Genomic DNA, 71,872 nt, shown 5'->3' on the forward strand with positions numbered 1-71,872 from the left:
CAAAATATCCCGTTACAGTTCAGTAGTAATGATTTCATGAACTTCTTCACTGAGAAAATAGAAAGCATGAGAACCACAATTGTAAACGTTCAATCTTCAATCGCGCCTTATAATTCAGCTTCAATTATCACCCCGCAAGAACAATTACAGTGCTTTACAACTATAGAACAAAAAGAGTTAAATAAACGTATCACTTCATCTAAAACAACAACATGTTTATTAGATCCTATACCAACTAAACTACTGAAAGAAGTGTTACCTGTAGTGGAAGATCCTCTCCTCAATATTATTAACTCGTCTTTATCTTTAGGTCATGTTCCAAGAACATTTAAACTGGCAGTTATAAAACCTCTCATTAAGAAACCACAATTAGATCATAATAATCTAGCAAATTATAGACCCATTTCAAATCTTCCATTTATGTCTAAAATATTAGAAAAAGTGGTGTCCGCTCAACTGGGCTCTTTCTTGCAACAAAATGATATCTATGAAAAGTTTCAGTCTGGATTCAGACCGCATCATAGCACTGAAACTGCGCTCGTTAAAATCACAAATGATTTACTTTTAGCTTCTGACCAAGGCTGTATCTCAATACTAGTTTTACTTGATCTTAGTGCTGCGTTCGATACTATAGATCACACAATACTCTTAGATCGACTACAAAATTATACTGGTGTTCAAGGACAAGCATTAAGCTGGTTCAAATCATACCTATCTGACCGCTACCATTTTGTCTATTTAAATGGAGAAAAATCGATCATAACTCCAGTAAACTATGGAGTGCCGCAGGGATCTGTATTAGGCCCTCTGTTATTTTCCATATATATGATGCCACTTGGAAATATTATAAGGAAACATGGAATTAGTTTCCATTGTTATGCTGATGACACTCAAATATATATTTCATCAAGGCCGGATGAAAACGCTAAATTTTCCAAATTGACAGAGTGTGTTAAAGATATAAAAGATTGGATGACGCGTAATTTTCTTTTATTAAATCCAGACAAGACAGAGGTAATACTTATCGGTTCAAAAAACCGCCCACAAAACCTCGCACAATACAACTTTAACATCATAGGATGTCCTGTTACTTTATCCTCTACAGTAAAAGACCTGGGTGTTATACTCGATTGCAACCTGTCTTTTGAAAATCATATTTCATATGTTACAAAAACAGCCTTTTTCCACCTTAGAAACATTGCTAAGCTACGTAATATGCAATCAGTTTCTGATGCAGAAAAGTTAGTTCATGCATTCATGACCTCGAGACTGGATTACTGTAATGCTTTATTAGCTGGTTGTCCTGCATCCTCAATAAACAAGCTACAGTTAGTCCAAAATGCCGCCGCTAGAGTTCTTACGAGATCAAGAAAATATGATCATATAACACCGATTTTATCATCACTGCATTGGTTACCTATAAAGTTCCGTATTAATTACAAGGTATTGCTACAGACTTATAAAGCCCTAAACGGCTTAGCTCCAGTCTATTTAACGGATCTTCTATCGCCCTATAATCCATCGCGCTCTTTAAGATCACTAAATTCAAGGCTTTTGGTCATACCTAGGATATCCAGAACCACCAAAGGAGGGAGAGCATTTTCACATTTGGCTCCAAAACTCTGGAATAGTCTTCCTGATACTGTTCGTTGCTCAGACTCGCTCTCCCAGTTTAAAACTAGATTAAAGTCGCATCTCTTCAGCCAGGCATTCATATAATCCTACAGTTCAAACTACAATCCGGCCTCTAGCTCATAAATGCCAGAGGAGAACTGGCCCCCGACTGAGCCTGGGTTCTCCCAAGGTTTTTTTTCTCCATTAGGTCACCTGATGGAGTTTTAGGACACCATTAGGTCACCTGATGGAGTTTTAGGACACCATTAGGTCACCTGATGGAGTTTTAGGACACCATTATGTCACTTGATGGAGTTTTTCGGTTCCTTGCCACTGTTGCCTTTGGCTTGCTCAGTTGGGGATATTTTGGGGATATTTAATCTAATTTTATCAATCAATAAATTCTTCTTGAAACAAACTTTGTTGTATTATTTTAATTTAATACTGTGAAGCTGCTTTGATACAATCTGTATTGTGAAAAGCGCTATACAAATAAACTTGACTTGACTTGACTTAATGTTTTGAGAACAGTATTACAGTTTTTTTGGATTGCTAAACGACAGTGGGCACAACTGGAGTCACATGTGCAAAACTCTAACTCCAGTCTGCACAGCAGCAGTTCATGTGGACCAAACTCTAGTTCGTTTTTCATTGCTTGAACACAGTTTTCAAAACTCTACACACTTATCCCATGACTTTAACCACAACCTGCACAACACTGTGGATTTACAGCACTTTGTTCAAATGCTAACACACTGCTGTCAAAACTGTGAACCACACATTCAAAACAGAATAGATTTCAGCCTTGTGCGTTTCAAACACTGCTGACTGCAAAAAAAGTCTTGTTTTAGACACACACACACATATATATATATAGGTAGAGCTCAGAAAGACTAATTTTGGAAATGGAACAAGGAAGACGGGTTGGTGGAGGGAGAAGGGTGGCAGGGAGAGGGCGGATGCGTGCCGGATGTGAGGACACGAGTCCAGAGGACTGCCAGGGATGGATAAGGCACTCCAGAAGGTTCTCATGGCAAGAGAGAACATTAGATGTGATGTTGATGAAAACCTGTGTCCTGATGCTAGAGAGAGGCAGGATTAGCCCCTCAATTATTTGTTCGAATTACAGTATGTACTTTTAGTTTCTACCTTTTTTTTCTCATTACTGTAATTCCGTAAATTGTGTTGGTAGTGCAGACTGTTGTTAGAGTTTGGCACATGTAGCTCCAGTTGTGCTCACTGTCGTTTAGCAATCGAAAAAAACTGTAAAGACCAGATAACATTGAACAAACATTCTATTAACGTTACTGGAAGAAGGTTTGTTCATGACTTTGAGAGACCTGCATGTGTATTCCTGCAGGAATTATTAATGAGTGTTTCCGTCACTGAAGCTTCTCTGTTGGCCGCAGTGATTCAGACCTTGGAGATCATATTCAGACGGATGAGCACAAGAGGTGGGAAATAGCTTCAGTTCTGCTGTTCCAGCAAAAACAGTGTAAACAAATGTTGCTTGCTCACACACTGAGCACCTGAGGGGTCCTAAAAAACAGGAAAAACTGTGTAGTTGAAAAAACTATATATGGCACCTCTTATGGGTCTACATAGCAGCACCATCTGACCATCTGACAAAGCTGTACAGCACTTAGTGGTTCCCCTATGATAACAAGTCTGAACCTATTTTAGTGCTATATTAATTCAGGTATTAGTACATGATTATTCATGTCCCCTTATTGTAAAGTGTTACTGAAAATATATTGATGGGACTAATAGAAAGGTCAGACGATGGCCATGTGGATGAAGAGACCCAAACAAGCAGGAAAAACTCATAGGCTATTTCTGGTAGGAGAAACTGCCGCTAGGAAAACCACCATGAAAACCACCATCATCAACACCATGATCAACTACTTACTGGGAGTGAAGTTTTAGGATGAAGAGTTTGATCAAATCACAAACAGAGTAAACATAGATGAAACCAAATCCCAGACATTTCACATTTATCTCATAACAGTGTTAAGGTGCAGTCTACTACTCACATCTACTGTTGTTCTGTGAATTTTAATGTAATTTCACTTCAATTTCACAAATGTGAACACAACTTTACTAAATTACAGAAATGTCTGTCTGTCTGTCTGTGTCTGTGTGTGTGTGTGTGTGTGTGTGTGTGTGTGTGTGTGTGTGTGTGTGTGTGTGTGTGTGTGTGTGTGTGTGTGTGTGTGTGTGTGTGTGTGTGTGTGTGTGTGTGTGTGTGTGTGTGTGTGTGTGTGTGTGTGTGTGTGTGTGTGTGTGTGTGTCTGTGTGTGTGTGTGTGTTATTTGCATATCTCTCGAACCGTTAGTCTGATGGATTTCAAACTTGACAGGTGTCTCGCTACGGGCACGAGTAAGTGCAGTGCCAAGTTTGACGTTGTTTGGATTAGAAATGCAAAAGATAGCGTTAAATATATCGGTCAAAGAAGCCCCAAGAAGGTTGTGGTTTAAAAATAAACATTCTGACATAAACACTCTGTCAGCTACACTGTTTACTTCTGAATATTATATTTTATTCACGGCCATCATTTGTAGTAACCTATTCACAAACTGTTTGCTCAAGTGTAGCATTTTTTCGGAGTTCACTGTGTAGCCCGCTCGCTGAAATCTGTGCACCTACGCCGTTTACTTCTGTATATTATATCCATCTATAAATTACGGGAACGTCTTTCTGTCTGTGTGTGTGTGTGTTATTCGCATATCTCTCGAACCGTAAGTCCGATGGATTTCAAACTTGAAAGGTGTCTCGCTACGGGCATGAGTAAGTGCAGTGCCAAGTTTGACATTGTTTGGTTTAGAAATGCAAAAAATATATATAAATATATATCAGTAAAAGAAGCACACACTGGCTCCAGCCGCTCTGGCTTTTGACCGTCACAGAGAGGGTCGAAGAAAGCAGTGGAGCTTTAAGTAGCTCAGAGTTCACTGTGTATCTGCTCCCTGAATCGTGTAGTTCAATGTTCCACATTTATTGTATGTCATTATGTCAGTATCAGTATTTGCTTTCTACCATGCACAAATAAAAAAAAGTCACTGAACTTTTGCTGTGTAATTGTAACAATGAGCACTCAAACACACCGAACCAACAATTACTAAAAACACACACAAAAACTGATTTTGCACAGGCACTTTGCACTAGAGAAGTTTATTATTTTTGCATTTTACCAGAGAGAAGTTTATTATTTTCACTCAATCCAGTTACAAAATCTGATTAAACATATGCATGGGTGAATTGTTCGCCATAAGTTCTGTAACAAACATTTAGAAAGTAGTTAGGATGTATTTCATTTTGCGCATGCTTTAAGTTAATTTTACCGACTATGAAGATGTTAAAGTTCATAGACCTTTAGCGCATTCAAATGTATTGAGTTAAAATTAAAATGTGATATCCATATCGCATTAAACACATCATTACCGTGTTTAATAACTTCAATAGTTATCAAGCACCAGCTGATTTAAGTTTTTCTTCAAACAAAAGTAATTTTCTGATAAATCATCGTACACCTACATGTGTTTTGTTGTATGCACAGATTTTGAGGGTCGCTTATAGAAAGATGCGTCCTTGTCTTTGTTTTGTGGTATTTTTTAAATCATAGCTAGATCTACATAGATGTTTTACACGATAAGATATGTCAGAGAACCTTGTGCGGTATTCTATATCCACATAAAGGGTTAAAATATAAAATATACATTTACGATATGTTAAAATATTGCTGATGAGGCCAAAAACTGCTTACCACATGTTTTCATAAAAAGAAGAACAATTATTAAGACATAAAACACAACGTCTGTTTTCTGGATCAGGCCTAAAACTCTGGTGTCAAAGTATTGGTGTGGACAGAATAAAAAATGTAAAAAAATATTAAAAAATGAATCAACCCTACTTTCATGTAAAAATACCACGTATCAACTGTAATTCATTAGCTTAACTGTGGTTTAGTGACACTGTGTATCTATTACTGTGCTGTGAAATGCACATCTTTAAGTGTAATAGCTAGACGATTTTGAAGTGTAATAGTTTTATAGGTAACAGAAAAACAGCAATACTCATCTTTCATGTCTATGTTTCGTAGACATAGCAGAAAGACGTTCTAAAAGAAATATGATTTGTTTAGTCTTAAACACTCTCATGTAGAAGGAGCGTCATTTAATTCTCTTTATGCAATATTTGTTCATGTTTTTCATACATTCCTATATGAACATGTTTGACCACACTCTGAGACTTTTTGTAAACTGTACAAAAACAAGATGTAAACAGCGTAATCGACTAGTATGTAATATGTCAATTACAGACATTCAAAAGCTAAAACTGATCACTATAGTGGCTTTTCTGTATTTGTTTTAAATGGCTCATGATGATGCATTTACTTTTAACCCAGTTGACCTCTAGAATTTACTTTTGTGCAATTTTATCAGCAGGTTTTACCAAAGTGTGGAACTTTGTTTAACAGCCTCAAGCTTTGATGAATATGCCTCTCTCAGTACAATAGTCAGATGTGATTCTGTTGTAATAGTTTAAGTGTAAAACAGCATGCACTTTGTGTAATTCGTAGATAGAGGGAAAGTTGCACTAAATGAAGTATCAATTTAGTCAAACAGAAAGACTATCACTTAAATTCTTAATTGTCATTTATTTCTATAAACACTGAATGTTGACGGCTCTCAAAGAAACGTCTTCACCTAAAACACATACAGTCCAACAAGATGACTAAATCTAGCGGAGTAATAAAACCATCATTTGGAAACTTTTGTGTAAAAATACACCCAAAGATTTAAGCACAACTACTTACATAATAAGTAGGAGAATATCTAACTGTATATTGTAGATTGTGAACATTCCATTACCTATATATTTGGGGTCAGAGGACATCCTCAGCTCATATATCTCTTTAATTTTGTGCTGGATGTTGAAGTGTTAGTTAAAAGATAAAGGTATTAGTTAATAACAAACAAACAAAAACTTTAAATCAACATGAAGCCATAATATTAATAAATAAAATATGGTATAATTACAGTTTGAAAATGACTTCCATAATATTTTATTTTAATAAAGGTATGCCCAACACAAAGTTGTGCGTTGTGAGTGAGACATCGCAAAGATTACACCGATATTAGATTTCTTGAACATTGCGTGGTTGCACTATGCCTGAAACTTAGTAATCAACATGCATTTCTGTAGGACTGTCAAAAAATCATCCGTTATCATGGTTTAGTTGTATTTTAAAACACTGTTTTTTCTTTCAGACGTATTTGGTAGCATGATTATCTTGTTTAATCGTGTATTCAGTCCATATTTATCAGGTTGATATTTGTAGAAATAAGCAAAATACATTTATAAAACAAAAAGAACAAGTTAATGGCCTTGTGTCAGAACACAACAGGTATGAAGATATGTTTGGTTTTTAACTTTTTATTCTAACTTTAAAGCTAGATTATCCTTTGAAAAGTGTAATACAGTATTTGATTTTTACACATGCAGTGTTTTCGCCAACTGACCTAAACCGTTGACCCCTGAAGTTATGATTTCTGAAGGCCTCTCATGTGTAGATTCACTCGGTTGAAAAATGGTATTTTGTCATTTAAACATCTGAAATTAAAGTTACAGTAGTTTTTAAAATGTATTTTATTAGCTAAAATCATTGTCTGTATTCATAAAAGATGTCCTCATTGGTGTAAAATGACCTCTGCCAATGATCTGACTGATCCTCGTAAGCGAAGAATTTCTTCTCTTTGTTTACATGGGGCGGGTAAGTCCATGAGGCTTCCATGTCATTCCTCCATCTTGAAAAACTATAATAGCAGAGAGGGACAAAAAGCACTAGCCTACCTCAACACGTTTCATCATCAACGCGTGTTCGTTCAGAGCCGGCTGCCTGAGACCAGCTAAAGTGGACAAGGAGATCAGTGAGAGGCACTTGTCACTGCCCCGGCACATTTGAAAGGCTGCACTGCACGGTATATAATGCAGGATCATAGTTATGCAGGGCCACAGGAGAATCCTCGTCGCCAAAAAGCTACAATTTTATTTAAAAGGAAACGTGACCGGCGAATTCAAAACGAGGGTAAATATCGGGATAGCTAAATGTCTAAATGACAAGCTTTTTTTTATTACTTGGTTGTGTAAATCATTATATATGTTGTGAAGAGGCAGAGACAGTGGGATCCATTTGCAGCTTTATTATAGAGTAGTCTAAACAGGCAGGGTCAAACACAGCAGACAGGGCAAAGCAGGCTAGGCAGAGACAAACCAGGTGAACAGGCAAGGGTCGAGGCAGGCAGCAAGAATCAGGAATCAATAGACAATCCAGGTCAGGGCAGGCAGCAGAGAATCAGAAACGATAAACAGTCCAAGGTCAGTAACAGGAATCAAACACAGGAATAAACGCTCAGAAATGATGGCCAGGGCAGAATCAAGACTTCGCATTGAATGTGTGTGTGGAAGTGGTTTATATGAGTGTGTGTAAATGAGGTGCAGGTGTGTAACGCAATCAGTCCCAGGTAAGCGGTATTATGGGAAATGAAGTTCAATGGGTAAAGTTAATATTCCGGGGAAGGTTCCCTCCGGTGGTGAAGAGGAGGCGGTGCGGGAGCCTGCTCTGTAACAGAGCCCCCCCCCTGCGAGCAGCTCCTGAGGCGAGAAGGCAAACGACGCCGGGGTCTTCCACGAGGTCGAGGGGCCGGTTTTCCCGGATGCATCCGATGAAACTCTTCTGTGAGTGTGGGGTCTAGGATATCTCCTGCGTTGACCCAGGATTGCTCCTCCGGACCGTACCCCTCCCAGTCAACCAGATACTGGAGGACGTTACCCCGGCGCCTGGAGTTCAGCAACTTGTGCACACGGTACGCCTCCTCGCCGTCAACCAGGATGGATGGGGGGTCTGGAGCCGTGACTCCCTCCTCCGACTCTCCTCTCGGACCACCGGCAGGTTTCAGGAGTGACACATGGAATGTAGGAGAAATACGGTAATTAGCGGGCAAATCAAGTCGAAAAGATACAGGGGAAATTTGTCTGAGAATTTGGAACGGACCAACATACCTGGGACTGAGTTTGCGACATGGAAGTCGAAGTCTGAGATCTCTGGTAGAGAGCCAAACCCACTGGCCGGGTTGATAAACTGGAGCGGGGCGACGGTGACGATTAGCCTGGACTTCTTGACGTCTGACGGCGTGGAGGAGATGAGTGTGTGCCTGATCCCAGACCTCTTCACTCTTTTGTAACCATTCTGTGATAGATGGCAAGTCAGTGGGTTCACCGGACCAGGGGAAAAGTGGAGGTTGGAAGCCCAGGATGCACTTGAAAGGAGTGATGCCTGTAGCAGGTTTGACCAAAGAGTTCTGAGCGTATTCAGCCCAGAACAGATACCTGCTCCACTCGGTTTGGTGTTGTTGACAATAGGAGCGCAGGAAGCGAATTACATCTTGATTAAGGCGTTCTGTTTGTCCGTTGGACTGGGGATGATAACCAGAGGTAAGGCTGATGTTGACATTGAGGTGTTTGAAAAAGGATGTCCATACCCGGGAAGTGAATTGGGGTCCTCGGTCAGAGACAATGTCGTCAGGAAGGCCGTAGAAGCGGAAAACCTGGTTGCAGAGTAATTCAGCAGTCTCTAATGCAGTGGGGAGTTTGGGAAGAGGGATTAACCGGCAGGCTTTGGAGAATCGATCTACTATGGTGAGTATGGTGGTATGGCCTTGTGAAGGTGGTAAGTCTGTGATGAAGTCGATGGCTATGTGAGACCAGGGGCGTTGAGGTGTAGGCAGAGGAGTTAAGAGACCTGCTGGGAGTCGTCTGGAAGACTTGGAGGTATTACAAGTTATGCAGTTCTTGATGTGAGTTATGGTATCTGATTGTAAAGTTGACCACCAGAAGCGGTTCTGAAGTAGATGGATAGTAGCCGTGATTCCGGGATGTCCTGAGCTGGGTGCAGAATGTACTTGGTCGAGTAGTCTTGAGCGTAAAGGTTCTGGAACGTACAGAAGGTTTTCGGGGCATTCGGATGGAAGTTCTGTTTGGTGGTTGAACTGTTCAATTTCTGTGATTATGTCCCACTGTACAGGGGCTACCAGGAGACTCTCGGGAATGATGGTGTCGTTGGGGAGAAGTTGAGTGGGTTCTTCTGCTTGGCGGGAGAGAGCGTCTGCTTTTACGTTCTTTGATCCTGGTCGATAGGAGACAGTGAATTGAAACCTGGTGAAGAATAGAGCCCATCTAGCCTGACGAGGATTCAGACGTTTAGCTGATCGAAGGTATTCAAGGTTCTTATGATCAGTGAGGACAATGAAGGGTTGAGCAGCACCTTCCAGCCAGTGTCGCCACTCCTCGAGGGCGAGTTTCATGGCCAACAATTCGCGGTTTCCCACGTCATAGTTTCTTTCTGCTGAGGATAGTTTTCGGGAGAAGAAGGCACAGGGAAACATTTTTTCTGGGTTACCTTGGCGTTGAGACAGAATGGCTCCGACCCCGGTATTGGAGGCATCCACCTCCACGATGAATTGACGTGTGGGATCTGGGTGTCGAAGAATGGGAGCGGAGGTAAATTGGGTCTTTAGCTTTTCAAAGGCTTGTTGAGCTTCAGGGGACCAGGTCAGACGAGACGTGTGGCGTTTGGTCATGGTAGTTAGAGGAGTGGCTATGATGCTAAAATTTCTGACGAAACGTCTGTAGAAATTGGCAAACCCTAGGAAGCGTTGCAGTTCTTTGACGGTTTGGGGTAATGGCCATTCCAGTACCGCCTTGACCTTCTTATCATCCATGGCCACCCCTTCTTGGCTGATTACATACCCTAGAAATGAAGTGCTGGTTCGATGAAATTCACACTTCTCTGCTTTCGCGTAGAGTTGGTATTGTAACAGACGTTTTAGGACCGTTCTGACATGGTGAATGTGTTCTTCTAAGGAGTTTGAGTACACCAGGATGTCGTCGATGTAGACAATCACCCATCTGTCCAACATGTCCCGGAACACGTCATTCATGAACGATTGGAACACTGATGGACTGTTAGCCAGGCCGAAGGGCATAACCAAGTATTCGTAGTGCCCGCTACTGGTGGAGAATGCTGTCTTCCATTCGTCACCCTCACGAATCCGAATTAAATTGTATGCATTGCGAAGATCCAACTTGGTATAATATTTGGCTTGTCTAAGTTGTTCGAGAGCGGCTGGAACCAAAGGTAAAGGATAACGAAATTTGACAGTGATGTCGTTCAGTCCACGATAGTCAATGCAGGGTCTCAAACCTCCATCCTTTTTCTTCACAAAGAAAAACCCGGCAGATGCTGGAGAAGTTGATGGTCTAATGAAACCCTTGGCTAGTTCCTCTTGGATGTAAAGTTTCATGGCATTAGATTCGGGTTGCGACAGGGGAAAAATTCTACCTTTGGGTGGTGTGGAACCTGGAGTGAGTTCGATGGCACAGTCAACAGAGCGATGTTCAGGAAGTTGAGAGGCTTTCTTTTTGCTGAATACTTCAGTGAGGTCTGCATATTCGGAGGGTAGTTTTACTTCTTGGTTATCAGGAGGGGACACGATGGAAACAGGTTGAGAAACTCGAGTGATTTTCGAGAGACAGTGTTCATGACAGTGCTCACCCCATTGTGTGATCTGGCCATCTCTCCAAGAAATGTGTGGATTATGGGTGCGTAACCAGGGTAGACCGAGGATAATAGAGTGATGAGGGGCTTGGATGACATAAAACTGAATGGTTTCTGAGTGCAGGGTACCGACATGCATCTTGATCTCTTCAGTCAAACGATGAACTTTTCCTCCTCCGATGGGTTGGCCATCTAGCGCCTCCACTGTCAGAGAAGACTCACAGGGATTTAATTTTAGTTGATGTAATGACGTGAATTCATGAGAAATGAAGTTCCCTGAGGCTCCTGAGTCGAGCATGGCAGTAGTGACAATAGTTCGGTTTTTGATGTGCAGGCGAATGGGTAACATGATACTGGATGTGAATAAATTCTCGTTGGTGTGAGAACTCACCGATTGAGGTTTGCTGACAGGACGAACAGGGCAGGAAGCTTTCATGTGACCTGGTTGACCACAGTACAGGCAAAGACGATTCTGCTGGCGACGTTCTCGTTCTTCAGGTGAAAGATGAGAAAATCCCAGCTGCATTGGTTCACGCATTGTAGTGGATTCGTGAGCGGTGTATAGGGGTGTTCTGACTTGGCGTCGAGAACGCATGAGTTTGTCTACCTGGATAGTGAGATTAATGTATTCGTTCAGGCTCCTACCTTCATCTCGGCAGGCCAATTCAGACTGTAGTTCGACTGTGAGACCTTTTCTGAACAGAGTTTTGAGGGTATCCTCTATCCAGTTGGTTTGTGCAGCGAGAGTGCGAAAAGTGAGAGCGTAATCAGCGGCGGTGCTTCTTCCTTGAGAGAGTTTTAACAATTGTTCTCCCGGACCTCCTTCTGCCGTGGAGTGTTCAAAAACATTACGGAATTGTTGAAGGAATGCTCTGAATGAGGAAAATGACGAACCCTCTGGTCTCCAAACTGCCGTGACCCATTCTAGTGCCTTTCCCGTCAATAGTGAACAGACGAACGCGATGCGTCCGGCATCGTTAGAGTATAATGAGGGTTGCTGATCGATATAGAGATTGCACTGTAGCAGAAACCCCTTGCATTTAGTGGGATCACCGTCATACTTCTCCGGGAAGGCAAGACGAGTGTTGATTGAAGTACTGATGGGATGTGCTGATGCACTCTGTGCTTGTTCCGAAGGAGCGTGACTGGTTGAAGTTCGGAGAGCTTGTAGTGTTTGAACGAGTTCCTCAGTGAGGGAGGTAAGACGACTCAGCTGATGATGATGAAGAGATAACTGTGATGCTTGAGCAGATAGTTCAGTGGTGATCTGCATGACTGCTGCTGGATCCATAAGTGGCGAAGTCTTCTGTTGTGAAGAGGCAGAGACAGTGGGATCCATTTGCAGCTTTATTATAGAGTAGTCTAAACAGGCAGGGTCAAACACAGCAGACAGGGCAAAGCAGGCTAGGCAGAGACAAACCAGGTGAACAGGCAAGGGTCGAGGCAGGCAGCAAGAATCAGGAATCAATAGACAATCCAGGTCAGGGCAGGCAGCAGAGAATCAGAAACGATAAACAGTCCAAGGTCAGTAACAGGAATCAAACACAGGAATAAACGCTCAGAAATGATGGCCAGGGCAGAATCAAGACTTCGCATTGAATGTGTGTGTGGAAGTGGTTTATATGAGTGTGTGTAAATGAGGTGCAGGTGTGTAACGCAATCAGTCCCAGGTAAGCGGTATTATGGGAAATGAAGTTCAATGGGTAAAGTTAATATTCCGGGGAAGGTTCCCTCCGGTGGTGAAGAGGAGGCGGTGCGGGAGCCTGCTCTGTAACAATATAGGCAGCATAACAGTAGAACATGTATAGTTAAACTCCATGAAGTGCTATTGGAAGACATGTTGTCATAGCTTCTTGGCACATAACGGCTACCGCAGTTGCAACACGCGTTTGAAAAAGCGAGGCGCTGGAGAGCACTATCCGTTTAAATGCAAAATACAATTTCACCGCTAGATGGGAGAAATTATTTTGGGAGAACTAACTTGTAGGGTCTTTAACAAAAAAAGCCTCCAAAATCGAGGAGGTCAAAGGTCATGCTTCCTGCTATTGTATCATCAGCTCTCCCCAAAGTCTATTCCTGCGGCCACCAGACAGACAGACAGACAGACAGCCTGTCGCATCAACAAATGCTAACATTTTAAACCTCTACATATATTTTGAGTAGATAACCGATAGTATATTCTCAGAAATGTTTCCGCACTGATTAAGGATAGTTCGGGGGATACAAGCAAAAATGATCTTATACGTGTAATAGATCATAGCTACCAGTAAGATCATGCTTTGATTTAAGACGAGTAAAATTAAATATTCGCTCAAGACCAACTTTACTTATGCCGCGTCATGGACCACAGAGGCACATCACGTCTCTCAAATTGGGTGGTGATTTTCCAAATGATACAAACTTAGTGTAAATAAGAGCAATGTGGAGTCCTCGGATTTCTTAAAAACAACAAAACATTGTGACAAACTTTGACAACATGTTGTATGGACAAAAATACTGTTTGAAATATTTTTGTATAAATAAGATCTAAGACGCCTAAGCATACTTTTTGCTTTTATTTTTTAAATCTAAAGTTTTTTGAACAGACGCTGTTTAGTAAAAATAATACATAAGTCTTCTAAGAAGATAAATAGAAGATATGATTTTAATAAAACTTTAAAGATTTGATTTAAACAGTCTTTTAATTTTAAAATATCTAATTTAGTATAAACTCTGGATGTACTCTGGAACGCAGACTAGCTTTACTGTGACATTATCCCTCGAGACTCGTCTGGTCTGTCACCCTATATCCTGAAGCTAACATTGTCGAGTATCTTCTTCCTCAGATCAGAAGGACCTTATAAGCAGCTTATCAATGGGTCAGCCTGAGGCTTCACAGTTTCTAAATGTTTTCATTGTTGCTCTCTCTGAAGATGTGGTCATTTTCTCACAGATACAACTTAAGGAATTATTGAACATTTCACAGGTGTGAGATGACTTAAACATGTAAGATGATTTTATTTTTATTTTTGTTTATCTAAAACTAAAATAATTGGTTCAGTAGATTTTTAGTAAGATATTTATTTTAAAGGATAGAATGTTTTTGTGTGACTCTCTCTCTCACACACACACACACACACACACACACGCAGCTCCTTTACTGCTTTGACACACATACATAGACGCGCGCTCCCTATGTTTTGAGACAGTGTGAGGTCATTCAGGAATGACTATATGAATTCAGTAAACTAGTTGAGTAAAACAATATTGTGAACCCATTCATAAACATTTAACTGATTGTCATTTTTTTGTGACTCCATTTTATTTCAACTTTTTGTGTGAGGTTTTAGTAAGATCTTTATTTTATAATCATTTATATTCTTTTAAAAGAACTGAATGTTTTTTCAACGTTTGTGTGAGATAAACTTCCACAGTTTTTTTTCTTATCAGTTTCACAGTACAGCCCGGATACACTCGGGAATATGCAGGAGGATCCTGTGACACCAACTTCAAAAAACAAAACTTTCTGTCGAACCACATGATCGATGGCTAGCCGGGTCAAAGGTTAACCCCTTTGATCTCCTTTGATCCTATACCAAAAGGGGGGGGTAACCTGTCAAAAGGTCAAAGTCATTAATCATTTTGACACAAGGTATATCATAATAACTACTTATATATTTTTTCTTGTCCTGCTTTATCAGTTTGCTGGGAGTGATGAAAGGCTGTAATGGAAAGCCTATATATGGAGGTTGTTTGGGCGTTTTATTCTAATTACTAACCTCAGAAATACTCATTTACTGTTGTAAAATAGTTGGCATTTCTTTCATATTTTATTATGTCTCATATTTCTTATCCTCAAATAGTGTTAAAAAAGCTTGTTTCCCCAGGCTGGACCAGCCGCTGCACATGTACGGTCCTACGGCCTGGACGCAGTGATGGGAAGTTCGGATCATTAAAATCAACAAATCATTTTCCAAGTCATTTTGTTCATTTCAGCAGAATATAATTAAAATGCTACATGTTAATTGCCAAATTCCTCAACACATCTACTACCTTGATCACATTTCGAATAAGAAAAAAACTATAATTCAGCCAAGGCCAAATGATGAGAAACAGAAAACGATTGATTTATTGCTAAGGCCGGGGACACACTAGACGAGTTTAAACCTGTTGGAGAGCTCAGACACAGAAGGAATAGCCTTCCTGATGATGATGTTCTGGGCTCAGACGGACTCTCCCAGTTCAAATCAAGACTCTTTAGCCAAGCATTCATCTAATGCAGCTCTGTACCAACATTCACCAATGCTACAGTTTTCTATCCTAATCATTTGTTAACATTTATTCATTGCCTCAAAAACGAATTGTTTCTGCCTGAATTAATTCATTATTAATATACATTGTTAGCTAACTTTGTGAGTTATATATGTACATTTCTAAAATACATAACTTGGACACAGTCACCTCTGATAACAGACTCATGCATTTCCTGTAAAGGGATTTGGTTTTAAGAAACGTTTGTTTAATGTTTTCATATTTACGTAATGTAGTAAATGGTATATTTTTTATTTTTTTGTGAAATACACGAGTGAGGAGTCGGCGACTTGAGTGGGTAGAAAATAATAAGCCAAGTAAAGTGTTAATAGGGTCAGATTCATGTAGTGTGCTAACCAGTTTTAAAAACATGCAGTCAGAAGCAAGACAGTCCAAACTGTTTACAGAATCAATAAAGTAGGAGTAATAGTGACATTTATCTGGATTCCAGCCCATATAGGAGTAGTCGGAGATGAACTGGCAGCAAAATATGCAAAAAGTGCAACAAAAACATCTGAGGTAAATATGGCAGTTAATTATAGTAAGGCGGAAGTTAAAGCAGAATCAAAGCAGAAATGAAAAAGAAGTGGCAGGAGGCAAGAATGATCTACAGTATCCAGAAGAATACAGGAGGAATCAGAGAAAATGAAAAAGAAGAGGACATTATTTCGAGAATGAGATTTGCGCATACTGGACTAAAGTAATAGGGAAACATGAAACTGGGTTGTGTGAGCAGTGTAATAGAGTCAATAGAACATGCAGTTTGGAACTGTCCTTGGTAACAGCAGGAAAGCATGATTCTGAAAGATAGGCTAAGTAAAGAATTATTTTTAATTGAAATTAAGGGAAAAACTGGGCTTATTAGAAGGATATAGAGTTTAGTTATTCAAATTGGGTTTATAATGATGGGAATAATATTGTATTATTAATAATAATAATAATAATAATAATTAGTTATTTTATTTATTTATTTGTAGCGGGCTATTCTGATCCACACTCCATTTCAGAAGGGGTCAGTAATGCACACTAAAAGGTTGTTTGCCAACCGCCATTAAAAGTCAGAAGAAGAAGAAGAAGAGGAGTCGGCGACATAGATATACATAATAAAGCCTTTATTATGTATATATTATTAGTTGTTGTTTTTTTATTGCAGAACACGTTACAATTTGCAGACAAAAGAAATTGATCTTGTAATACAAAAATCATTTAGATACAGTTCACGTTTTCATAAGGAATAATACAAAAATAAATAAATAAATACACATCAGCCAATAGAGAATTGAAACAAATATCATACAAGTAACAAATAATCTGTATAAAAATTATAAACAACATAAAAGTACATAGCCAGAGTATCAGACAGTAAATATCAGTTAAATTAATGATAAAGTTAACTTAGATAAGTATTGCATACATGTTGATGCTGATTTACCATCTAATCCTGAAATAGATCTATATACGTTTTTAAGTTAAGTTTAAAAACATTGAAAAGAGGTTTGTTTTTCATAAATTTCGATTTATGAATAAAGAATTTTCCAAGCAAAATTAATAAGTTGACTATATATTTTACAGAGGAGTTTGAGTCAGAAAAGTAAAAGATGTCAAAATTAGATAAATGTATGTTTGAGCCAAAGTGTCCATTAATGAAACATTGTACATCATTCCCCAGAGAAGAGCTTTGTGGACAGCTATAGAGGTCTAACGTTTCTGTGTCCAGAGAGCAGAAGTGGGGCTTTATTATGTATATCTATGGTCGGCGACCTGAAGATCCTAATCAATCACGCGCTGCGTGACTTTTATTTTGAAGTGTTGTGTTGTCTTCTCGCGACTTGTCGCGAGAGTTCATTCCTGTAGCTGTCATGGCGGCCCAGTGTCCGCTGCATGCGTGTGTGTAATGAAGCTCGCTGTGTGTTGTGTGTGTCAGTAGATGAGTGTGATGATGAGGAGTGTGATGATGAGGAGTGTGATGAAGGCTCGGCTCGGCTGGGTTCGGCTCGCTGCTGTCAGAGGCTTTCATGAGCGGACTGTAGCTGTGAGTTTGGGGGACAGGTGAGAGTATTCAGACTATCCTCAACATGTTTAACTTACCAATCATTTTTACCACTCCAATATTTAAAAGACAGCTATACATATTTAATACTTTGAAAAATGTATATTATAAATTTGTAAAATATTTATTTTCTATTACATTACATTGTTTTTCTACTCATTTTAGTACTGTAGATGTATTTTATTTATTTTAATCAAATTATTTTAATCAAATGTATTAATTTATTATTTATTTAAATAAATAAAATATTTTTTATTCGATTTATTTATTTAGTTACTTAGTTTAATCTTTATTTTTATTGATATATTTATAAATTTTTACACTGCCTTACTTATTTTAAATTTATTTTAATCAAGCTTTGTTTATTAGTTTAGTTTTATCAAATTAATTTTTTTATCAAATTTTATTTATTTTAATCATTTTTATTTATTTATTTTAATGAAATGTTTTTATTATGTGGTTATTTGTTTTTATTTAATTATTTAAATTTATTTAAATTCTTTTTATTTATTTACTTATTTTAATGTATTTTTTTCATCAAATGTATTAATTTATTATTTATTTAATTCAAAATTATTTAATTATTTAATTATATTCTTTTTTTAATGTGTATATATGTTAAAAAAAAATTACACTGCGTTTCTCTAAACTTCCTCCGGACCCCAGTGTGAAAACCCCTGTGGCATTACGGATGAGAGTCGCTTTATACCAATTCATGCAACAGCATTACCATGCGATATAACATATTGTGATGATAATACAGTGGCTTTCTCTGAAGAACCTTACAGTACCACTGGTAAAGTGTTAATCCAGCAGTACTATGGTATTACCATCACTGCATCATTGTCAGAGCGTGTACACTGAAAAAGTCTGGTGTAGAAACGGAAATTGCTAGTTAAAACATTTCACATACATTTTGAAGTAGAAAAGCTAAAATAGTTTTTTTTTTTTTTGTAAAACATACTCCAGGAATCTTTGTTTCATGCACAACTTAGAAAACTAATTTTGGTAATAATTGATGTTCTGTGTGCAGGAGGCTGGAGATCTCAACGGGGAAGCTTGCACGCTTTGCTGACGGCTGTGCAGTGGTCAGAGTGAGTGAGTGAGTCTGCAGTGGTCTGAGTGAGTGAGTGAGTGAGTGAGTGAGTGAGTGAGTCTGCAGTGGTCAGAGTGAGTGAGTGAGTGAGTGAGTCAGTCTGTGCAGTGAGTGAGTGAGTGAGTGAGTCTGCAGTGAGTGAGTCTGCAGTGGTCAAGGTGAGTGAGTGAGTGAGTCTGCAGTGGTCTGAGTGAGTGAGTGAGTCTGCAGTGGTCTGAGTGAGTGAGTGAGTGAGTCTGCAGTGGTCAGAGTGAGTGAGTGAGTCTGCAGTGGTCAGGGTGAGTGAGTGAGTCTGCAGTGGTCAGGGTGAGTGAGTGAGTGAGTCTGCAGTGGTCAGAGTGAGTGAGTGAGTCTGCAGTGAGTGAGTGAGTCTGCAGTGGTCAGAGTGAGTGAGTGAGTGAGTCTGCAGTGGTCAGAGTGAGTGAGTGAGTGAGTCAGTCTGTGCAGTGAGTGAGTGAGTGAGTGAGTCTGCAGTGAGTGAGTCTGCAGTGGTCAAGGTGAGTGAGTGAGTGAGTCTGCAGTGGTCAGAGTGAGTGAGTGAGTGAGTGAGTCAGTCTGTGCAGTGAGTGAGTCTGCAGTGAGTGAGTCTGCAGTGGTCAAGGTGAGTGAGTGAGTGAGTCTGCAGTGGTCTGAGTGAGTGAGTGAGTCTGCAGTGGTCTGAGTGAGTGAGTGAGTGAGTCTGCAGTGGTCAGAGTGAGTGAGTGAGTCTGCAGTGGTCAGGGTGAGTGAGTGAGTCTGCAGTGGTCAGGGTGAGTGAGTGAGTGAGTCTGCAGTGGTCAGAGTGAGTGAGTGAGTCTGCAGTGAGTGAGTGAGTCTGCAGTGGTCAGAGTGAGTGAGTGAGTGAGTCTGCAGTGGTCAGAGTGAGTGAGTGAGTGAGTCTGCAGTGGTCAGAGTGAGTGAGTGAGTGAGTCTGCAGTGGTCAAGGTGAGTGAGTGAGTCTGCAGTGGTCAGAGTGAGTGAGTCTGCAGTGGTCAGGGTGAGTGAGTGAGTGCAGTGGTCAGAGTGAGTGAGTGAGTGAGTCTGCAGTGGTCAGGGTGAGTGAGTGAGTGCAGTGGTCAGAGTGAGTGAGTGAGTGAGTCTGCAGTGGTCAGGGTGAGTGAGTGAGTCTGCAGTGGTCAGGGTGAGTGAGTGAGTGAGTCTGCAGTGGTCAGAGTGAGTCTGCAGTGGTCAGGGTGAGTGAGTGAGTCTGCAGTGGTCAGAGTGAGTGAGTGAGTGAGTCTGCAGTGGTCAGAGTGAGTGAGTCTGCAGTGGTCAGAGTGAGTGAGTGAGTCTGCAGTGGTCAGAGTGAGTGAGTGAGTGAGTGAGTGAGTGAGTGAGTGAGTGAGTGAGTGAGTGAGTGAGTGAGTGAGTGAGTCTGCAGTGGTCAGAGTGAGTGAGTGAGTCTGCAGTGGTCAGAGTGAGTGAGTGAGTCTGCAGTGGTCAGGGTGAGTGAGTGAGTGAGTCTGCAGTGGTCAGAGTGAGTGAGTGAGTGAGTGAGTCTGCAGTGGTCAGGGTGAGTGAGTCTGCAGTGGTCAGGGTGAGCGAGCAAGTGAGTGAGTGAGTCTGCAGTGTTCAGGGTGAGTGAGTGAGTGAGTCTGCAGTGTTCAGGGTGAGTGAGTGAGTGAGTCTGCAGTGGTGTGAGTGAGTGAGTGTGTGAGTCTGCAGTGGTCAGAGTGAGTGAGTGAGCGAGTCTGCAGTGGTGAGTGAGCGGGTGAGTGAGTGAGTGAGCGAGTGAGCGAGCGAGTGAGCGAGTGAGCGAGTGAGTGAGTCTGCTGGATCTAGTATCACGTGTGTTCAGCGCTGATCACTGTCTATGTCTCTGATTGCAGTTGGGCGAGACATCAGTGATGGTGACAGCAGTCAGCAAGAGCAAACCGGCCACCGCTTTCTTCATGCCTCTTGTGGTGAGATGCACCTCAGCTCTGGCATGTTTACAACACACACACACACACACACACACACACACACACACACACACACGTGATTCTAGATGTGAGTCTTGTTAAGTACACACAGAACAGAATTCAGTGCTGTATTTAAATGTGGTTGTCACTCCTGAAACTCTGCAGTGTGTTTGTGGCCTCTGTGAATCACATGAGTGTTTTCTGTGAGAACGTCAGGTGGATTACAGACAGAAAGCAGCGGCTGCAGGACGAATCCCCACAAACCACCTGAGAAGAGAACTGGGCAGCACCGACTCCGAGATCCTGACCAGCCGGCTGATCGGTGAGACTCACACACGCACACAGTCACACACACACACACACACACACACACACACACACACACACACACACACGAGTCAGTAATGCATTGCCTGTGTGTGTGCTGTGTGTGCAGATCGCTCCATCAGGCCGCTGTTTCCTGCCGGATACTTCTATGACACACAGGTGTGACTCTCTTCAGATCTCATGCAGAAGCTGTAGTCACTGAGTCAGGATGTTCTGTGAGGTTTAGTGCTGTTCCACATGACATGTTCCTCAGATTCCCGGATGATGCACGTAAACGGGAAATATCATGAAAATCTGACTTTTCCCGTGTGTAAGTGCTGTAATCGTGTCCCCGGTGCTTCTACCAATCCAGAAAACATGAAAAGTGAAACCCAGTAACTGTGTTCTGGTGAGCCTTTCTCTGCAAGCATGTCAGAAAATAAGCCGATCAGATTTCGCTCTCCTTCTGACGTATGAAGAGGATCTTATTATAATATTAGCGGCCCTTAATCTGCACGTTTACACACACGACAAGCGACACCAGAGACCAGTTCTAACGCAATGATGAAGATCCAGCAAAGCCTGAAACTGTTGTGTGGTTGAGCACAGACGAGCACTGAACACTATTGACCAGAACATGTCACCGCTGTCTTATAAACACCTCAGGAACTGTGGACACTTGTGGAGAAGTTAAACATGATGATGAGATGATCAGTGTAACTCCACAACAACTACAGAAATGTCTCCACTAACATTCAGAAACTCTTCCTGAGTCTCTCCGTAAGGCTGCACTCGCTACTGGTTATTCTGGGATTCTGGATGAGTGAGATTGGCCTGTTCTGTTATTGCCGGAGTTTCTGAAGCTTGTGTAAAGACCCCGCCCTCTTCTGAATGGAGGCGGAGCTAAAGCTCATTTGCATTTAAAGGGATAAACACAAACGGCATGTCTTTGCTCACATCCAAAAAGAGGCAAATTTGACAAGCTATAATAAATGATCTGGTATTTTGAGCTGAGATTTCACACACACATTCTGGGGACACCAGAGATTTATATTACATCTTGTGAAAAGGGCCATACTATGTCACCTTTAATCAATCGAATGTTGGACACTTCGTGCTCTCAACAGTCGGTGTTTAATTGCGTAGATTAAGGGGACGGGACTTTCAGATTATTGCAAAATAACCATCTGAAATTCATACACTAGACGCTAGAGTACATAGTGTGTGATTTCTTCAGCAGTGTTTATATCACACATGCTGTGTTCCTGTGTTTCTGACCACCTCTGAATGTGATCGCATCACGAAACCTCTCAGATCCCAGTCACTCCTGTATCTGCACTCACTGTGTGTGTGTGTGTGTGTGTGTGTGTGCTGAAGGTGCTGTGTAACATACTCGCCGCTGATGGAGTCAACGACCCGGATGTTCTGGCCATTAATGGAGGTATGCTTATCTCTGACTGACTCGTGTGTTACTGTATGTGTGTGTCGGTGTCTGATGGTGTTTGTCTCTCAGCGTCAGCGGCTCTGGCTCTGTCTGATATTCCCTGGAACGGCCCCATCGGTGAGTCCAGCACTCGTACAGGTGTGTGTGTGTGTGTGTGTGTCGGTGTGTGAACGCTGTGGCTGGTTACAGGTGCGGTGCGCGTCGGGCTGGTGGACGGAGAGTTCCTCGTGAACCCCTCGCGCTCAGAGATGACCAGAAGCTCGCTGAACCTCGTGATCGCAGGAGCGCCGGCCAGCCAAGTGGGTCTGTGAGATTCTCAGAGCTCAGCATTACCCATGATGCTCTGGTCACGTTCTGATGTGTGTGTGTGTGTGTGTGTGTGTGTGTGTGTAGTGATGATCGAGGCCGCGGCAGAGAACGTCCTACAGCAGGACTTCAGTCACGCGGTGAAGCTGGGGGTCAAACACACACAGCTGATCATTCAGGCCATCCAGCAGATGAGCCGCGAGATGAAAGTGACCAAACGCTCTCCGGCTAAACTCTTCACGGCCTCCGCCGAGATGGTGGACTTCACTCGACTGTGAGACTCAATCATTTGATGATTTATTTTGGGGGTGAAATATGAGCTGGACTTCATGACACCGACCCATAATCCTGTGCTGTGTCTGTTAGTGCTGGGCATCTACACACACTTCACAATTCAATTCAAATTTGTTTCAATTGCTGCCATAAACATTAAACATTTTCATGGTTTATTCTAACATACGTTCAATATTAAACAACAGTTCATTTAAAAATATAATAAATATAAGGGATGCACCGATATGAACTTTTTGGCCGATACTGATAACCGATAATTCTTTATATTTGAAAGCCGATAACTGATATATTGGCTGATAAATCTAAATCCAAATTATGTCATTTATGAGAGCCTGATTACAAAAACAAAAGTCTCTCCATTAAAATCCATGTCCCAAACGCACAATTATAATGTTTTCATGATAATTTTCTGTAGCCGATATGACAGACTTGTGTTGCAGATTTACTGTATTTTTCTTTTTTGAAGTGATTCCAATCATATTTCAAGCAACTCAAACCATCATGTTGAACCGAGCGCATCTGAAGTGTCTCAGCTGAAAGAGATAATACATTATTTATTAGCTTTTAATATATCAACCACATTTTCTTATCATGCCGATATCGATTACTTTAAAAATGAACATATATCGGCCGATACAATATGGTGGCCGATATATCGTACATCCCTAATAAATGTGTAATATAGTGCATATGTTTGTCAGAATGCCCCTCTCTAGAGTGATTTTTCTAGCTGACTATTGAGTTTATGGTCATTGTATGCAATTCCTCATGACACATGTCAGCGTTTGATTGGCTGCTTTCTCCTCAGGTTGACGTCTGCTAAGATCTACGCTGTATTTACAGACTTCACACATGACAAGGTGAGTTTCAGCGCCACACCGTCTGATATCGTGATATTAAAGGAGTAGTTCACTTCAGAATTCATATTTCCTGATAATTTACTCTCCCTCTCGTCCTTCAAGATGTTCATGTCTTTCTTTCTTCAGTGGAAAAGAAATGAAGGTTTTTAAGGAAAACATTCCAGGATGTTTCTCCATATAGTGACTTCAATGGGGTCCAACGGGTTGAAGGTCCAAATGTGAGTTTCAGTGCAGCTTCAAAGTCTCGACACGATCCAGCCGAGGAATAAGAGTCTTATCTAGACAAACCAGCGGACATTTTATAACGAAATAAACATTTATATACTTTTTAACTAGCTGTGATGCGACACACATTATGTAATCATGTTGAAAGGTCACGCGTGATGTAGGCGGAAGAACCGACCTAATGTTTACAAAGAAAACGTGCAAAGACTAAGACAAGTTTTTGGAGTTGGAGGAGAAAATGAGATGGAGAAAACCCTACATTTTCCTCCTACGACAGGTTTCCACTTGACCTTTCCAACGTGATAACGTAATGCGTGAAGTCGTGGATGTGCAAGAATAATGAGAAAAATAATAAAGAGAAAAATCCTTGAATGTTTTCCTCAAAAACCTCAATTTCTTTTCGACTGAAGAAAGACATGAACATCTTGCATGACGTGAGGAAGAGTAAATTATCAGGACATTTTTATTCTGAAGTGAACTACTCCTTTAAGTATGCGTGTTTCTTCAGATATCCAGAGATGAAGCGATTAATAAGATCCGTCTGGAGGCCGAGGAGCAGATCAGAGGTGTGTGACGGACATGCTCGTTCATCAGCGGTTCTGATTGGTGTGTTTGCGCTGTGTAACGCTGATGCTGTCTGATGTGTTTAGAGAAGTTTCCACAGGCGGAGACGTTCGAGGTGGTGGAGGCCTTCAACAGCGTCTCCAGAGAGATCTTCAGGAATCTGGTTCTTCATGAATACAGACGGTAACCGTCATACTCAAGCTCTTAATGTAAGTGCTGGTGTTGGTGAGTCATGTGACAGGTACTCTTGCGTCATGTGACAGGTGTGACGGAAGAGATCTCACGTCTCTACGCAACATCTCCTGCGAGGTGGATGTGTTTAAGCCACTCCACGGCTCGGCTCTCTTCCAGAGGGGTCAGACACAGGTCAGCACACGCTACACCCCAGATCACACGCTAGATAACACGCTACACGCCAGATCACACGCTAGATAACATGCTACAGCACACGCTACACGCCAGATCACACGCTAGATAACATGCTACAGCACACGCTACACGCCAGATCACACGCTAGATAACACGCTACAGCACACGCTACACGCCAGATCACACGCTAGATAAAACGCTACAGCACACGCTACACCCCAGATCACACGCTAGATAAAACGCTACAGCACACACTACACGCCAGATCACACGCTACAGCACACGCTACACGCCAGATCACACGCTAGATAACATGCTACACGCCAGATCACACGCTAGATAATACGCTACAGCACACGCTACACGCCAGATCACACGCTAGATAACACGATACACGCCAGACCACACGCTAGATAACACGCTACACCCCAGATCACACGCTAGATAACACGCTACACCCCAGACCACACGCTAGATAACACGCTAGACCACACGCTAGATAACACGCTACATCCCAGATCACACGCTAGATAACACGATGCACGCCAGACCACACGCTAGATAACACGCCAGATCACACGCTAGATAACACGCTACAGCACACGCTACATGCCAGATCACACACTAGATAACACGCTACAGCACACGCTACACACCAGATCACACGGTAGATAACACGCTACACGCCAGATCACACGCTAGATAACGCTACACGCCAATTCACACGCTAGATAACGCTACACGCCAGATCACACGCTAGTTAACACACTACACGCCAGATCACACACTAGATAACACGATACACGCCAGATCACACGCTAGATAACACGCCAGATCACACGCTACACGCTAGATAACATGATACACGCCAGATCACACGCTAGATAACACACTATGCGCCAGATCACACGCTACACGCCAGATCACACGCTAGATAACGCGCTACACACCAGATCACACGCTAGATAACATGATACACGCCAGATCACACGCTAGATAACACGCTACGTGCCAGATCACACCCTAGATAACATGATACACGCCAGATCACACGCTACATGCCAGATCACACGCTACACGCCAGATCACACGCTAGATAACATGCTAGATAACACGCTAGATCACACGCTAGATAACACGCTACACGCCAGATCACACGCTAGATAACACGCCAGATCACACGCTAGATAACATGCTACACGCCAGATCACACGCTAGATAACACACCAGATCACACGCTAGATAACACGCTACACGCCAGATCACACGCTAGATAACACGCTAGATCACATGGTTACAGTCAGTGAATGTGTGTGCAGGTGCTGTGCTCGGTGACCTTTGACTCTCTGGAGTCCAGTCTGAAGACAGACGTGATCACCACAGCACTCAGGTCAGTAACACACGCAAACACATGATTTAAAGGTGTTACATACATACACACACACACACACACTGTTTATGAACCGCGTATACTAAATGAGGCAAGGGTGTCGAGTTACATTCATGATATTTTAAGGCATGAAGACTTTTTCAAGGAAAAAACTTTAAAATGTCATTTTGGTGATCAAAGATGAGTTTTAAGGGATAAAATGATTGACTACAGGGGGACTTTAATGAAATGGATAAATAAAGAATATTAAAATAAAGAAATATATTTGATTAAATAAATAAGGTATTTCAAAAATACTAGTTATTAATCTATTAGATAAATACAAATAATGAATGAATTATTTTGATTAATATAAATAAAAAATGTATTAAATAAATTATGCTTTTACCAGTACATTACTATGAATGTAAAAAAATATAATTTGTTTGTATAAAAATATATAGTTAATGAACTAAATTGAAACTAATTTTAGGTTTATAATAAAAAAATGTCAGTGTATAAATTGTTTATAAAAGATAAATGGCGTCTCACATGAGAATGATCATACCCGTGTTCCTGGACTCTTCAGCGTACAGTAACGGCTCCATCGGGGCTATAGCTGGTCTAATACTGTGTTTAGGTGTGTGTGTGTGTGTGTGTTAGTGTTCTCGCTAACAGCCTCTGAAGTGTTGAAGCACAGCTGATGTGTGTTCTCTTCCAGTGGAGTCAGAGACAAGAACTTCATGCTGCACTATGAAGTGAGTGAGCGCTGTAGTCGACAGGTTTAGCTCTGCTTGTGAAGACTCCTCATTCACTGAGTGCTCTCTTTCAGTTTCCTCCGTACGCCACCAATGAGATCGGGAGGATGGGCGGAACCAACCGGCGCGAGCTCGGACACGGTGAGTGTGTTTTCAGTGTGTGAACCTCCGCTTGTTATCCTCGGGATCTCATCACTGTCTCTGTGTGTGTGTGTGTGTGTGACATCAGGAGCACTGGCAGAGAAAGCTTTGAGACCCGTCATTCCTGCAGACTTTCCCTTCACCATCCGTGTGACGTCTGAGGTGCTGGAGTCCAACGGTGGGTTAACACACACACACACACACACACACACACACACTCCTCTCAGCCGTCTGTATGAGCCTGTCCTGAGTGTGTGTTGTGTGTGTCTCAGGATCCTCCTCGATGGCGTCGGTGTGTGGCGGGAGTCTAGCGCTCATGGACGCAGGTATGATCACATGACAGCAGAGCAGTGTAATGTTTAAACCTGTTGATTCCTGTCTCTGTGAAGCCCCTCCTTCTGAAAAGCACAGTGCGCTCTGATTGGTTGGCTGGAGTAGTGTGTTGTGTGATTGGCCGAGTGCTTTGAGCGTGTTTGGGAAATGGATTGTTTTGCTGATTTGATGGGCTCATCAGGTAAGGTGTGTGTGTCCAGGGGTGTGTGTGTGTGTGTGTGTGTGTGTCCAGGTGTGTGTGTCCAGGTGTGTGTGTGTGTCCAGGTTTGTGTGTGTGTCCAGGGGTGTGTGTGTGTCCAGGGGTGTGTGTGTGTCCAGGGGTGTGTGTGTGTCCAGGTGTGTGTGTGTCCAGGTGTGTGTGTGTCCAGGTGTGTGTGTGTCCAGGTGTGTGTGTGTCCAGGTGTGTGTGTGTCCAGGTGTGTGTGTGTCCAGGTGTGTGTGTGTCCAGGTGTGTGTGTGTGTGTGTCCAGGTGTGTGTGTGTGTCCAGGTGTGTGTGTGTGTGTGTCCAGGTGTGTGTGTCCAGGTGTGTGTGTCCAGGTGTGTGTGTGTGTGTGTGTGTGTGTGTGTCCAGGTGTGTGTGTGTGTGTCCAGGTGTGTGTGTGTGTGTGTGTGTGTGTGTGTCCAGGTGTGTGTGTGTGTGTGTGTGTCCAGGTGTGTGTGTGTGTGTGTGTGTCCAGGTGTGTGTGTGTGTGTCCAGGGGTGTGTGTGTGTGTGTGTGTGTGTGTGTGTGTGTGTGTGTGTGTGTGTGTGTGTGTGTGTCCAGGTGTGTGTGTGTGTGTGTGTGTGTGTGTGTGTGTGTGTGTGTGTGTGTGTCCAGGTGTGTGTGTGTCCAGGTGTGTGTGTGTCCAGGTGTGTGTGTGTGTGTGTGTGTCCAGGTGTGTGTGTGTGTGTGTGTGTCCAGGTGTGTGTGTGTGTGTCCAGGTGTGTGTGTGTGTGTCCAGGTGTGTGTGTGTGTGTGTGTGTGTGTGTGTGTGTGTGTGTGTCCGGGTGTGTGTGTGTGTGTGTCCGGGTGTGTGTGTGTGTGTGTCCAGGTGTGTGTGTGTGTGTGTCCAGGTGTGTGTGTGTGTGTGTCCAGGTGTGTGTGTGTGTGTGTGTGTGTCCAGGTGTGTGTGTGTGTGTGTGTGTCCAGGTGTGTGTGTGTCCAGGTGTGTGTGTGTCCAGGTGTGTGTGTGTCCAGGTGTGTGTGTGTGTCCAGGTGTGTGTGTCCAGGTGTGTGTGTCCAGGTGTGTGTGTCCAGGTGTGTGTGTCCAGGTGTGTGTGTCCAGGTGTGTGTGTCCAGGTGTGTGTGTCCAGGTGTGTGTGTCCAGGTGTGTGTGTGTGTGTGTGTGTGTGTGTGTGTGTGTGTGTGTGTGTGTGTGTGTGTGTCCAGGTGTGTGTGTGTGTGTGTGTCCAGGTGTGTGTCCAGGTGTGTGTGTGTGTGTGTGTCCAGGTGTGTGTCCAGGTGTGTGTCCAGGTGTGTGTGTCCAGGTGTGTGTGTCCAGGTGTGTGTGTCCAGGTGTGTGTGTCCAGGTGTGTGTGTCCAGGTGTGTGTGTCCAGGTGTGTGTGTCCAGGTGTGTGTGTCCAGGTGTGTGTGTCCAGGTGTGTGTGTGTGTGTGTGTGTGTGTGTGTGTGTGTGTGTGTCCAGGTGTGTGTGTGTGTGTGTGTGTGTGTCCAGGTGTGTGTGTGTGTGTGTGTGTGTCCAGGTGTGTGTGTGTGTGTCCAGGTGTGTGTGTGTGTGTCCAGGTGTGTGTGTGTGTGTCCAGGTGTGTGTGTGTGTGTGTGTGTTTGGTGTGTGTCCGGTGTGTGTGTGTTTGGTGTGTGTCCGGTGTGTGTGTGTTTGGTGTGTGTCCGGTGTGTGTGTGTTCAGGCGTGGCCATCGGCCTGATCTCCAGAGCCAGCGCTGTGTGTGTGTTCAGGTGTGTGTGTGTTCTAGGGCTGTCAAAATTGCTCAAAAATGACGTTCGAATATTCCCTCTAAAAAACACACGAATATTCGAACTACCTCAGTCTCGCTCGCTCTCTCTCTCTCTCTCTCTCTCTCTCTCTCTCTCTCTCTCTCTCTCGTGCCCTCGCGCTCACGCTCTCTCTGCGCATAACGGTAAAATGAACAACAATAAGCACATGTTGAGTGCTGATCAAGAGTTTTGTGCAAGCAATTTAAGGTCGCGACTCTTGCCCCAAATATAGCAGGCTTCATTCAGTGATTGAAACAAATGTATTAACATTAATTGAAGTTTTACAGTATAGAACCGACATTGAACGCTCCGAGCGAGCTGTGCTGTGGTAAACATGGAACTTTTCTGTTTAACGTTAAATAAAATGAGGCACACAATTCCGAGAAATGTGACAACAAAGAACTTTTACCCTGAGGTTCATAAAAAATAAAGTGCTATTAAAAAAGAAAAAGGCTACTTACATTATTGGTGCTTGTATTAAAAAAAGGAAAAACTGACTGCAATTTATTCCATTGTCTTTTAGTGCACTGTCAACTTTCAGCAGTGACGCTGTGCTAGACAGTGCGACTCGTGTGACCTGTCCCTCAGGCAGCGCGCGCGCCCACTCGCAGAGCAGACAGCCACGCCTCTGCTTCCGCGGGAGTGTTTTTCCATATTCGAAATTCACATTCGAATATTAATTTTCACGTTCGAATTGTTCAGGTGTGTGTGTGTTCAGGTGTGTGTGTGTTCAGGTGTGTGTGTGTTCAGGTGTGTGTGTGTTCAGGTGTGTGTGTGTTCAGGTGTGTGTGTGTTCAGGTGTGTGTGTGTTCAGGTGTGTGTGTGTTCAGGTGTGTGTGTGTTCAGGTGTGTGTGTGTGTGTGTGTTCAGGTGTGTGTGTGTGTGTGTGTTCAGGTGTGTGTGTGTGTGTGTGTTCAGGTGTGTGTGTGTGTGTGTGTTCAGGTGTGTGTGTGTGTGTTCGTGTGTGTGTGTTCAGGTGTGTGTGTGTGTGTGTGTTCAGGTGTGTGTGTGTGTGTGTGTTCAGGTGTGTGTGTGTGTGTGTGTTCAGGTGTGTGTGTGTGTGTTCGTGTGTGTGTGTTCGTGTGTGTGTGTTCGTGTGTGTGTGTTCGTGTGTGTGTGTTCGTGTGTGTGTGTTCGTGTGTGTGTTCGTGTGTGTGTTCGTGTGTGTGTTCGTGTGTGTGTTCGTGTGTGTGTTCGTGTGTGTGTTCGTGTGTGTGTTCGTGTGTGTGTGTGTTCAGGTGTGTGTGTGTTCAGGTGTGTGTGTGTGTGTGTGTGTTCAGGTGTGTGTGTGTGTGTGTGTGTGTGTGTGTGTGTGTGTGTGTGTGTGTGTGTGTGTGTGTGTGTGTGTGTTCAGGTGTGTGTGTGTGTTCAGGTGTGTGTGTGTGTGTGTGTTCAGGTGTGTGTGTGTGTGTGTGTTCAGGTGTGTGTGTTCAGGTGTGTGTGTTCAGGTGTGTGTGTTCAGGTGTGTGTGTTCAGGTGTGTGTGTTCAGGTGTGTGTGTGTGTGTTCAGGTGTGTGTGTTCAGGTGTGTGTGTTCAGGTGTGTGTGTGTTTGGTGTGTTCAGGTGTAGGTGTGTGTGTTCAGGTGTGTGTGTGTTCAGGTGTGTGTGTGTGTTCAGGTGTGTGTGTGTTCAGGTGTGTGTGTGTTCAGGTGTGTGTGTGTTTGGTGTGTTCAGGTGTAGGTGTGTGTGTGTGTGTGTGTGTGTGTGTGTGTGTGTTCAGGTGTGTGTGTGTGTGTGTGTTCAGGTGTGTGTGTGTTCAGGTGTGTGTGTGTTCAGGTGTGTGTGTGTTCAGGTGTGTGTGTGTTCAGGTGTGTGTGTGTTCAGGTGTGTGTGTGTTCAGGTGTGTGTGTGTTCAGGTGTGTGTGTGTGTGTGTGTGTGTGTATGTGTAGGAGCCATACTTACCACCTTATTTAATTTGTATAAATTTGTTCATTTAAATATCAGTTTGTTATTTATTGTTAATTGTTTATTTCTCTGAGTGTGTGCCCTCTATAGGTGAGAGGTGAAAAGTTGCATAAAGGATAGGCCACCCCTGACAGGAAGGGGGCGCTGGTGCAAGAGCACACAGTCTTTTGACCGTACACTTGGAGCTAGGGTGGCATGGTGCAACAAACGTGCAAGCGGCCTAAAAGTTGTTTGTTTTGTTTTATGTTACAATGCATCTTTATTTTTGATTTAATAAACTTCAGTTATTTGTTTGAAACATCAACACGCCTCTCTGGATCTATGTATGGTACGCGTCAGAAACATAGCATCAGCATCTCCCACAGTGGACAAGAAACAAGGAGTAAAAATAGGAGACTTGTTTTACCACTACAACATGTCAAAAGACTTGCTTTGAAAATGGACTTGTGAAAATGGAATATGTTTGGGAAAAGAGTATCCTTAAACTTGAATGGAGTGGATGGACTGTTTGAAGACCGCATGGCATTGGTTGCAGAGAACAAAGGAAACATCTCAAAGAGGTATGTGTTTGCGGAAACAATGTGCTGAGTTAAAATTGAATGTTATTGGAAAGACTTTCAAGTTTGATTCTGCAAACTGTGGATGAAAGGATTGATTTGATGAGTTCAAAGGTCTTGATGCATGCCATTTTAAAGAGGAAATCAAAGGAAATTTGAAAAGTTTGTGTCGTTGGAAAGAGGACATTTGCTTGTTGGAAAATGGACGAGTCTTATCTAGAACAATTCCCAAACTCCGCTCAAAAAGACTTGAATGAGGTTGCTGCTCGTTTGAAAGCCTCTAGAGCAGGCAAGATGGCACACCTTACAAGACGAATGAATATTGTTAACTCTTTGATGACTGATGTTGAATATCTTGAAGAAGTAAAGGGAAACATGATGAAGTTCAATGAAATGTTTGATGAATTCAAGTCTCTTCAAGATTCATATGTACAAGTGTTGAGTGAAGAGGATAAAGTTGAAGACCTGAAAACATGGTATGAACCAAGAATGAAACAAGTTGATATGTTTGTTTCTACTGTTGAGAATTGGATGTCTACTATTCAAGAACCTGACTCTCAAACTAGTACTCAAGTTTCTTCTGCTCTAAAAGTGAATGACCAGCTAAATGATGATGAAGATAACACTTCAGTTGTTTCATCTGTGCGTAGCAGTAGATCTGGCAGATCTAGCAGATCACATTCAAGCAGATCAAGTGTGTCAACATCAGCCTCAGTGCGTATCTGTGCAGAGGCAGAGAGGGCAGCTTTACTTGCCAAAGCCAATGCACTGCAACGAAAACATGCTATAGAGAAGAAAGAGGAGGAACTTAGAAAGATGAAGGAGGTGTGGGAAGTTCAAGCTGAAATTGCTGCCAACACAGCAAAAATTGAGTATCTCAAAAATGCTGAGACCTCAATAACCAATGGAAATGTTGTCGAAAAAGATGCCATGAATGTGTATTGTAAAGAGATGCTGGATAAAAACCTCTCCAGTGCAACAAACGCACAAGATGTGCGCCCAAAAGAAACTTTCCCAACTCAGACTGCAAGACATTCTTATCCTCAGAATATCAATGCAATTCAACAATCCACCACTGTGAACACTGACTCCAAATCCCCTGCACAAATCTCTCATACAGCTCAAGCAAGACCTCAAGAAAGTAGAGAACCATCTCCTAATGTCATTCAAGGGCCTGATCTTGCTAGAATTCTTCAAAAACAAAACAACTTGACAGACATGCTTGTAAAACAACAACTTCTTTCCACCTTACCAAGAGGGGAAATTCCTATGTTTAGTGGAGATATTCTGCAGTACAGGTCATTCCTTCATTCTTTTGAGCACATCATTGAAACTAAGACGGATGATAATGCAGACAGGCTGCACTTTCTCATTCAGTACACAAGAGGGCTACCACAGGAGCTGGTAAGAAGTTGCCAACACATGTCACCAATCCAAGGTTACCAAAAGGCAAAGCAGCTATTGAAAGAACACTTTGGTAATGCATATAGGATTTCGTGTGCTTATATCGAGAAAGCACTCTCCTGGCCTTCAATCAAACCAGAAGATCCAAAGGCTTTACAGGCCTTCGCATTGTTTCTTAGAAGCTGCTGTAATAGTATGGAAGACTTGGAGTTCATGGAAGAGCTGGACACGGTCTCCAATATGAGGAGTATTGCTTTTAAACTCCCATACAAGCTCAGAGAGAGGTGGCGCACAAAGGCATTTGAGTTGCAAGAACAGAGGAGGACCAAGGTAAAGATGGCAGATCTCGTCAGCTTCATTGAAAAACAAGCTAACATTGTCTCAGACCCAATATTTGGTGATCTGCAAGACCCAAGCCCAAGTCAAGGAAAGCCCAAAGTATTGAAACCCAAATCCAAAGGCAGTTTTGCTACCAATGTGCATGTGAACTCACCACAGACGGCATCTAGGGATTCCCAGCCAAAGTCATGTCTTTACTGTAACAACGAACATGATTTGATGTCATGCTTGCAGTTTGAAAAGCAGCCACACAGGGAAAAGATCAACTTTATTAGACAGAATGGAATCTGTTTTGGGTGTTTAATCAAAGGAGGACATCTGAGTAAAGACTGCACACAGCATCTTTACTGCTCCATATGCAACAAACAGCATCCAACTGTGTTACACATTAAAGTGTTGGAATCTTCTAAACAACTTAAGAAAACACCTGTGAGTAGCACACAGGTCTCTCTTCAAGATGGTAAGCATGCTGGAGTCAGAAACATGCAGATTTATACAGAATGTTTGTTGTCGATTGTACCAGTACAGGTTAAAAGTTCAAAAGGAAGTAAAATTCTGCACACATATGCCTTTCTTGATCCTGGTAGCTCGGCAAGCTTCTGCACAGAGGATCTTATGAGGAAACTCAACATTACTGGAAGAAAGACCAATATTCTTCTTCGAACAATGAGCCAGGATAAGTCTGTGCCCTCTTACATTGTCAGTGGGTTGGAAGTTTCTTCGTTGGAAGAAAGTAACTTCATCCACCTGCCAGAAGTCTACACCCAAAAGATCATGCCTGTTGACACCTGTAACATTCCCACAAAGGAAGAACTATCTAAATGGCCATACCTGAGTCAGGTACAGTTTCCTAGGATTCCAGCCAAGGTGGAGTTGTTGATTGGAAGCAATGCTCCCAAAGCCATTGAACCTTGGGAAATCCTTAATAGCCAAGGGGATGGGCCTTATGCAGTTAAGACCCTACTAGGATGGGTTATTAATGGTCCTTTAAAAGGCAAAAACACAGCAAACAGAAACAGCTGTGATGATGTTATTGTTAACAGAATTTCTGTCTCGAACTTGGAAGAAATGTTGATGCAACAATACAAACATGATTTTAATGAGAGGTCAAATGAAGAGAAGGCTGAAATGTCTATAGAAGACAAAAGATTCATCAAGATTGCAGAAGAGTCAATAAAGTTGAAAAATGGACATTACACTCTTGATCTACCTTTTCGCAAAGACAACACAGTGTTGCCTAACAATTACCAAGTGGCAGAACAGCGACTTCAAAGTTTGAAAAGAAAGTTCAAGAGGAATGAAAAATTCAAAACCGACTATACTGAATTTCTAACAGAAGTCATAAATAAGGGCTATGCTGAAGTGGTGCCGCAACAAGAGCTGAAAAGATCAGATGGTCAATTGTGGTACATCCCACATCATGGTGTATATCATCCCCAAAAACAGACCATAAGGGTGGTCTTTGACTGTGCTGCTACTTTTCGGGGTGGATCCCTCGGCTTGGAGCTTCTTCGGGGTCCTGATTTGACCAGCGCACTTTTTGATGTTTTGACCGGATTTCGCCAGGAACCTGTGGCAGTTGTGACAGATGTCGGGGCGGTGTTCCATCGGGTCAGAGTGTCGGGATCGGATGTTGACTTCTTGCGGTTCCTCTGGTGGCCAAGTGGTGATGTTAGCATGCCTGCTGTGGAACATCGAATGTTGGTACATCTATTTGGGGCAGTCTCATCCCCCAGCTGTGCAAACTTTGCTCTGAGGCAAACAGCCAAAGACAACAAAGACTGTTTTCGAACTGAGGTGATAAACACTGTTGAGAACAACTTCTATGTAGATGATTGCTTGAAGTCCCTTCCAACAGAGCATGAAGCAGTAGAATTGGTGAAAGACCTAACATCTCTCTGTCAAACAGGAGGATTCCACCTCACAAAATGGGTGAGTAACAGTCGCACTGTTCTTGCACATATTCCAAAAGAAGACAGAGCTCAGAATGTAAGGGAATTGGATCTCGATAGGGAAAAGCTTCCCACTGAAAGAGCTCTTGGATTGTTGTGGTACGTGGAGAATGATGTGTTTAAGTTCAATATCACTGTCAAGTGCAAATCCCACTCCCGGAGAAACCTACTTGAGCTCCATCTATGATCCACTTGGATTTTTGAGTCCCTTTACTCTACCTGCCAAATTGCTTATCCAAGACCTCTGTAGGAGTAAATGTGGTTGGGATGAGGAAATACCACAGGCTGCAGTGGATAAGTGGACAAAGTGGATAAAGGATCTTGACGAGATAGAAGATTTCAGAGTGGCACGTTGTGTAAAGCCAACTGGTTTTGGAATGCTGAAGCAAGCAGAGCTGCATCATTTCTCTGATGCTAGTGAACAAGGATACGGCATAGTGAGTTACTTGAGACTGACTGATGATATGCGCACTGTACATGTGTCTTTCATGTTGGGAAAAGCCAGAGTGGCCCCACTTAAGCACGTCACAATTCCACGTCTAGAACTTACAGCTGCAGTGCTAGCAGTCAGAGTGGACATTATGGTAAGAAAAGCTTTGGAGCTCGATCTCAAAAGCTCAACATTTTGGACTGATAGTCAGTCAGTGCTGAAATACGTTGCAAATGAGAATGCAAGATTCCGCACATTTGTAGCAAATAGGATCTCTGTTATTAGAGAAAACACAGATGTTAAACAGTGGAAATTCATCAGGACAAAGCAGAACCCTGCTGACCTAGCATCAAGAGGGGTGAGTGCTGGCACATTGGTGAAGTGCAAAGAGTGGATCCATGGACCAGACTTTCTATGGAAGAAAGAAGAGGAATGGCCTAAAGAGTCCCTGGGACCCATTTCCATATCGCTCTCACTCGATGATCTTGAAGTTAAAAGGAACACCACTGTTTATAGTACTGTCATCAAAGAAAAGGAAAATCCTACCAGCCAACTGCTTAACTATTTCTCAAGTTGGACAAAGCTAAAGTTGGCAGTAGCGTGGTTCTTGAAGTTCAAGAATATCCTTCGCTTGCTTACTGCAAAAAGAAAAGAAATACAGGCAACCTGCATGAATAAGAACATTCAGAGCCAAAACAAGGTATGTAATGAAATTAAAGCATTCAAGACATCACTTTGTGGACAATCCATATGCTTGGATGATCTCTGTAAAGCAGAAAAGTCCATTGTTGAGTTTTGCCAGAAACAAAGGTATTCAGAGGAAATGTCAAGAATTAAAAAGACATCACTTGTTGGAAAGCGCTTGAAAAGATTCAGCAGCCTATACAAGCTAGATCCAGTGATGGATGATGGAGTTTTGAGGGTTGGAGGAAGGTTGGACAAGTCTGCAATGCCTGAGGAGACCAAGCGACCAATAATACTTCCAAAAGATATTCACATCTCCACACTTATCCTTCAACACATACACGAACAGCTCGGACATGCTGGCAGAAACCATGTTCTCTCACACCTGAGAAAGAAATATTGGATTATAAATGCCAATTCTGCAGCCCGTAAAGTTCTTTCTAAATGTGTTGTGTGCAAGCGTGTAAGAGGAAAGATTGGGGAGCAAAAGATGGCAGATTTGCCAAAGGAAAGACTACAAGCTGATCTCCCACCTTTCAGCAATGTTGGCGTTGACTACTTTGGACCTTTTATGACAAAAAGAGGAAGAAGTTAGGTAAAAAGATATGGGGTTATTTTCACTTGCATGACAAGCAGGGCAGTTCACCTAGAAATGGCTCACTCACTGAACACAGATTCCTGCATTGATGCTTTAAGAAGATTCATAGCCAGAAGAGGCCAAGTTATGCATATTCGTTCTGATAACGGGACTAACCTGGTGGGTGCAAAAAGAGAGTTACAGAATTCACTTTCAGAATGGAACAAAAGTACAATCCAGAAGGCAATGCTCCAGAAAGGAATTCACTGGACGTTTAATCCTCCAGCAGCCTCACATCATGGGGGAGTATGGGAGAGGCTCATTCGAATGGTGAGGCAGATCTTCTGCTCTATTTTACAACAACACACCCTCGATGATGAAGGACTACAAACACTCTTTTGTGAGATTGAAGCAATTTTGAATAGTCGTCCCATTACCACAATGTCTGATGACCATCATGATCTGGAACCTTTGACACCAAATCACATTCTTCTGTTAAAGTCTAGCCCTACATTGCCACCTGGATTGTTTCAAAGGTCAGACGTATACAACAGACGTCGGTGGAGGCAAGTACAGTATTTAGCAGACCTGTTTTGGAAGAGGTGGTCACAAGAATACTTACCATTACTACAGGAACGTCAGAAATGGTTAACTGCAAAAAGAGGTATTGTTTTAGTCGTGGACAGTTCAGCACCTCGTGGATCGTGGCCTATTGGAAGAGTAACAGAAGTTTTTCCTGATTCCAAAGGACTCATAAGAGCTGTTAAACTTAAGACGAAGACTGGTTTCTTAGAAAGACCTATTACCAAACTTTGCCTACTATTGGAAGATGCAGAGGGTTAGATCTGGGCCATAGAGGTGACGACTGTGGAACAATTAAAGAATGAGTATTAATTTTTCTTGTATAGACTCCATTTGGCTCCATTTACATTTAATGTATTGTAATTGATGCTTAAACGCTCAATTAGGGGCCGGGTGTAGGAGCCATACTTACCACCTTATTTAATTTGTATAAATTTGTTCATTTAAATATCAGTTTGTTATTTATTGTTAATTGTTTATTTCTCTGAGTGTGTGCCCTCTATAGGTGAGAGGTGAAAAGTTGCATAAAGGATAGGCCACCCCTGACAGGAAGGGGGCGCTGGTGCAAGAGCACACAGTCTTTTGACCGTACACTTGGAGCTAGGGTGGCATGGTGCAACAAACGTGCAAGCGGCCTAAAAGTTGTTTGTTTTGTTTTATGTTACAATGCATCTTTATTTTTGATTGAATAAACTTCAGTTATTTGTTTGAAACATCAACACGCCTCTCTGGATCTATGTATGGTACGCGTCAGAAACATAGCATCAGCATCTCCCACAGTGGACAAGAAACAAGGAGTAAAAATAGGAGACTTGTTTTACCACTACAGTGTGTGTGTGTGTGTTCGTGTGTGTGTGTTCGTGTGTGTGTGTTCGTGTGTGTGTGTTCGTGTGTGTGTGTTCGTGTGTGTGTGTTCGTGTGTGTGTGTTCGTGTGTGTGTGTTCGTGTGTGTGTGTTCGTGTGTGTGTGTTCAGGTGTGTGTGTGTGTTCAGGTGTGTGTGTGTTCAGGTGTGTGTGTGTTCAGGTGTGTGTGTGTTCAGGTGTGTGTGTGTTCAGGTGTGTGTGTGTTCAGGTGTGTGTGTGTTCAGGTGTGTCTGTGTTCAGGTGTGTGTGTGTTTGGTGTGTTCAGGTGTAGGTAGGTGTGTGTGTGTGTGTGTGTGTGTGTGTGTGTGTGTGTGTGTTCAGGTGTGTGTGTGTGTGTGTGTGTGTGTGTGTGTGTGTGTGTTCAGGTGTGTGTGTGTGTGTGTGTTCGTGTGTGTGTGTGTGTGTGTGTGTGTGTGTGTGTGTGTGTTCAGGTGTGTGTGTGTGTGTGTTCAGGTGTGTGTGTGTGTTCAGGTGTGTGTGTGTGTTCAGGTGTGTGTGTGTGTTCAGGTGTGTGTGTGTTCAGGTGTGTGTGTGTTCAGGTGTGTGTGTGTTCAGGTGTGTGTGTTCAGGTGTGTGTGTGTGTGTGTGTTCAGGTGTGTGTGTGTGTGTGTTCAGGTGTGTGTGTGTGTGTGTTCAGGTGTGTGTGTGTGTGTGTTCAGCTGTGTGTGTTCAGGTGTGTGTGTGTTTGGTGTGTTCAGGTGTAGGTAGGTGTGTGTGTGTGTGTGTGTGTGTGTGTGTGTGTTCAGGTGTGTGTGTGTGTGTGTGTGTGTGTGTGTTCAGGTGTGTGTGTTCAGGTGTGTGTTCAGGTGTGTGTGTGTTCAGGTGTGTGTGTGTTCAGGTGTGTGTGTGTTCAGGTGTGTGTGTGTTCAGGTGTGGGTGTGTTCAGGTGTGTGTGTGTGTGTGTGTGTGTTCAGGTGTGTGTGTGTTCAGGTGTGTGTGTGTTCAGGTGTGTGTGTGTTCAGGTGTGTGTGTGTTCAGGTGTGTGTGTGTTCAGGTGTGTGTGTGTTCAGGTGTGTGTGTGTTCAGGTGTGTGTGTGTTCAGGTGTGTGTGTGTTCAGGTGTGTGTGTGTTCAGGTGTGGGTGTGTTCAGGTGTGGGTGTGTTCAGGTGTGTGTGTGTGTGTGTGTTCAGGTGTGGGTGTGTTCAGGTGTGTGTGTGTGTGTGTGTTCAGGTGTGTGTGTGTTCAGGTGTGTGTGTGTTCAGGTGTGTGTGTGTTCAGGTGTGTGTGTGTTCAGGTGTGTGTGTGTTCAGGTGTGTGTGTGTTTGGTGTGTTCAGGTGTGGGTGTGTTCAGGTGTGGGTGTGTTTTGGTGTGTGTGTTCAGGTGTGTGTGTTTGGTGTGTGTGTTCAGGTGTGGGTGTGTTCAGGTGTGGGTGTGTTCAGGTGTGGGTGTGTTCAGGTGTGTGTGTGTTCAGGTGTGTGTGTGTTCAGGTGTGTGTGTGTTCAGGTGTGTGTGTGTTCAGGTGTGTGTGTGTTCAGGTGTGTGTGTGTTCAGGTGTGTGTGTGTTCAGGTGTGTGTGTGTTCAGGTGTGTGTGTGTGTGTGTTCAGGTGTGGGTGTGTTCAGGTGTGGGTGTGTTCAGGTGTGGGTGTGTTCAGGTGTGGGTGTGTTCAGGTGTGGGTGTGTTTGGTGTGTTCAGGTGTAGGTGTGGGTGTGTTCAGGTGTGTGTGTGTGTTCAGGTGTGTTTTGGTGTGTGTTTTCAGGTGTGTGTGTGTTCAGGTGTGTGTGTTTGGTGTGTGTGTTCAGGTGTAGGTGTGGGTGTGTTCAGGTGTGGGTGTGTTCAGGTGTGGGTGTGTTCAGGTGTGTTCAGGTGTGTTCAGGTGTGTTTTGGTGTGTGTGTTCAGGTGTGTGTGTGTTCAGGTGTGTTTTGGTGTGTGTGTTCAGGTGTGCCCGTGTCCTCGGCTGTAGCCGGCGTGGCCATCGGCCTGATCTCCAGAGCCAGCGCTGAGAAGCCGTCAGAGATCCAGGACTACCGGCTCCTGACGGATATTCTGGTAGGTGTTCTTCAGCTTCTGTTCTCAGAGCGTCTCAGAGCCTGTCTTCATCCTGTTGTGTTTCTCAATCAAGGGCATAGAAGATTACAACGGAGACATGGACTTCAAGATGGCAGGGAGCAGCAAGGGCATCACGGCTCTACAGGTGAACTACAGGAACATCCTGACTTTAGAAACCTGGCGAATCTGTTTCAGTTAGGAGCGCACTCAGGACAAAAGCTGTTACAGGATAACATTTCTCAAGTGCATTATCTTAGGAAAAGGGTATTACAGAAGCATCCTAACTCGCTTAGGTCCTCACTTTAAACTTATGTAGAAGGCAATCGTAAAAATCACTTTACATTAGCCATGTCCGAGAATGGCGTTACAGTTATTAATAATGCAAGATGAAGAATTACAGTTATGTTTAGTGGTGGAAAGACTTTTATAGACTCAAGTGATGTGCTGCTCTATGACCACAAAACACTGATAAATAATTACAGACGCTCATAAAATATAGTGATAAACTTCGTCTTTTCTACCAAGCTTATCAAAACATCTTTTTCTGCAGCACTGAAACTAAAAGATCACAGATTTAGTTTATCTCTGTTTACTTCACGGCAGCTGCTGCATCGTTGGTTGCTTGGCTAACAGATTTAATCTGCATAATCCGAAAAATACTAAAGTGATCCAATTCGGACAGATGTAATCTAAAAGTAATCTGATTCGGTAGAAAGTAATCTGAAAGTAATCTAAAATTGATCCAATTCAGTTGAAAGTTATTTAAAAGTAATCCAGTTAGGTCTAAAGTAATCTAAAGGTAAGCCGATTCAATTGAAAGTAATCCGACTCAGATGAATGTAATCTAAAATTGAAGTAATCTTACATTTAATCCAATTCGGACTGAAGTACAAGTAATCCAGTTAGGTCTAAGGTAAGTCTAAGTCTAAAGGTAATCCTATTCAGTCGGAAGTAATCCAATTCGGATGAACGTAATCTAAAAGTGATCTGATTCGGCAAAGTAATTCGACTCGGATGGATGTAATCTCAAAGTAATCCGATTTAGACAGAAGTAATCCAATTCTGCTGAAAGTAATCAGATTCAGACAAAAGTCATCTAACAGTAATCCGATTTCACAGAGTAATCCGACTTGGACAGATGTAATCTAAAAGTAATCCAATTCAGTGAAGTGTATTACCTAAAATCGGGACTCTACAGTGTGACACATACGAGTAGATTAACGAACTCGATGGAGTAGTTTAAGATTTCCTCACTTCAGATATGATACGATCAGACAGGAATCCTAAATCAAGTAAAGATTTGCTTCAAGTAAAGATTTGCTGTCTAAAATATTAGAAAAAGTGGTGTCCGCTCAACTGGGCTCTTTCTTGCAACAAAATGATATCTATGAAAAGTTTCAGTCTGGATTCAGACCGCATCATAGCACTGAAACTGCGCTCGTTAAAATCACAAATGATTTACTTTTAGCTTCTGACCAAGGCTGTATCTCAATACTAGTTTTACTTGATCTTAGTGCTGCGTTCGATACTATAGATCACACAATACTCTTAGATCGACTACAAAATTATACTGGTGTTCAAGGACAAGCATTAAGCTGGTTCAAATCATACCTATCTGACCGCTACCATTTTGTCTATTTAAATGGAGAAAAATCGATCATAACTCCAGTAAACTATGGAGTGCCGCAGGGATCTGTATTAGGCCCTCTGTTATTTTCAATATATATGATGCCACTTGGAAATATTATAAGGAAACATGGAATTAGTTTCCATTGTTATGCTGATGACACTCAAATATATATTTCATCACGGCCGGATGAAAACGCTACATTTTCCAAATTGACAGAGTGTGTTAAAGATATAAAAGATTGGATGACGCGTAATTTTCTTTTATTAAATCCAGACAAGACAGAGGTAATACTTATCGGTTCAAAAAACCGCCCACAAAACCTCGCACAATACAACTTTAACATCATAGGATGTCCTGTTACTTTATCCTCTACAGTAAAAGACCTGGGTGTTATACTCGATTGCAACCTGTCTTTTGAAAATCATATTTCTTATGTTACAAAAACAGCCTTTTTCCACCTTAGAAACATTGCTAAGCTACGTAATATGCTATCAGTATCTGATGCAGAAAAGTTAGTTCATGCATTCATGACCTCGAGACTGGATTACTGTAATGCTTTATTAGCTGGTTGTCCTGCATCCTCAATAAACAAGCTACAGTTAGTCCAAAATGCCGCCGCTAGAGTTCTTACGAGATCAAGAAAATATGATCATATAACACCGATTTTATCATCACTGCATTGGTTACCTATAAAGTTCCGTATTAATTACAAGGTATTGCTACTGACTTATAAAGCCCTAAACGGCTTAGCTCCAGTCTATTTAACGGATCTTCTATCGCCCTATAATCCATCGCGCTCTTTGAGATCACTAAATTCAAGGCTTTTGGTCATACCTAGGATATCCAGAACCACCAAAGGAGGGAGAGCATTTTCACATTTGGCTCCAAAACTCTGGAATAGTCTTCCTGATACTGTTCGTTGCTCAGACTCGCTCTCCCAGTTTAAAACTAGATTAAAGTCGCATCTCTTCAGCCAGGCATTCATATAATCCTACAGTTCAAACTACAATCCGGCCTCTATCCAATGCCAGAGGAGAACTGGCCCCCGACTGAGCCTGGGTTCTCCCAAGGTTTTTTTTTTCTCCATTAAGGCACCTGATGGAGTTTTAGGACACCATTAGGTCACTTGATGGAGTTTTTCGGTTCCTTGCCACTGTTGCCTTTGGCTTGCTCAGTTGGGGATATTTTGGGGATATTTAATTTAATTTTATCAATCAATAAATTCCTCTTGAAACAAACTTTGTTGTATTATTTTAATTTAATACTGTGAAGCTGCTTTGATGCAATCTGTATTGTGAAAAGCGCTATACAAATAAACTTGACTTGACTTGACTTGACTTCTGTAATACGAATTTGTGAGATATTTGAGATGAACTTCTGAGATCTTAAGATAGACTGTTCCAGTAGACTGTTCCGTCTAGTGCAATATTCTTTAACTCAGGTGATATTTATATTTATATTATTCATACTACTCAAAATACTGTAAATATGTTCATAATCTGTAAATGTTTATCCGGACTAAACCCAACTGTGACCCTACTTTTTTACTTTTATACTATTTTTTTATATATTTTATTCTTAGAATTTGTATTACTATGTTTCTTGTTGTATTTGTATTTGTATATGTGCACTGGAAGCTTCAGTACCAAGAAAAATTCCTTGTGGGTGCAAGCACACTTGGCAATAAAGCTCTTTCTGATTCTGATTCTGATTCTAAAACGCCTCATCATGTGATCGGTCATCGGTGTTTCCCGCAGGCTGATGTTAAAATCCCAGGACTTCCTCTGAAGATCGTGATGGAGGCCATACAGCAGGCCACAGGTACGCCTCACTCCACGAGCATCATGGGACGCACAGCAGTGGGTGTTTGACGTGCCGTTTTCTGCTTTCTCTTCCAGTGGCCAAAAGAGAGATTCTAGGCATCATGAATAAGAGCATTTCCAAACCCCGGAGCTCCCGGAAGGAGAACGGGCCGGTCGTGGGTATGATCCGTGATCAGTGATCCATGATCCGTTCCTCGTATTCCTGCTGTTTCTCTGACCCTGCTGTGAACTCTTTCCCTCAGAGAACATCAGCGTGCCTTTATCCAGACGAGCTCGGTTCGTCGGTCCAGGAGGATTTAATCTGCGCAGACTGCAGGCTCAGACAGGTGAAGATGAGGATCTGCAGTACATCAGATTCAAGACCTTTCAAACACTCATGATCAGAGTTTACATGATTACGTTATTCACACAATAACAGTAAATTGTAAATGTTTTCTATCCTGACAAACACATTTTAATTCTATGTTAAGCATTTAATTATTATTATTTATTAATATGAGTATAATTATTTGAATTATCACTTAGTAAGTAATTTAACCATGTATTATATCTTTGGAAGACTTTTGTGTTTCAAACACATTAAACTGCACAAATTACCATTTCATATTTACATGCAATGCAGGGATTTTATATAAAGGGATTATATAAATATTGATATTTTCTTTCTCTCTGTATTGTTATATTACAATGGTACAATTATCCTATTCAAATCAATGTGATTATTTGAGTTGGGTCAAAAGCAATCTAAAAGTAATCTGATTCAGACAAAAGAAAACCAATTCGAACTAACGTAATCTATTAGTAATCCAATTGAAACTAGTCTAAAAGTAATCTGATTCGGCCAAAAGTAATCAGAGTCAGACGAACTTAAAGGGATACTTCAACATTTAGCATTAAGCTTTGTATTAGTAGAAAACCTGTAGTATTTTCGGATTACCGTGCTTCCCTCCCTCATATCCCCCTGAGACGAGAGATTTATGTATTTTTTTGGTCTGGAAAAAATCCTCAGATGACACAAAAATCGTCAATTTGCGTCATCGGAGGATTTTTTGGCCAGAGGCGAGAGACTCCAGCCAGTAGGAGGAGCTGTCCCGCATGTCTTCAACCCGCCCATAGGGGGTTCTCACTCACAGAATGTACACATAAGCCCCTTTCACACAGCGCTTTGAACCCGGGAAATTGCTGGCAAATTGCCAGAGCGCCTTCTGTGTGAACGCAAACTCGACCCGGGATTTATGCCGGGATCAATGCCGGGTCGGGACCTAGTAACATTGCCGTGTTCAGTCCCGGAACACGCGCTGTGTGAACAAAAGCCGTAATAATGCCGTGTCATAGTGATGACGCTGAAGCTGGGATCGTTGTGAAACGGTACGTAATGCGCAAGTTTATGATCGAATCAGAGAAAAAAATGCACAGGCGTGGTTTCTCGAGAGAGAGAGAGATCGCAGCTCATAAGCAAACTTAAGACGCTGCTGAGATTACAAGTCACATCGATGTCACGTGTCTTTACGGCATTTTTACGGGTTGTGTGTGAACGCACTCTCTGATTCCGGAAAAGCCACCCCTCAGCCTCGTCCTGCTCACCGTTCTCCCGCGCCCCTCAGCCTCGTCCTGCTCACCGTTCTCCCGCGCCCCTCAGCCTCGTCCTGTTCTCCCGCACCCCTCAGCCTCGTCCTGCTTGCCGTTCTCCCGCGCCCCTCAGCCTCGTCCTGTTCTCCCGCACCCCTCAGCCTCGTCCTGTTCTCTCGCACCCCTCAGCCTCGTCCTGCTCGCCGTTCTCCCGCGCCCCTCAGCCTCGTCCTGTTCTCCCGCACCCCTCAGCCTCGTCCTGCTTGCCGTTCTCCCGCGCCCCTCAGCCTCGTCCTGCTCACTGTTCTCCCGCACCCCTCAGCCTCGTCCTGCTCGCCGTTCTCCCGTGCCCCTCAGCCTTGTCCTGCTCACCGTTCTCCCGCACCCCTCAGCCTCGTCCTGCTAGCCGTTCTCCCGTGCCCCTCAGCCTCGTCCTGTTCTCCCGCACCCCTCAGCCTCGTCCTGCTTGCCGTTCTCCCGCGCCCCTCAGCCTCGTCCTGCTAGCCGTTCTCCCGTGCCCCTCAGCCTCGTCCTGCTCACCGTTCTCTCGCACCCCTCAGCCTCGTCCTGCTCGCCGTTCTCCCGCGCCCCTCAGCCTCGTCCTGTTCTCCCGCACCCCTCAGCCTCGTCCTGCTTGCCGTTCTCCCGCGCCCCTCAGCCTCGTCCTGCTCACTGTTCTCCCGCACCCCTCAGCCTCGTCCTGCTCACCGTTCTCCCGCACCCCTCAGCCTCGTCCTGCTCGCCGTTCTCCCGTGCCCCTCAGCCTTGTCCTGCTCACCGTTCTCCCGCACCCCTCAGCCTCGTCCTGCTAGCCGTTCTCCCGTGCCCCTCAGCCTCGTCCTGCTAGCCGTTCTCCCGCGCCCCTCAGCCTCGTCCTGCTCACCGTTCTCCCGCGCCCCTCAGCCTCGTCCTGCTCACCGTTCTCCCGCACCCCTCAGCCTCGTCCTGCTCACCGTTCTCCCGCACCCCTCAGCCTCGTCCTGCTCACCGTTCTCCCGCGCCCCTCAGCCTCGTCCTGCTCGCCGTTCTCCCGCGCCCCTCAGCCTCGTCCTGCTCACCGTTCTCCCGCGCCCCTCAGCCTCGTCCTGCTCACCGTTCTCCCGCACCCCTCAGCCTCGTCCTGCTCGCCGTTCTCCCGCGCCCCTCAGCCTCGTCCTGCTCGCCGTTCTCCCGCACCCCTCAGCCTCGTCCTGCTCACCGTTCTCCCGCGCCCCTCAGCCTCGTCCTGTTCTCCCGCACCCCTCAGCCTCGTCCTGCTCGCCGTTCTCCCGCGCCCCTCAGCCTCGTCCTGTTCTCCCGCGCCCCTCAGCCTCGTCCTGTTCTCCCGCGCCCCTCAGCCTCGTCCTGCTCGCCGTTCTCCCGCGCCCCTCAGCCTCGTCCTGTTCTCCCGCACCCCTCAGCCTCGTCCTGCTCACTGTTCTCCCGCACCCCTCAGCCTCGTCCTGCTCACCGTTCTCCCGCGCCCCTCAGCCTCGTCCTGTTCTCCCGCGCCCCTCAGCCTTGTCCTGCTCGCCGTTCTCCCGCGCCCCTCAGCCTCGTCCTGCTCGCCGTTCTCCCGCGCCCCTCAGCCTCGTCCTGCTCGCCGTTCTCCCGCGCCCCTCAGCCTCGTCCTGCTCACCGTTCTCCCGCGCCCCTCAGCCTCGTCCTGCTCGCCGTTCTCCCGCGCCCCTCAGCCTCGTCCTGCTCGCCGTTCTCCCGCGCCCCTCAGCCTCGTCCTGTTCTCCCGCACCCCTCAGCCTCGTCCTGCTCACTGTTCTCCCGCACCCCTCAGCCTCGTCCTGCTCGCCGTTCTCCCGCGCCCCTCAGCCTTGTCCTGCTCGCCGTTCTCCCGCTCCCCTCAGCCTCGTCCTGCTCGCCGTTCTCCCGCGCCCCTCAGCCTCGTCCTGTTCTCCCGCGCCCCTCAGCCTCGTCCTGCTCGCCGTTCTCCCGCGCCCCTCAGCCTCGTCCTGCTCGCCGTTCTCCCGCGCCCCTCAGCCTCGTCCTGCTCGCCGTTCCCCCGCGGCCGTCAGCCTCGTCCTGCTCGCCGTTCTCCCGCGCCCCTCAGCCTCGTCCTGCTCGCTGTTCTCCCGCGCCCCTCAGCCTCGTCCTGCTCGCCGTTCTCCCGCGCCCCTCAGCCTCGTCCTGCTCGCCGTTCTCCCGCGCCCCTCAGCCTCGTCCTGTTCTCCCGCGCCCCTCAGCCTCGTCCTGCTCGCCGTTCTCCCGCGCTCCTCAGCCTCGTCCTGCTCGCCGTTCTCCCGCGCCCCTCAGCCTCGTCCTGCTCGCCACAGTAAACATGATGAATGGCGACTGTAGAACGCAAAAGCCGAATCCCGGACATTTTGGGCGATCTCGAAATCCCGGGCAAACTCATCACGGAGACTCACTAGTAGCCTAGCCTTGTTGTTTAACTGCTCTGTAACCGGTAGGCGTGGCTTGGGAGTGGCCTCCTAGGGCAGCGAAGCAAGTGCATTCTGGAAGTTGTTGTCTTTCATCCACATGAGCCAAAAATACACTTTTTGGCTTTTCTCAGTCTAGAAAGCTCCAAATTCAAAAATAATTTCACATTTCTTCTACATAAATGACCCATTTTAAATACACATTCATCTTTCCAGAGGTGAAGTATCCCTTTAATCTAAAAGTAATCCAATTCGCCGAAAGAAATCTGATTGAATGTAGTCTAAACGTAATCTGGTTCAGTCTAAAGTAATCTAAAAGTAACCCTATATAGCTGAAACTCATCCGATTCTGACAAGTGTAGTCTAGAAGTAATCCAGTTCAGTAAGATGTGTACTGGAACAGATTCCCCAGTTCTCTTCATGTGATTTTCCTCAGACTGTGATTGTCAGTAACCTCTGCATCAGCTGATGAAGCTCTGCTCTTCTCCGTCAGGTGTGACCATCAGTCAGGTGGATGAGGAGTCGTTCTGTGTGTTCGCTCCCACTCCCAGTGCCATGAGTGAAGCCCAGGAGTTCATCCGGGACATCTGTAAAGATGATGTGCGTGCAGGAGCAGCTGGTTCTTCTCTGGTGTGTGTTGTGTGAGACTGACACCTGTGTGTGTGTGTGTAGCAGGAGCAGCAGCTGGAGTTCGGAGCCGTGTACACCGCCAGCATCACAGAGATCAGGTAGAGCTCTCTCTCACACACAGCTCAGTCTCACAGGGTTTATCACGGCTGAAGCTGACTCTGTGTTTCAGGGACATCGGTGTGATGGTGAAGCTGTACCCCAACATGAGCGCTGTCCTCCTGCACAACTCACAGCTGGACCACAAACGGGTCAGAACATTCACACACGTTCTAATCTAGAGCATGTCTGTATCAGAAGCTCCTCTAGAGTTATTAATGCAGAGTTTATAGACACTGACAGTCTTGAGGATAATGTGGCGTTATTGTTCTCCAGCTGATTTAGTGACGGTTGAAACACTGATTGATTGATTTCAGGAAGTTGTTCTGTATCTTCTGATGTTCACTGATGTTTATTTGCTGCTATAACTAGTAGTGTTGAGGAAGAGATGATCGGTTCTTCTGTCACGCACATTAAACACACACACACACTAGTGATGTATGTCTCGAGACCGGTCTCGAGACCACTTTTACGTGGTCTCGGTCTTGTCACGGTCTTTGGTCTTGGTCTTGTCTTGGTCTCGGACCTCTCGGTCTTGTCTTGGTCTCGCTGTCTCAGACCGACATAGTGGTCGGGGAATTTAGCAATACAATACTACAATATCCACGACGACACAACGTTCGATAATGCAACATTATTATCCGCAACGGAACGGATTGAAGCGCGCGTCCGAGTGAAAGTGCGGCGTGTGCGCGAGCCACACCAGAAAACACTTTATCCGCGCCACTGATCGCAGCGGCAACGAGCACTTTGATCACTTGATTTAAAAAACACATAGTGACATGATGGGTTTTAACTTCATTCAGGAGAGTTTGGGTAACTGCACAACTGACAGATGACTTTGAGCGCACCGCCAACAGTGTGTGTGTGTGTGTGTGTGTGTGTGTGTAACCATAGCGACAAAACGACCAACTTTCGGATCCTGCACTTAAGCCTATAATTTCGTTTTTTAAAAATTGAATTATGTATTTAAAAGTTGCAGAATGGATTCATTTGGAGACTCCGAAATCGGCAGGGATAGGCAGGCATTTGCTTAGATAAATTTGTGACTTTGATATCTGTGTGTGTGTGTTGTTTGATTACAGTATTGTAGGCTATTTAAGATGGTGTTAGACTAAATAAATGGTCTTTTAAATATCATATGCATATCTCCGTTGTGTTGACTAAACATTAGGCCTAATCCAAGTTTATAACTGTGTATCTTTAATTTGATGTTACGATTTCATCTACACATTAAGTATAATTTCAATTGGTTACATATTTCTCATTCTTTAGACAGTTGTTGGAGGAGCAAGATGGTGTTGGAGGTGTTTGATGTTTTGTCAGATGAACCAGTCAGTACCAGTCATGTCAGTCCTCAACAGTACACAAAAGTTAAGGGAGTCTCAATCCTCTAATAGTGCAGTAACAGCCGTCATGCAATTGCTACACATAGTTGACACAGTCTGCAAAAACATTTACAGTGAGCTCACAGTCACACACATGACATGGTCTGTCTCTGTATTGTTCTGCCTGTGTAGTTGAAGTAATACCGTCTAATATGTATTGAATGTAAACTGCGGCTGAACCCTAGTATGCTGCTGTTCTTGAATTCATACAAGTTGCTTAGCTTCAACTCTAGTCTGTTTTTTTTTCCCCTCCGGTCTCGACTTGGTCTCGGTCTTGGTCTTGGTCTTGACTTGGTCTGTCTTGGTCTTGGTCTTGGTCTTGACTTGGTCTGTCTTGGTCTTGGTCTTGGTCTTGACTTGGTCTGTCTTGGTCTTGGTCTTGGTCTTGGTCTTGGTCTGTCTTGGTCTGTCTTGGTCTTGGTCTTGGTCTTGACTTGGTCTGTCTTGGTCTCGACTTGGTCTTGGTCTTGACTTGGTCTGTCTTGGTCTTGGTCTTGGTCTTGACTTGGTCTCGATACCCTCTGGTCTTGGGTAGTGTCTTGGTCTCGGTTTAGGTGGTCTTGACTACAAGTCTAACACACACACTCATTTATGGACTATATTTAGTGATGAAACTGACAGGATCTGAGAGCTGAGACTTTGATTCATATCAACAGTATCAAAGATTATTGAGATTATGGGATGGCAGGAGATACAGAGAACGTGTGGTGAAGGTTCAGCACGGACTGAGAGATCGATTCTTGATATTTAAGAATCAGTATCGGTTCATCTGATGGATGTATATCATCACACGGCCCTCTGTCTCACACACACACTTACACACACGCACTGTTCTTCCTGATGTGTGTGTTTCTGCAGATCAAGCATCCCAGCGCTCTCGGACTGGAGGTCGGCCAGCAGATCCAGGTGATGAACAGCTCAATCCTCCACAATCTCGTGTCTGAGTCTCTTGATTAACGTGTTCGGCTCTTCTAGGTGAAGTACTTCGGCCGGGACCCGACGGACGGCAGAATGAGACTCTCTCGTAAGGTTCTTCAGTCTCCGGCGTCAGCGACCGTGAAGAGTCTGAGCGAGAGACACAGCATCTCTATAGGAGCGCCTGGCGACCCCGCCGCTGACCCCTAGAGATTACTCCATATTTTATAATAAACACTCTTATTATATACATTATCCTCACACAAACAGCTTCAGCTTCTGCATTACATGTGTGCAAAACCCTGAAACGTGAAGGTGTTGATCTCTGTCCTGCAGCTGTTTCTGATGAGAAACAGGCCACATTTTGTACTAAAGAAATAAACGAGTCCCACACACACACACTGTCGGGATGTTATTGTCTGCAAATGTAGAATACTGTACATATTCAGTTTGTCGAATAGAGCAACTGGCCTTCAGATCTGCCTCATGTATCAGCATTATCAGCGCACACCTTCCTCTGAGCCAATCAGATCATGCCAACCTGCTATTCAGAAGCGCATCATCTATCAATCAGCTCTCAGTGTCCACCGTTTATTATAAGCACTGCAGTTTTGTCGTCTGCCATTTTAAATGTTCAAGCTCTTTAGAGTCATCATGAAGGGGAAGTCTGCTCTATTCTTCTCTATTGTGTCGTATATCTGAGTGAAACCTTCGGGAACAAGAACAAATGTGGGCTTGATTGTGTCTGTGGGGAATTGATTGGATGATTGTGGTTTGCTATTGGCTGATCTCATGTGAGTGACAGGTTATAGCCCCGCCCACATCATCAGAGAAGAGAAGAGATGATGACAGGAGGGAGGAGAAGGGGTTAGAATTGTTGCATACTTCCAGATAAATAGATTTATATGCACAATAAATGTAAAAAGAATCACAAAAATTAAACCAATTCACAAATAAATCTAATGAGATGCACAAATATATGCAGATGTTTCACAAAAATGAATTCGATTCTCAAATAAATAAAAATGGAATTTGCAAGTAAAGATGGTATCCACATGTTACGACCCCTTGGCTCGAGGAATAGCAACATGAATGGGGAGGCCAAACACGTAATCAAATTAAAAACAAGTATTTAATCTAGAAAACAGACATAACTACAGCAAACAAAAAGTAAAAATATAAAGATGCAAACAGGCCCGGATTAACTCAGTGTAGTGCCCTAGGGTGACCACATTGTAAGTAAATAATTTGGTGCCCCCCTATTGGCTGGTACCGCAGGGCACTCACCCAATCACGTCCATGGATAATCCGGCCCTGGATGCAAAACACAACAACTTCAAGCCATGGACTGGAGAGGGTGAGAAAGCCAGCATGATGACCAAACCCCAAGCTTTTGACTCCAGAGGGTGAGAACGCCAGCATGGTTAATCACCGTCAATTCTCCACACCTGCGTCACAGCACTTAACCTGAAGACACAACAGTGTTACCCAGAGACTCCTGCTGGACAAAATAAAGTCCCACAGCCCCTTGGGTCGTCACACCTCCCTCACAAAGACAGAGGTCCTTATAAGAGGTACTCTGTAAACATAATCCGTAAAACTCAACATATACAAAGAACATAATCCATCACAGGATAAGACAGTGGTTCTCAACTCCAGTCCTCGGGACCCACTGCTCTGCACATTTTGTATGTCTCCCTTATTTAACACACCTGAATCAGATCATCAACTCATTAGGAGAGACTCCATGAACTGATTTGAGTGTGTCAGATAAGAGAGACATACATAATGTGCAGAGCAGCGGGTCCCGAGGACTGGAGTTGAGAACCACTGGGATAAGATATTACCAGACTTAGAAATCAAACGTTCCACTTCGCCTCTCTCCTTCACCACCCACCCCTCATCAACGCCACCTCTTACTGCCCTCAGGCGCCTTGAGAACAAGAAGTGAGGTGAAAGAAATAAAGACAAGAACCAACAGTAATGTTATAGATTACTTGTTATGTGTAATATGTTTTTATGTCCCGTTTGTGGATAGTTTCCTCTGCATTTGTGGATTTTGAAACATTTCTAGAGTATAGACCCACAAATCCACAAATAAGTGGACTCCACCCACCATGTACTTAAAGGACAAGTTGGGTATTTTACACTTAAAGCCCTGTTTTCAGATCATTTCTGATGAAATAGAACGGTGAAGACTGAAATTTGGACACATGCTGCTGGCCCGAGAATTTTGGGTTTCTGTGGTAGCCATAAATTGGGTCATTTATGTAGTAGAAATGTGAAATTATTTTAGAAGTTGGTGCCTTCTAGACTGAGAAGAGCCAGAAAATGTATTTTTGGCTCATGTGGATGAAAGACAACAACTCCCAGAATGCACTTGCTTCGCTGTCCTACGAGGCCCAAGCCACGCCCACCGGTTACAGAGGGCAGTGTCGGGAGACATGATACAGCCAGAGAATGTCTAATAGGAAGACAGCTAGGCTACTAGTGACTCGAAACTGAAGAGACGCCGTTTTATCGTGAGCTCCCCCTATGGGCGGGTTGAAGACATGCGGAACAGCTCCTCCTACTGGCTGGAGTCTCTCGCCTCTGGACACACGAGCCTCTGATGACGATAAATTAAGATTTTTGCGTCATCAGAGGTTTTTTTCCAGACACACAATACAGAAATCTGTCGTCTCAGGGGGACATGAGGGGGGGGAAGCACATCATTCCAAAATACTACCGGGTTTCTACTGATACAAAGCCTAATGCCAATCGGTGAAGTATCCCTTTAAATAACTTTGTTTACTGGCTCAAATAGAAAGTGTAAAGCCCATAACATTGGTACAGTAAAATATGTTTAAAATGTTTATTTCGTTAGACCATTAGACTGTGAATCAAGCCAAGCCACATTATTATATTTGATGAGCCTTTTAAAAATGCCAGAGAAACAGCGCTTTAATAATAATAATAATAATTCGTTACATTTATATTGCGCTTTTCTGGGTTACTCAAAGCGCTTTACATGGAAGGCGGGGAATCTCCTCAACCAACACCGGTGTGCAGCACCACCTGATGATGCGACGGCAGCCATACTGCGCCAGAACACACACACACACACACACACACACACACACACACACACACACACACACACACACACACACACACACACACACACACACACACACACACACACACCAGCTGACTGGAGGAGAGGAGACATGATGAGGCCATCAGTATATGGGCATGATTAGGAGGCCATGATGGACAGATCCAACTTTTAATGAATGGGCAATCAATCAATTTTAATGGACAGAGGCCACTGGGCAAATGTTAATGGCTAATGGGTTACACCCCTACTCTTTAATGACCACAGAGAGTCAGGGCCTCCGTTTAACATCTTAACATCTCATCCGAAGGACGGTGCTCTTCGACAGTATAGTGTCCCCATTACTGTACTGGTGAAGACCCACACAGACCACAGGGTGAGCAGCGCCCCCTGCTGGCCTCACTAACACCTCTTCCAGCAGCAACCTGGTTTTCCCAGGAGTCTCCCATCCAGGAACTGACCAGACTCATCCCTGCTGAGCTTCAGTGGACATCCAGTCATGGGCTACAGGGTGATATGGCTGCTGGCCATCCTTACATCTCTGTTATGGGAACAACGCGTTATGGAAGCGTCACGTTATTCAACAGTAGCTGAAATAACTTAATTCAACCTCGTGATAAACATGCGAGTTTGTGTGATCGGTGAAATTACTGTCACACAACAGTCAACAGTGTTTCCCACTATGAGCAGCATGGATCTAACGATATATAGAGTATTATATCGTTTAGAGTAACTAAACATTAGATACATGTATTATGATTCCCTTTGTAGAGAATATTGAGGTGGGTTCTATTTTAAAGTGTGACAGGTTCCGAAGAGATCATATCTTTAACAGTGAAACGCCCATCAGACCAGCGATATGCATATTTATCGGTTAAAACACCTGACCACACATATATCATTTCATGTGAATCAGACTTAATAGTTTTTGAATGTAAAAGTTACTTACAGCATTATAAATAAATACAAAGATATATATATATATATATATATATATATATATATATTATAACCTCTATTATATATATATTATAACCCTATTTGCAAAATGTACAAACTTTCAGCTGTTTTCACTGAACAAATCAAACAAAGGTAATTGAAATAGCTCAACACAAATGTTTCAAGTGGTTTCTCCAAATTTACCTGAAAATGCAACTTTTACTGACTTCTGCAGTCTCAAAATGATTCACCCCCTTCATGGCAAGCATCTCCAGTACTCAGTAGAACAGCCTTCTGCTGTCCTGAGCTACAGATGAGATGTGTAACAGCAGCTTCTGTTTCTGAGGGATCTGAGCCCGTTCCTCATGAGCAATGGCCTCCAGTTCAGGGATATTCCTGGGTTTGCAACCGCCACCTTCAAATCCCACCAGAGAATTTCTCTGGGGTTCGAGTCAGGAGACTGTGATGCCACTGTATCTCCCAGGCAGGACTTCTTCTGCAACCAAGCCTTGAGGAATCTGAGGAATGTTTGGGATCATTGTCCTGTTGAAGATCCAAGCTTCAGCTTCCTCACTGACGGCATGATGTTTTCTCCTAGGATCTCCTGATACTTCAATGAACCATCTCTTCTTCCACACGCTTCTTGATCGCTTCCTTCTTCTGCCCTGTCCAGGGAGTGTAACCACTGTTCTTTTAACTTCAAACATGCGAACTATGTGTCCAGCGGTGTCTCTTGGAATATTTAGTGCCTCCGCTTGTTTGTGAAGGGCGATGATATCTTCTCTTAGCCTTTTGGACCATTCTTTTGACTTAGCAATATTTCTAACATGCAGTCAAACGTGACACTCAACAAACCTCACCAGTTCAGATATTTCATGTGTTCTAGCTCAAGCACACCTGGTGCATCTAATGAAGCCCTTGATTAGTGAGACAACACCTGTTCTGCAGATTTGTGCTGTTGTAAGGGATTATATTCAGGGGGTTGAACAATTTTGAAACTGCAGAAGTCATTAAAAGTTGCATTTTCAGTTGAATTTGGGTAAACCACTTGAAACATTTGTTGTGTTGAGCTATTTCAATTGCTTTTGCTTGATTTGTTCAGTGCAAACAGCTGAAAGTCTGTAAATAATGCCAACAAACCTGATTTGCAATGGGGGATAAATCATTTAATTACAACTGTGTGTGTCTGTATATACAGTGTATATATATATATATGATATGGCTGTTATCTGATTGGCTTAAGTAGATGGTGGGTGGAGTCCACTTATTTGTGGATTTAACACATTTGTAAATATTTTTTCATTTGCAAATCTCATAGTATTTATGTGTGAATTTTATACATTTTTGTGAATCTCTTCACATTTATTTGTGCATCTCAATCTATTTATTTGGAATAATGTTACAAAAATACCCCTATAGAGGGGAAGTTATTCTGATTCAAGATTACCAGGAACATGAATTTAAAACAATGATGATTTGCACTGATAAATCATTTACAAAAACACTGCAATATTCCATAAAAATAAGAATTGTCCATTTTGACTTCATTGTGACTTTTAAGCAGGATGGATTCTGATTGGCTGTTAAAAATGTTTTATTTTTTTATCGTTCATCAGCTGGACAAAAATTGTTCTGAAAGTGATTAAAATGATACTGTCACTGTGACTCTGATATTCTTCAACATTCAGAGCGAGTTTTCATCTGTGGTGTGAACAGCCCATAATTTATACAGAGTTGTAGGCGACATGGAAGTAAAAAATAATTAAAAAGGTAATTGCGACTTTAACTTCATCTCAAAATAATTCTGACCTTTTTCTTTCAATTTTGAGAACAAAAATTGCGAGATGTAAACTCAAAATTCAATGGGGAAAATTTCCACATTTCGCGAAAGAAAGTGAGAATTATGAGATATAAAAAAATAAAATAAAAAAAGAGGATCAGAATTGTGAGTTGTAACCAGAATTGCGAGGGACTAGTCAGAACTGCGAAATGTAAACTTAGAATTCCAATCGAGTTTTGGGAATCGAGCAGTGTTCGCTGAGTGACTGTGGTAACCATGGTGACTGCAGTACGGCTGCGCGTGAACGTGTCCTGCCGCGGCTTCCGTAGCCCGTGTGCGGAAACCCCGCGCCATCATCAGACGAGCGACGATGAAGTGAAAGACACACAAGATGGCGGCGATCGGCGGATAGACGGACATTCACGTAAACATTTAAACGACCCGACCCGATTAACGCTCATTCAGAGCCGTAACCGAGAGCCAAACACAGTTAAACGAGACCGTAGACCGTTCACGCGAGAGTCTGAGAATCACGAGGCTGAAACTCTGAGGTTTGGCTCATTCTACTGATTCCGTGAGCTTAAGATGAACGATTGGAGATATTAAAGCGAGTGGTTAACGTTAGAGCTAAATAGACCGTTGAACTAGTCTCGTCGGGTGGTTTCCACAGGGTAGCGTGGTTTAGTGAGGTAAACTGGTGGTTTAGTGCGGTAGGATGTCTAGTTCCCGGCTGTGTGGATGCGAGGGCAGACAGTGCTAGTTTAGTGAGGTGAATATGCGCCAGGACTGCTAGTGTCGGAGAGGTTTGAGCTAGTGAAGATGAGCGACACCCGGAGGAGAGTGAAGCTGTACACGCTGAACGAGGACCGGCAGTGGGAGGACCGGGGCACGGGGCATGTGTGCTGCTCCGACGAGGAGACCTCTCTCACGGTCACCGCAGAGTCCGACGGTACGAGCCTCTTCACCACCATCATCATCATCATCATCACGTGACCCCGAGCTGATCTCTCTCTCTCTCTCTCTGTGTGTGTGTAGGGTCACTGCTGCTGGAGTCCAAGATCATCACCAGCACTGCGTATCAGAAACAGCAGGTACACGATCCTCCATCTGAGTGTTAAATAGATATCTCTCCTAACCCTGCCTGAGCCCTGTGACCTTTGACCCCCCAGGACACGCTCATCGTGTGGTCCGAAGCGGAGAACTACGACCTGGCTCTGAGTTTCCAAGAGAAAGCCGGCTGTGACGAAATCTGGGAGAAGATCTGTCAGGTTTGTTCATTCACACGGACTCCTCCACGGATGACTCTGAATACAGTGTTTACATGAGGTCTGAATAAAGTCAAGTCACCTTCCTTTATACTGATCATTTCAAAGCAGCTTTACAGTGATAACAGGAAAATAATACAACAAAGTTTGTTTCCAGAAGAAAATAGCATCACAGTCCAGCTTAAGGAAGTTCAGTAATGGTTCATTTCTGTTGTAAAAAAGTTATTACTTTCTTTTCTTTTTCTTTTTAAATGATCAGTCTGATGTGCGTGTTCATATGCCACCACTCCTCCTCATCCATGCCTTCACTTACTTCAACAGTTACATCTTGCGTGACTTACGTCTAGTCTTTCAACTCTTCTTTTAAGATATTCAGCAACAACGTGTTTTCTGTGATCACGCTCACCATCTCTCCTTCCCTGCGTCACACCTCATGTTTTAAAGTGTAACATGTTCTATTGAACGAATCAGAAAAGGTTTTAAACTGAATCTGAATCCGAATGAAACTTAAATGGGATTTGGCCACTTCATTCCGATTGCCATGTGACTGTCGTCCTCTCTGTCGTCTTCCCTTATGGAGAAAAAATGTAACCACTGTTTATTATCTGTAAAATGCAGTTCAGAATGATCACCGAGAGCAGTAATGTATGCATGACTCTAAACCACAGCCATAATAGAGACAGACACACATGTATTGTATAAAGCAGATTACCCTTTTTTGGTACAAATGAAATTGCATAATTCTTTAAAACAGCCTTCCTTAAGTGATCGAACAAGACGACGTGAACGAAGAGCAAACCAGAGGTCGACCGACATGGGTTTAGGTTAGGGGTTTGTTTGTTTTTTGGCCGAATTCCCTTTTCTTTTTTTCTTCATCTCATAAAATCTAACAGTTAATAAGAAGTAATACAGAAAATTGCTTAAATGAGACATTTATTACCATTGAATTAAACCAAGCCTCTCCAATCAGAGCACTTGTATAAAAAATTAAATAAAAATTATGTATATGTTAAATATTAAATACACATTACAGGTCTTAAAATCTAGACCGTCAAATAAACTTTTAGATGAAACAAAATAAAGTTTTAGTGCACAAAAACGTACATAAATAAAATAAATAATATAAGTAATCACTTGTACGTTTAAAATTCTACATATAGCACATTTATTGTTCAATAGAAAATATTTTAGCAATATGTATATTTTTGTTAGAATTATTGCGCTCAGTCTGTGCGCGCGGCGGCGCTCGTTCACGGACATCTGTGAAGTTCAGCGGAGTTTACTCCTGTTTTACTCTAGTTTCTATCATTTACAGATGAAGAGTGAAATGTAAGTCATGCACTGCACCTCAAATTCAACAGCGCCAGCATCTGTTGGTCAGAGCATCTGAAGGGCTATATTAATATAACGCTTGTCTCATGCTTAGGACGAGTCGGTGCACTTACCCCGCACTGCTCACTCCGCTATTTTCAGATGCACGTTTATCAAACTACTGCAGGCTATATTGATATAACAACAGTAGACATATCGATATATCGTAAACTCGATATGGCCCAAGTGTGAATGTGTCCTCTTATGCATAGGAAGATATAAATGGGTTCACTATTCGCGCGCTCTGAGACGCGGCGATCTGGATGTGTGTTGCTACACACACACACACACACACACACAACACGAGTACCAAACTGAGAGACGCGGGTACTTTCCAGTCTACGTGTGCTTCGATATTTAAATAGGAAAGGCTTAAAAAGAGGAACATTATCGTTTCTTGGGAAGTTTCCCGGTAGTCCTCTTCAGAGAGTTAGCTGGCAGAGCGGGACTGTATTCTTCCTACAGTGAAAGGGGCAGTGTCTCGGGTTCCTCATCAATGCTTAGCTGCCCGCGGATGCGCATGAATATTAATCACCCTAATCTGCGAATGCCTAATCTTAAAAGAAAGCCAAAAATCGGCCCGATTAATCGGTCGGCCTCTAGAACAAACACCTCAACATATACTAGTTTATCTTAAAGTCCCCCTGTAGTCAATTTCATCCCTTATGTCTTCATGCCTTATAATATCTTGAGTGTAACTCGACACCCTTACCTCATTAAGTATGCGCGGCTCTATGAATATGCAAATGAGTCCCACCTCCACTCACTCACTCAGCTCAGAGATCCACTGGTTGACGATCACACGTCAGGGCCTGAATTTCATTTTGGAAAATGGGGGGAAAATCCCCCCTGAGGTGATTCTTATGGGGGGAAATTTTTATTTGAGGGGGGAGTTTAGACTTTTTTTTTAATTACATTTATCTCGCCTAAATGTATGCTCACTCATCGCATTTTTACAATGGTGTAATTTTGTTCTTAAGAATTTACACAACACAAGGAAGTAGGGGTGACCCCGAATGGTCGAAGATTCAATGCTTTGATAGGAGGAGCCTGATTCGACTACCGATCTCACGGTCGAATCTCCGCAGAGGTGTTATGAAACGAGGATCATGCCACTTTGGCTATATGAGGACGCTCAATGTCTGATTTCACATAGAACTACCGGTTTTCTGTCAATACATTAATATTCAGCCTATTATGATAATGCTGTATATAAAAATGTGCAAAGAAAGAAGCTTTTAATAAATATTTTTTAACGTGCGTGAATAAATCCAAACACCCCGTGACAGATTTAAGTTTCACTTTCAATCCGTGACCGACAGAGGAGCGTCTTGGCGGCAAGGATTTAAATCTTTAACAATGTCTGGGATAAGAAAATCTAAAGTGTGAATGTACACCATCAGAAAGGATATTCTCCAAGGCTGGATTTAGCATCAGGAAAACAGTCTTTCACTCTGTCTGTATCCGCTGGAGTCTTTTGTGCGTGCGGATAAAATACATTCTAAAACACTTAACGTGAAAAAAAGTTTAACGACTCAATCTCCTAAAATAGTTAAAATAAAAATGTCAAATTATGTAAAGAAGTCCTCCTTTACTATAGGAGGAACGCATTGCGTTCATATTCTGGGTTCATCTGCTTATCTACACATAAAGTGTGTACTGTGTACATTAAGCCACGTTAAAGTGCCTTTTAAGCGTTTTAAAAGCTTTTTTCACGTTAAGCATTTTAGAATGTCCCGTGGAAAACCAGCTTGTTAACGTTGGCCGGCAGAAGTGCGATCATGGTTTTCCTTAATTTAACTATTTTAGGAGATTGAGTCGTTAAACGTTTTTCACGTTAAGTGTTTTAGAATGTATTTTATCCGCGCGCACAAAAGACTCCAGCAGACACAGAGTGAAAGACTGGATTTGTTCTCTCGGTCAGGTATCGGGTACAAGTGATTTCAAAACTTTTCAGCCGGTTCTAATTTGATTTTTGGATGCTGTGAACATGTTTAGCTAAAGACTGCCTCTCCAGTTTAGCATTTATTGTTGTTTCTGCCGTTAAAAAGTCAAAGTTGAAAATTCTGGCTACTATCGTTATTTTAATAATTTCTTTATTTTAATTGTATTTATTGATCTGTCGGGGTTATCTAATCTAACTATTTGTGGCTTGTGCTTTGAATATATGTTCCCCTGCACTTTAGGCATTTTGCACACATTTGCTCATCTTGTGACTTGATTCTGATTTATTTGGTTTTGTATTTTTATTTATTAGAAAGATATATTCTGTTCATATTTAATTAGTTGTTTATTTTTTCGGTGTATTGATGTTGTGCTGTACTTAGAGCCTGCTCGCACAGGTAATTTAGCCGATTTAATTTTTTTTTTTTTTTCATGTGAAATGCAAATCCTGTCTGCAGTGTGGCCTTTCTGGAGTTATTAATGTTATTTCTTAGTTTTATTGATCCAAAATGTTTTTATACATTTTCTTCTATATCTTTGTGTGATTTTCTGTACATCGCGGCTTTGAAATGTTAAAGCCCCGCCCCCATACACATGATTCGACTATAGGCAAGACTTGACGGTTCTACTATGAAAATCCATAGTCGGGGACACCCCTACAAGGAAGCTTGATTTCAATCTTTGAATTAAATTGAAAAAAGTAGCACAAATATATACAACAGAATAAAGATACCAATAAAGAGAAATAAAGAGAGAAGTGTTTGCTTAGGTCTAACACTAGTATTCAGAAATACTACAGAGACTGAATAAAGTAATCAAATGTAAAATAACACTGGGTAGTATTTTAGTCCTGACTAAATTAAATACATAGGCTATTAATCCTGATTCCTTAAAATGAAAGCTATGGTTTGTTGTTTTGACAACCAAATTAATGACAGACACATATGGCTGCTGTCCCTTTAAGAGCTAGTGCACGGATCCTGATTTCATTATACGGTCACGAGCGAATTATGCTTATTTAAGACATAACCGACTGTGTTTAGAGGATACTCACCAAGACCGAAACTGACATAATTTTCGCATGTTTTTGACTGTTAATCTGAATCAGAATCAGAAAGCTTTATTGCCAAGTGTGCTTGCACCCACAAGGAATTTTTCTTGGTACTGAAGCTTCCAGTGCACATATACATATACAAATACAACAAGAAACATAGTAATACAAATTCTAAGAATAAAATATATTAAAAAAAATAAAAATAGTATAAAAGTAAAAAAGTAGGGTCACAGTTGGGTTTAGTCCGAATAAATATTTACAGATTATGAACATATTTACAGTATTTTGAGTAGTATGAATAATATAAATATAAATATAAATATCACCTGAGTTAGAGAATATTGCACTAGACAGTGGGAGTATTGCACTTACAGGCATATGCCTTGGGGGGCATGTTAAGTGTTCAGAAGGGAAATGGCCTGTGGAAAGAAACTGTTCCTGTGCCTGGATGTTCTTGTGGCCAGTGATCTGTGTCGCCGTCCTGACGGTAACAGTTCAAACAGGGGGTGTCCAGGGTGAGTGGAGTCTGTGATGATTTTACCTGCTCTCTTCCTCACTCTGGAAGAGTACAGGTCCTGGAGGGCTGGCAGGGGGGCACCAATAATCCTCTCTGCTGTCCGGACTGTCCGTTGTAGTCTCTTGATGTCCGATTTGGTAGCTGAACCAAACCAGACAGTGATGGAAGTGCTTAAAACAGACTCAATGACGGCTGAGTAGAACTGGATCAGCAGCTCCTGTGGCAGATTGAACTTCTTCAGCTGGCGAAGGAAGTACAGTCTCTGCTGGGCCTTTTTCACAATGGAGTCAATGTGATTTGCCCACTTCAGGTCCTGAGAGATGGTAGAGCCCAGGAACCTGAATGACTCCACTGCTTCCACAGTGCTGTTCATGATGGTGAGAGGGGGGAGTGCTGGGGATTTTCTCCTGAAGTCCACAATCATCTCCACTGTTTTGAGCGTGTTCAGCTCAAGGTTGTTATAGCTGCACCAGACAGCCAGCTGTTCAACCCCCAGTCTGTAAGCAGACTCGTCACCATTTTGGATGAGACCGATGACGGTGGTGTCGTCTGCAAATTTCAGGAGCTTGACAGAGGGGTCTTTAGAAGTGCAGTCATTAGTGTACAGGGAGAAGAGCAGTGGGGAGAGAACGCACCCTTGGGGGGCGCCAGTGCTGATGGTGAGGGTCCTGGATGTGAGCTTCCCCAGTCTCACTCGCTGCTGCCGGTCCGTCAGGAAGCTGGAGATCCACTGACAGATTGAGGATGGCATGGAGAGCTGAGTCAGTTTGGCTGTGAGAAGATAATGGATGATGGTATTGAAGGCCGAACTGAAGTCCACAAATAAGATCCGTGCATAAGTCCCAGGTCTGTCAAGATGTTGCAGGATATAGTGCAGTCCCATGTTGACTGCATCATCCACAGACCTGTTTGCTCTGTAAGCAAACTGAAAGGGATCCAGCAGGGGTCCAGTGATGTCCTTCAGATAGGCCAACACCAGTCTTTCAAATGACTTCATGACCACAGACGTGAGAGCGACAGGTCTGTAGTCATTAAGTCCAGTGATTTTAGGTTTTTTGGGAACCGGAATGATAGTGGAGTGTTTGAAGCTGCAGGGAACTTCACACTGCTCCAATGATCTGTTGAAGATCTGCGTGAAGACTGGGGCCAGTTGGTCAGCGCAGGCTTTTAGACAAGCAGATGAGATGCCGTCTGGGCCTGAAGCTTTCCTAGTCTTCTGTTTTTTGAAGACTCGGCTCACGTCCTCCACACAGACCTTAAGCTCAGGTTGGATGGCAGAAGGGGGGAGGAGAGGGGTTGCAGGAGGTGATGGTGGATGTGTGAAGTGCACATCAGAGCGGGTGTGAGGTGTGAGTCTGGGCTTCTCAAACCTGCAATAGAATGCATTGAGAGTGTCAGCCAGTTGTTGATTCTCCACAGATCGGGGGGATGGTGATTTGTAGTTGGTGATGTTCCTCAGGCCTCTCCAGACTGATGCCGGGTCGTTGGCTGAAAACTGGGTTTTCAGCTTTTCAGAGTAGCTTCTTTTAGCAACTCTGATCTCCTTTGTCAGTCTGTTTCTGGCCTGGTTATACAAGATTTTATCCCCACTTCTGTAAGCATCCTCTTTGGCATGACGAAGCTGTTTGAGTTTCCCAGTAAACCATGGTTTATCATTAGTGAATGATAAGAATGTCCTGGTAGGAATGCATGTATCCTCACAGAAACGGATATATGATGTTACAGTATCTGTGAGCTCATCCAGATCGGTGGCTGCAGCTTCAAAAACAGTCCAATCAGTGCAATCAAAGCAGGCCTGTAGATCCTGCTCTGCTTCGTTGGTCCATTTTTTTATAGTCCTTATTACAGGTTTAGCTGATTTCAGTTTCTGCCTGTAGGTCGGTATAAGATGAACCAAACAATGATCAGAGAGCCCCAAAGCTGCCCGTGGGACGGAGTGATGCGCATTCTTTATCGTGGTGTAACAGTGGTCCAATATATTACTGTCTCTGGTAGGACATGTAACATGCTGTCTGTATTTTGGCAGTTCACGGGAGAGATTTGCTTTGTTAAAATTCCCAAGAATGATTAAAAGAGAGTCTGGGTACCTTTGTTCCATTTCAGCTATATGTTCAGCCAGTTGTTGTAGCGCCACGCTCACACACGCGTCTGGAGGAATGTAAACATTCGCGAGAATGAATGAGGAAAACTCCCGCAGCGAGTAGAAAGGTTTACAGTTTATGAAATGCGCCTCTAAATTAGGAGAGCACATCTTCAGTGTTGTTTCGTTAATGTAGAAACACAATCCACCACCTCTCGTTTTCCCCGTTAGTTCCGCGATGCGATCCGCTCGGAACAGCTGGAAGCCCGGCAGATGTAGTGCGTTGTCCGGTATGGCTTCACTCAGCCAGGTTTCAGTGAAGCACAGAGCAGCGGAGTTTAAAAAATCCTTGTTAGTGCGGGTGAGGAGAAGAAGTTCGTCCATTTTGTTAGGAAGAGATCGGAGATTCGCAAGATGAATACTGGGGAGTGCAGTGCGGAGGCCGCGCTCGCGGAGTTTAACCAGCGCGCTTCCCGCGTTTGCGTCTGACCGCGCGTTTGAACAACACCGCTGCCCCTCCGACGAGAATGTCCAGTAAAACGTCTGAGTAATCAAAATCTGTAAAAAAGTTGTCTGGTGTGTGTTTCCTAATGTCCAGTAGTTTGTCTTTGGGGAAACTGATAGGAAAAGAATGACTAAACGCAGAACAAACCAACAAAAACAACACAATAACCGGAGAGCTCCACACCGAGGCAGCCATCCGCGGCGCCATCTTGGTTACAACCATTAAAGCGATATAATCCACGAAAAATAACTTGTTACCCGCGAGCTGTTTGTGAGGCGGCTTTACTCTATGTATGTGTGCAGAGAAACATCTCTCAGAGTCAGACAGCGCGCAAGTACTTAATAGTTAGGGTTAGCACTGGTGTCGCTACGATACGTGACACTGGTGTTCAGAAGCAACACCGCTTACATCACTTGCCCACCGCGGCACTGTCGATTCGATTCGATTTTTTCTATTTTCAATATAAACTCATTTAGTTCAGTTAGAGAACAGTACACTACAATAAAACACTGAACGGTGTCTGCTTAATAACTCATGATTGGAGCGAGAGTCGCAGCTCAGATCAGCAAGAGTCAGGTCTCATTAATCACCAGAGCGAGGAGCTGAAGATGATGCCGGAACATCTGCTGTAAAAGCGCATATTTAAGCGAATTTAAATATGTTGTTTTGTTGATGTGTTAAGAAAAATAGTCTTATGAACTCACCATTCAAGCAGTCCGCCCCGCATTGGCGCTGATTTAAAAGCGAAACTAAAATGCGCACGTGTCGGAGCGAGCAGAACGTTTCTCCATAGGACTGAACTGAAAACACTCGCTCTGTTCTGCTCACTCCGACACGCGCGCATTTTAGTTTCGCTTTTAAATCAGCGCCAATTCAGGGAAAATATCTTCACCGTCACATCCCTACTCAGCAATGGTGTCGGCTGATGATTTACACAGGGTTTGTCTTAAAGCATATTAAAAACACCACATACACATATAAACAACATTAAAAGCTGGATTTACACCACAGGGGGATTTAACAGTAAGTAAGGACTAATCAGTCGCTCATACGGCAGTCGGCTCTTGTTGACGTGTTTGGTGTGCAGGGCAAAGACCCGTCAATGGAGATCACTCAGGATCCCTGGCTCATTTGCATATTCATAGAGCCGCGTATACTAAATGAGGCAAGGGTGTCGAGTTACATTCAAGATATTATAAGGCATGAAGAAAAGGAGAAAACTTTAAATATGTCATTTTGGTGATCAAAGATGAGTTTTAAGGATAACATTTTTGACTACAGGGGGACTTTAACAAGTAGGTAAGACTCGTGGTCGCTGATACTGAGGCTCTGCTGTTGTTGACGTGTGTGTGTGTGTGTGTGTGCGTGTGTGTGCGCAGGTGCAGGGCAAAGACCCGTCGGTGGAGATCACGCAGGACCCGATGGATGAGTCTGAGGAGGAGCGTTTGGAGGATCTGGAGTCGGCTCATGTGCTGGACCTGCCGGCCTGCGAGCCGGAGCATCTGGAGGAGATCGCGGAGCTGGTGACGTCAGTGCTGTCCTCGCCCGTGCGCCGCGAGAAGCTAGCGCTAGCTCTGCTGAGCTCAGGGTTCATCCGCAAGCTGCTGCTGCTCTTCCGCTCCTGCGAGGACTCACACCACCGACAGGCCAGTTACGCTTTCACTTCACACATCATCACACTTAGCTTCACCGCACAGCCCAGCATCTTCTGCTAGCGCTCGGTGCTAGTCCACATCACCGTATTTGTCAAAATGATACTGGTTTCACGGTGTATGAGAGGTTTTGTTTTTTCAAGCATGACTGGGTGTTAACCACATGTTCTACTGAGTGAGAGAAGAAATACTGCAGTAGATTGACTCAGAACGCCACTGTCATGAGTGAATATTGTAGAAACATCCACACTAGGATTAATACAGATTTGCAGGTTTTGCAAAGAGGTCCAGCAGGAGGCGCTCATAAACACTGCTTTATCAGGAGAGATAACATCGAAACTTTCACCTCACTTCAGACACACTCATATAAGAAAACTCGCGCCGCGCCTAGGCTGTGAAACGAGCAGTGCTCATGTTTATTCAACGATGTCAGTGCCAACCACTAATAGATTTTCCAAAAGATATTGATTGTTGATATTGTGAACCAATGTAAGGGAAACACTGTAATATAATTTGACAGCTCTCAGTTATAGTTTAACCGTCACAGTAACACACACACTGAGCCTCACCAGTGAACAGTGAAGGACCCTCTCACACAGTGTCGCCTGTGTTCCCAGCACTGGTTAAGAGACATACACTGGTATTGCGGTATATAAAAAATGTATATCATAACAAAAATAAACGCTGGTATTCGTTATGAACCGGTGTCCCGCCCACCACTAACACACGCACACACACACACACACACACACACACACACACACACACACCGCCCAGCTCTATCTCCTGCAGAAGACCACCACAGATTTCTGCTCGCTCACACATATATACAGTACATCCTTTGCCAAAAATGGTAACACACCCTAGGGCTGGGCGATAAAACGGTATCTGTATTTATCGACGGTACACCATTGTCGTTAACAATATGAAAAATTTTCGATATGGCGCTCAATATTTTCATTCAAATGCACGCGCGACCACCATAACGTTGCCCAACATCAAATGGCAAGCGCAATGAAAGCGGAACGAAACTGCGTTATTTTGTACTTCACGGACCGTTTATCAGTTTGGACCATCAATGTCAGTGAGTGCAGCGCGAGCCGATCTTGATCAAGCGACACTGTTACTACACAGCTCTAAGAGATCCGGTAAAGAAAGCATTTGAATTCGCCACTGAAGTAATAACATCGCTGCAAGATCTAGTGAGAAGCATTCACACTTCTCCGTTATTAACGGATCAAACAGCGCTGACGTGGAAACCAGGAGAAACATTGTGCGATGAATAAACTAGTTATAGGCTTTGTCCACAGATCAGCAACATTCATTGTATAGGCTATGGCTTTACCGTAGTAACACTCACTGTAACCATGGAAGTTTGACAGGAATAGTAAAATGATTTCAAGTACGTCACACAAAAACAGCCTTTTTCCACCTTAGAAACATTGCTAAGCTACGTAATATGCTATCAGTTTCTGATGCAGAAAAGTTAGTTCATGCATTCATGACCTCGAGACTGGATTACTGTAATGCTTTATTAGCTGGTTGTCCTGCATCCTCAATAAACAAGCTACAGTTAGTCCAAAATGCAGCTGCTAGAGTTCTTACGAGATCAAGAAAATATGATCATATAACACCGATTTTATCATCACTGCATTGGTTACCTATAAAGTTCCGTATTAATTATAAGATATTGCTACTGACTTATAAAGCCCTAAACGGCTTAGCTCCAGTCTATTTAACGGATCTTCTATCACCCTATAATCCATCGCGTTCTTTAAGATCACTAAATTCAAGGCTTTTGGTCATACCTAGGATATCCAGAACCACCAAAGGAGGGAGAGCATTTTCACATTTGGCTCCAAAACTCTGGAATAGTCTTCCTGATACTGTTCGTTGCTCAGACTCGCTCTCCCAGTTTAAAACTAGATTAAAGTCGCATCTCTTCAGCCAGGCATTCATATAATCCTACAGTTCAAACTACAATCCGGCCTCTAGCTCATAAATGCCAGAGGAGAACTGGCCCCCGACTGAGCCTGGGTTCTCCCAAGGTTTTTTTTCTCCATTAGGTCACCTGATGGAGTTTTTCGGTTCCTTGCCACTGTTGCCTTTGGCTTGCTCAGTTGGGGATATTTTGGGGATATTTAATTAAATTTTATAAAACAACAAATTCCTCTTGAAACAAACTTTGTTGTATTATTTTAATTTAATACTGTGAAGCTGCTTTGATACAATCTGTATTGTGAAAAGCGCTATACAAATAAACTTGACTTGACTTGACACATCTTTTTCCAGCACTTCAAAACTCAAATATTTAAATGTTATTTGTAATGTGATGACCAAAACATTATTTGTTCATCCTTCAAATACATTACCCCCATTTATAAAACTAAAAGTTTCAAGATGTAGGGAAAACTCTTTTTAAACTTATTTCAAAATAATTTCTCTTTTAATAATTATATATTTTTTAAATCAAGGAAATTTCTTTGGCATTTCTTTCTTTTTGTTGTATCGAAAAATGTACCTAACCGCGACACCACTGTGTCGTATCGATCCGTTACACCCCTACTTATTACAGATGTTGACCTACCTCAAAGTTTCAAGACCTACCTTGATTCTTCTACGTTTACACTTTTACATTGCACACATTTTGTAACATTTTAAAGGAGAACTTGGTAACTTTTTTAACTTAATAAAACTGTCTAGAAATCATTTGGATGGTTAAACAACCTGTTCTGGTGATATTGGTGACTTTCCCCGCTCCCCCCAGCGTTCCCAGGCGGAAAACCAACCTTGCAACTTGCAACACTACCGTCCCGGCAAGTTAGAAATTAGAAGTCTCGTGAGAAGCGAGAACTAGAACGAGAACGAGCGCCAAACACAAATTGCTTTACGGCAATTCGACATAAACACACACGCATGTATGATGTATTACCAGATTACCCACCTCGGTAGACATAGCTCCACGCGATACAGTTGGCTTGCTCCGATCAAAACAAACGCACATGAGCAGCGGTAGAGAGGGGGAGGAGGCCGCCGCAAGTGAGTTTTTTACGACTGTGTTGTGAAATATACGCCCCCCCACAGCTGTAGGGGGAGCTCGTGGGGAAAACATGGGACAACAAAAGGGAAAATCAGCGAAGAAGTGACGAGTTCGGTTACCGAGTTCTCCTTTAAGTTCAAGAGTTTCTTTAACGCTTACTTTTTTATCTTAATATAAGACATAAAGAAGATATTTTTGTTTACATTTAATTTTTGACTGCTAAAACTAATATCATTTGTTGTTTGCCTTAATAATGTGGATAAAACCCCCCCCAAAAAAACAGTGGTTTAAATTCAAACTTTTGTACTTGTCTTAAAAAAAACAAGCTTATAAAAAAAAGTCAGTAATTATCGATACCGTACGATATGAAACATTATATCGTGATAATTTTTTTTGCTATATCGCACAGCCCTAACACACCCTATCCACCTTATTCTTCACGCAGGAGCGGGCGCCGCCATTTTCTAAATATGTGTTAGTTGTATTGTGACTCCGCTGTTTTGCGTGGACTGTGTAGTTTTGGCTGGCTAACTGACTGGCGTCATTCGCATAGTTACGGTGTGACATAACCGCTGGTTCAAGTGTAGCTAATACCTGCAAGATCTGTGTGTGTTACCCATAATCCCGCAGAACTGAATGTGGACGTGAGGACCCGTATGATCTGCCCTGCTAGCACGTCGGCTTTGCTTAAAGCATTATTGTGATGTGTGAACATGCTGGCAGTGCGAGTTACTTGTTATTTTTATGTTTTAGTCATATAGTTAACAGTGTATCTACTGCATTAACCGTTTAATCTCCTAGCAACAACATTCCCGTGCGTTTTCTCTGTCCACCTCGTGAATGACAGACCCACGGAACATCATCTCTAATATCTGGCCACTTCTTTACGTTAGAAATATTAGTCACTGTAGTTTATTGAACAATAACGTGGACATCAAAACACAAACTTTTATTTTGAAGTGGCGATGAATGAACAGTTTGCACATTCAGAAACAGTGATGTGTTCTCCTGTGTCGGCACAGGTTTATAGATCATTTATGTTATAAATCTGGTGAAATGACGCACATTGTGTTCCCATACGAGTGTCATAACCAACCCTAAACTCACAGCACATGCAGAGATGGAGTGTGTGAAACGCCGCGCGGCGAAGACCGTCCTCTCCCAGTCACAACACACAGTAACTGAACATGTTCTCATCAGATGTTAGGCCACTAACCCTGACCCCAGTGTGTTCTACACCGCGAGTGTGAGAGACATTAACCATCACGCTGTTTAATAGTGTTCTGTGCGCGTCTTACCAACCGGCTAGCGAAGCGGAAGTCTAACACAGAAGGACTAACACTTCCGCGTTGCAAAATAAGGTGTATAGATATTCTTAGGTGGAGGTCATGTGACACACTAGAGTTTTCTGCTGTTAGAACACAGTCCCACACACACATGCAGCTGAGTGACGTGTGTTGTGA

General features: G+C 43.3%; 2 protein-coding genes and 1 long non-coding RNA gene across 3 annotated transcripts in view; all 3 read left to right on the forward strand.

Annotated features, from left to right (window-relative positions):
• The first annotated feature begins 17,359 nt into the window (after positions 1–17,359).
• On the forward strand, positions 17,360–51,566 carry pnpt1 (polyribonucleotide nucleotidyltransferase 1). The gene is made up of 28 exons (XM_082153231.1): positions 17,360–17,569; positions 18,604–18,664; positions 20,475–20,549; positions 20,766–20,871; positions 20,986–21,035; positions 22,233–22,296; positions 22,369–22,416; positions 22,489–22,602; positions 22,693–22,879; positions 23,708–23,759; positions 24,493–24,550; positions 24,635–24,731; positions 24,812–24,914; positions 26,237–26,307; positions 27,008–27,044; positions 27,119–27,185; positions 27,274–27,363; positions 27,458–27,511; positions 40,630–40,739; positions 40,813–40,884; positions 44,127–44,190; positions 44,268–44,351; positions 44,435–44,518; positions 48,630–48,736; positions 48,809–48,864; positions 48,936–49,014; positions 51,109–51,156; positions 51,226–51,566. The coding sequence occupies exons 1-28, from the start codon at positions 17,448–17,450 to the stop codon at positions 51,373–51,375; spliced, it is 2,310 nt and encodes a 769-aa protein (XP_082009357.1). The 5' UTR covers positions 17,360–17,447; the 3' UTR covers positions 51,376–51,566.
• Positions 51,567–57,331: 5,765 nt separating this feature from the next.
• The window catches only part of ppp4r3b (protein phosphatase 4, regulatory subunit 3B), a 36,244-nt gene continuing 21,703 nt past the window's right edge, over positions 57,332–71,872 (forward strand). Inside the window, exons 1-4 of the mRNA XM_082153230.1 lie at positions 57,332–57,930; positions 58,017–58,072; positions 58,151–58,249; positions 67,097–67,363. Of these exons, the coding sequence (XP_082009356.1) occupies positions 57,801–57,930; positions 58,017–58,072; positions 58,151–58,249; positions 67,097–67,363 (552 nt within the window). The 5' untranslated portion in view covers positions 57,332–57,800. The remainder of the gene's footprint in view (positions 57,931–58,016; positions 58,073–58,150; positions 58,250–67,096; positions 67,364–71,872) is intronic.
• Positions 67,372–70,674, forward strand: LOC309486111. The gene is made up of 2 exons (XR_014201395.1): positions 67,372–70,018; positions 70,533–70,674. It is a non-coding gene; the product is annotated as an uncharacterized lncRNA (long non-coding RNA).

Source organism: Leuciscus leuciscus, assembly GCF_965113295.1.
Source record: "Leuciscus leuciscus genome assembly, chromosome: 22".
Classification (NCBI taxonomy): domain Eukaryota; kingdom Metazoa; phylum Chordata; class Actinopteri; order Cypriniformes; family Leuciscidae; genus Leuciscus; species Leuciscus leuciscus.

Bases quoted from the DNA above. Each gene is read 5' to 3' on its own strand.
- pnpt1 (XM_082153231.1), top strand. From the start codon at position 17,448: ATGAGTGTGATGATGAGGAGTGTGATGATGAGGAGTGTGATGAAGGCT. The intron at 40,885-44,126 runs GTGAACTACAGG...TGTTTCCCGCAG, and splicing joins AGGGCATCACGGCTCTACAG to GCTGATGTTAAAATCCCAGG. The intron at 44,191-44,267 runs GTACGCCTCACT...TTTCTCTTCCAG, and splicing joins GGCCATACAGCAGGCCACAG to TGGCCAAAAGAGAGATTCTA.